This window comes from Jatropha curcas, chromosome 6 (genome assembly GCF_041381405.1).
Source record: "Jatropha curcas cultivar XTBG-Jc1 chromosome 6, XTBG_Jcur_1.0, whole genome shotgun sequence".
Taxonomy (NCBI): Eukaryota; Viridiplantae; Streptophyta; class Magnoliopsida; order Malpighiales; family Euphorbiaceae; genus Jatropha; species Jatropha curcas.
The window spans coordinates 12,680,410-12,752,498 of record NC_143156.1 but is presented as its reverse complement, the minus strand read 5'-3'; the positions used below and the strand labels follow the sequence as shown (position 1 = coordinate 12,752,498).

The following is a 72,089-nucleotide window of genomic DNA, read 5'->3' as shown; positions in this document are numbered from 1 at the left end:
ATCTGTATCTGTCTTATGCTAGGCAACTACTAAGATATAGTACAATTATACACAAAGTAACAAATTAGATAAGCTTGCTGCTTTTGAGGGATGAGTAAGAATAACTAATGACACGTCACTAGGGACCTTTTTATATACTAGTCTTTTTTTTTTTTTTATAATAACTTGCCTTGCACATTGACTATGCTCCTTGTAAGTTCATTCTTTATATTCGTTTAATTTTTTATTTATATAATATTAAAGTATGAATTCTTATTTAAATTGAGTGGTTAAATTATATTCCACTTTATATATATATATATATATATATATATATATATATATATATATATATATATATATATATATATATATATATATATATATATAATATTTATTTCTATATCAACATACTGATTCATACAGTTTTTATTATACGTTAGTTGCTCTCATTTTCCTTTTTAAGGAAAAATTAAATTGATTTATAAAAATCATTTTATAGCTTCTATTATAAGTTTTATAATTAATTTACATATTTTGTTAATAACTTTCACTATAATCTCTTATAATAAGTAAATATACGTTAACGACAGAATAAGAAAGCAATCTAATAAATCAAATTAAATATTTATAAATAATAATAAATTTTTATTTTTATTTTTTTGCCAATCAAAAGCATTTTAAAAATTATTAATAAAATTATATTATTTAATAGAAATAGGATTTGAATTATATAAGATATCAATATAACTAATTAAATTCGAGATACTTAAAAATAATAATTTTTTATCTTTTTTTTGGCTAACCAAATTAGAGTGCAATTTATAATTAACGAAATTTAACCATATCTTTTTTAAATCAAATCCGAATCATCTAGATATATTTATTTAAAATAAATTTAAAAATATAAAAATGTTCAAATGCCTCATTTACATATATTATTTAAAATAATAATGTTGAAGCTAAATTATAAATTATAATAATAATAAATTATTAAGAATTATTAATTTATTATTAATAATTTACATAATAATATAATGAAATAAAATATAATTAGATACAATAAGATAATAATAGTAAAAATTTAAAATTTTGAAATGCTTAATTATCTATATTTATTTCGCTGTTTAAAAAGACATCTAATCACATGATAGAAATATTATATATATTTTTAGGTTAAAATTTTTCAATTGGTTAAAACTAAAGTCATTTTAGGATATCTTAAATTTTATAAAGACAATATTGGCAATTCTATTATTTCCCTCATTCCCACTTTTATATATATATATATATATATATATATATAATTTATCTAGACTCAGGTCCATATATTACCCATGCTAAACGATTTTAATTCCCATCAGGATCAGATTGTACAAATTTGATCTCCATGGAACACTTTGCTTGGAAAAGACAAAAATCTTTATGCTCTATGGATCTAGGAGGATTATACCTCCTTATTATGCCAAAAAAAAAAAAAAAGCACTAAATTATGCCTTAACATATTGATATTATAAATAGAACAGATTTTATTGATAAAAAAATATACTCCCTCCGTTCTTTTCATATAGAAAATTTTATCTAATTTGGTACTTTTAGGAACAATGTCAATGTAAAAAGTCTATCTTACCCTTATTTTAGTCATTTGTGAAGTTTTTAGTGTGGGAAATTCTCAAGATAGTGGAAGATAAATATAAATGAACATTTAATGTGAATAGATTTTGATGAAAGAATTTTTTACATCAATTTCCATTGTAAAAAAAATGTATTCATATAGTTTATAAGAGCACCGATTAAAATGGAGTTTGAATAGAAAAAGGCCACAAAATTTTCAAGTTGACCACATTGAAAGGAATTCTTACAGATTTGGCCAAAAATTTGAAAATTTGCGCAATATTAAATACTTTTTCAATAATCAAAGGCAAATGGTAGGTTAAATGAATACAAATTTTTATATTCTCACACAACTTTTCCAAATAATCGCAAAAAATGAATTTATGTCCACATATCAGAGCATAAACTTCATTTTTGCAACTGTTTGTATTTCCTTCATTCCAACAAAATATTTAAAACCTCGTTAAGATCGAAACATAATTTGAGATATGCATTGATATTTAAGGAGGAATAAATAATATATTAGGGTTACATTAGGAAAAAAAATGATAAAAATAGTTAATTAAATCAGTTTTTTAATCTTGATGAAAAATTAATTGTTCCTGTTGAAAAGAACGGAGGACTAGTATTCTGAAATATAGTTTTTTTTATTTAAAATATCTGATTTTTTTTTAAAAAAAATTAATTATAGAGCTCATACTAAAATTCCTAACCCAAGAATATTCTTTACTTTTTATCCAAATTCAAAACTATTAATAATTTTAATATTAAACTGACCTAATTGTTCACTGGTTGACTGTCTAAATCATTTTTTTAGATACATATTATTTAAAAATAAAAAAAATTAAGAAAGCATTTCATGTGGACTGTGGGGGCAAATCAAGAATGATCTGACCCAAAATATCTAATGCTGTTCTCTGAAATGATTCTTGTTTACCACACCACACCTATGTCTCACCTAATCCACCTTTTCCAATTAGACTCCGTCACCTGAAATTTCGCTGAATCTCATAATTAGCAATTTATCATATTATTTCTTTTTCCTTTTCTTACTCATCATAAAACATTCTATATAGAATGACTTCAAAATTTGGAGAATCATAATTGCGAGTACTGACTTAAAAATTTGGATAATTTATAGACTTATTCAATTGAAAAAGAATATTTTTAAAACATTTTTACTATTTTATATTTTAGTTTATAGTTAAAAATATTTGCGTTTGATTAAAAAAGTATTTTTAATTGATTTGATGTATGAGTCGTGTCCACACATAGAATGTGGACAAGTCTTTAATCGAGGCAAGTCCTTAATTGATTCAATTATTCTTTTAGAAAAATAAAAGAGATATTCCTTGAGAATAATCTCATTCGGCCAGGAGCAATTGTGTTTTAAAATACAAACTTCACAATGCAATTTTGCGATTACTAAAGTGAGATTTAGTACACTTCAACTATTAAACTAAACTATCTTGAGTTTGAAGAATTTGATATAGCTAACAGAATAAATAATTATTTTGCTTCATCTTATTCCACTCATTGGCTTCACAATACAATTTTGCGATTACTAAAGTGAGATTTAATACATTTCAACTATTATACTAAACTATCTTGAATTTGAAGAATTTGATATAGCTAACAGAATAAATAATTATTTCACTTCATCTTATTCCACTCATTGGCAATGTATAGTTACCATTGGACTTTATTAAATTAATCAACTTTAAATTACGTCTCTTGATTAAGGATTTACATCTCAATTGTAATTTTACGATTTTAGCTAATAGATAAAATAGCCGAGCAAACAAAAAAAGAAAAGATCTTCAAAATAAGGAGAACACATCACCATAGAAAGAGTCAAGGTACACTAAGCCAAAAAAAAAAAAAAAAAAAAAAAAGAAAAATTTGAGAGAATAGAAGAAAAAAAAAAAGGAGAAGTTCTATGTCTGTAAATATGAAAATACAAATTTAATTTTTAGAAGACATATTTTATTAAAAGAGAGAACCGAATAGTTTAACGGAGCAAAATCTCAATTTTTTTAAATGATAAATTTGAAATAGTAATTTCAGATCAAATTTCATAGACTTTACAGTAACTTACCGTTAAATTATTGAAAAAAAAAAAAAGATTGATTTCATTGCATAGCAAACTTTCAAAGAACCATGACTAAAAAACAAAAATTCGACCGTACTATAATTCTGACCAAATGTATATTAATGTGATGAGTGGCATCAAATCCAAGTTCTCGAAAAAAAGTGAAGCGCAATTCATAGTAAGTGGCACTTGATTAATTAAGATATGTCTAGAGAGGATGCTTTATGCTTAATCATGATTCTAATTAGCTGCTAATTGGCACCCCAACGTGGGGGCTACGTGTAAAGCTAAACACGCATCAGAAAGTGACTTCTCTAACTTTAGCCTAACCCTTTCTTTCATTTTTTTTAATAATTTAATCGGAGAATCAATTTGGATTTAACTCGATACTGACATAATTAACTTAATTAATTTAATTTTTCTTTCTTAAATTATGTTTAATTATATAAAGTATAGTCCAATAGAAAATATGTATTATGTTTATATAAATTAAATACAAAAATATTAATATGAAAATATTAAATATAAGATTAAATAATATTATTTAAATAAATTAATTTAGTATTAATATTTTAGTTCAACTTAAAAAAATGTTCAACAGTATTGAAACAATCAAAAACACTCATACAATATATATATATATATATATATATACAATACCTTGTTCACAACAAAGCAAAGAACAAATGTATATTTGATGGGATTAAAAAGCTAAAATTATCGCTTAATATATATATTGAAATTTAGAATAATAAACTACATTTTATTTATTAAAAACTCAAAATGTGAGTAAAGAAAATATATGAGGTACCTTGTAAATTGAGCTGAAATTAGACTTTAGTAATAAGAATAATCAATGAGTCAAACTGCATCAAGTCCGCAAAATTTGAAATGAAAATTCATAAATCAAAGTTAAAAAAGTTTGGCATAATTTATTATTGGTAAAGATATTTGAAAATAATATTTTAATTATTATCTATAAATATTGTCAAGCTATTAAGATTACCAATTTAAACTACTAGAGTACCATATATAAAATTCATTCCCATATAAATTAATCAATAATTCTAACTTAATAAATAGCCTCATGCAAAAACACACACATTGCCAACATATAATTAGCAAGAGAGACAACCCAATATATACAAAATGTAACAAGTGTAAAAGGTATGATTTATTATTAGCTCCCGTAACAAGTGTAAAATATCAAATGCTTGAAACTAAAAAGTTCATATTGGGAAGATAACAATAAAATGAAAAATACTTCAACCTTGGAGCTACATGTTTAATGGTAAACATAATTTTAATTTTTGTATCCTAAAATAGTAACTACAAACTTGAATAAATGGTCCATTGATGAGGAAATAGTTCAACTTTAATTAGAAAGAGTTACAACTTTAACTTTAAAGTATAAGCAAATTGACACATTATACAAACTGATTTTAAATTTGTCCATCAAATCTTTTTCTATTTTGTAATTCCTTATCTGCTACCATTGGTAAATTGCAAATAATTTTAATTTGAATATAAGATATTTTCCTATTCTAAACTGCATGTTGATTATATCATGTCATTACCATTCACTGTTATTCTTATTATTTAACGTCTTATTTTTTTCACTTAATTTATTTGTGATCCAATATCTGCATATAAAAATTAATCCTTTTGTTTATATTTATCAAAGGGTAGAAATAGGGGATAGAAGAATTTTTCAGTACTGAATATAATTAGCCCCTAATTAGATCATAATAATTATTTAGTTTATTCATATTTCTTGTGCTAATTCCATGCAATTTCACTTGTAGCTAAATCTTTCAAGTCCTAAACTATTACTTCAAACATGTATCATACATAATAAGCTTTTTGAATCATCTAATATAATTGATATGGTCTTTGAATGTATGACCAGAATATAGCACTTAGCCTAAAAAAACTACTTTAATATTCACTTATATCCACTCTCATTGGTCAATATATGATACTACAAAATTTGCAAAACAATATTCACAAATAATAGGACATGGAGATCGCACTAGGATGCACAACAGGTGGTTGCTCCATTCCAATTGTCCTCTTCTATATTAATGAATTGAAAAACATTACAACACACTTTGATTTAACAAAAACAGACTTCTATTTGGTTAAAACTTCATAATCATTTAATGAAAATAAGTTACTATTTTCCAAACCAGATTTTCCAAATAAAAAAATCACAACAAACAGTTTGCCTATGTACCATTTATGGTCTCCTTAACGTGTAAAGAGAAAGATGAAAAAGAGTGTCTCGATCAAGTAAGGCATGATAATTAAAAATTTAAAAAAAAAAACAAAGATAAAAAATAACAATTACAGAATGATTAACAAGGATATGTGAATCAACTTTTAATAATGAAAAAATTAAATCAAATTGTAATTACCTGTGAATCTTCACCCGATGAATGCAGCTGAATCTGGAAGAGGATAGGATAATACAACGAAGAGAAGAGATGAAAGGGTTTCATTGAGGTATTATTGTTAAATTCAGCTGGGCATCTCTAAAACATGGCGCGCGTTTAGGCGTTATAATATTTTGCCTAAAAAATTATATGGGTGGTGGCAGATATTTAACAATTCACCCCTAATTTAGTGCCTCTAATAATAAATATTTGAGCATTAAAATATAGTGCCGCAATATTTTTATCACTGCCGCTACATAGAAGCACAATTATATACTGCCTCTAAAAAAATTTCCTCAATATGTAAAGGCGGGCTTAAAAACCGCCTCTATAAAACCGCCGCCAAAGGTCCATTCTTTTGGTGAGTGGTTTACGACACCCACATGAATGGAAAAGCGCTAGCTAAGAAAATTCTGAGACAAGGATTCTTCTAGTCGACAATGGAAAAGGATTGTATTTCTTTTGTGAAGAGTTGCTTCGAATGCAAATTCACGGAGACCTGAGTCACTTTCCGCCTTTAGAATTATATCCTTCTATTTCATCATGACCATTTGCAGCTTGGGGAATATATATCATTGGCAAGATTTCACCACCTGCTTCAAACGAACACGAATTTATAGCAGTAACAATGGACTATTTCTCAAGATGGGTCGAAGTAAAATCTTTTAAGAACATCGGCGCCAAGCAAATGGCCAAATTCATTGAAAAGTACCTGATCTAGATACAGAATCCCCCATCATATAGTGACAGATAATGGAGTTCAGTTCCAAGCAGAAGTAAGAACACTGTTAGAGAAATATGGAATCGAACACCATAAATCTTCACCTTACAGACCACAAGCTAATGGGCAATGGAAGCTGCAAACAAAAATGTCAAGAAGATATTAAGAAAAATGACAGAAAATCATTGTGATTGGGCAAATGAACTACAGTATGCTTTGTGGAGATATCAGACTACAGCCAAATCTGCAAATGGGGCAATCCCTTGTTCTCTAGTCTATGGAATGGAAGTCGTGCTGCCAACAGAAATAGAAGTACAGTCCTTGTGCATAATGATGGAATTTAAGATTCCATAGTGTCAATGGGTAGAGAATCTCCATCAAGAATTAACACTCCTAGATGGAAAAAGGTTTAATGCTCGATTTATAGACCATCTTTATAAAAGGAGGATAGCTAAGCATTTCAACAAAAGAGTTCATCCGAAGTTATTGAGAGTAGGGCATTTGGTTCTGAAACAGGTGCAGTCGAACACTCATGACCCAAGGGGAAAGTTCAAGCCTAACTGGGAGCGCCTATTTTTTATCAAGAGAATGTTTTCAAAAGATGTAGTGAAGTTATCAAACATGGAAGGCAATGAGTTTACTGAGCCAATCAATATAGATAGATTGAAGAAATTTTATGTATAGCTTGAATCATCTATGGCGAAGTCCAATTAAAAAATTCACGTTTTGTGTTCTTATTAACTTTAAAGCGTGTTATGTTAAGTTTATGTTAATATATAAATATCTTGAATTTACCTTGATGATAGTGAATAGCAGGAAATATATCAACCATTTTTAAGAAAAAAAGACATTTCATTCATAATAAGTGCATACATTCCACAAATTGCATATTTAATAATTGTTTACTACATTTCATTAGAAATCAAGATAAAAGCATCTACATGCTAGGTCCTAATAGAAATCTAGCCGTCAACAAATTGGATGACTCCGGATCAGCACCAACTCTGGAATAAGTTTGTAGCCAAGAGCGGTATAATTCTGAGGAAGAAGTATTGGCCACATCAGAAATGGGTACAGTTGTGCGACTAGGCCAACTGGAAATAAAGCGAGATGAAGAATCACTGGGTAATAAGGTTGCCCTCAACCGCGTGTAATTAGGCACAGCTTAATGCCCACCATACTACCTACTACACGACTGGAATAATAAGCAAGTGCTATAGACAACCCACACCGGGGCACAGAGTGCATATAAGAGGAAATTGTTACTTGCTCTACGTACCACCAAGGGCAAGTCCATCTAACTCCCTCGAAGGTGACATCCTGAAAAATAGCAGTCCACTCTTCCACAGTCTCACCAATCAAACGGTACTGACAGTAGACATAGACTCGCGGTCTATAATCAAACATCAAATGATCCGATGGTGGAGCCATCACCTGTAGCTTCTCAAAAGCCCACAACTGTTAATGCATTCGAAAAAATAAAATAAACACAAAAGAAAAAAAAAAGAAGAGAAAAAAGAGCTCGTTAAGTCAAAAGGCGGCTTAAGCAAAAGTTAGAGCACATGAAAAAAGGGGATAAATGAATAAAAGAATAAGAAAATAAATGAAAAGAAAATGCATTTACTTGTAAGAGATGTGGACTTCCCATCGGACCCAGTACTGAACTAGGATCTTGAGCATGCTCTCCCAGCCAAGAAAATGTCTCTACCAGAATAAGTGGAAAAGGCGTGTATCGCCTAGCCATCTACTCAACTATGGACATCAGCCTAAGGCTGCCATAGCCATCAATGCCACTAAGTAACAAGTAGTAACTCAGAATGCAGAAACAAATAAGTGGAGGCCAGTACGAGTTTATACGGTCCATGCCCAAGGCACGATCAATAAGCGGTTACAGAGGCACAACATCAGCTTCGAAATCATAGGATGGAATCTCCTAAACTGAGAAACCAAAGATAGGCAGAATCAATGAAGCAAGATTATCTCCAGCTGGGCACTGCAGGAATTTCGTCGACCACGGGTACTCTCCCAAAAATAATGCTAAGTTCTTCAAATAATGGACAGATCTCGAAGTCGTTATGACAAAATAAGTTATCCGAAGGATGAAAGTGGCTGATCAACCACTACAGTAATCCGAGTTGAACCCGAATGTTCTGGTAGTAACTTAGCCCATTCAGTTCGAATGGTGACAATGAATTCCAATCATCATGGCTAAGACTACGGAATAATGCTTCATATGCAGACGATAAGGTCCGGTCCATAGAAAATGGGGAAGAAATGAGAAGTTTTGAGGAGTTTTTAAGAGAAAGCTTGGTCTAGAATAAGAAAGAAAAGATTTTATAACGCATTGGTGTATTGTGTGTTTTTATGGCAAGAAGAGAAAGGACAGATTGACAGCTGGTTGCCATTGCAGTACTAGTGGCATAAGCCATTACGTATGGCGCAAGCCATAGCATAGTGGTGCACACTACTAGCTAGCAATCAGTTGGAAAAGTCTTGTTGTTTTGTTTTTTCTATTTACGGATTCAACAGGCGATGCAATAATAAATTGTAAGGAGCGAATACAACAATATCATTCAAAAATTTATAAAAAGACTGTCATCTAGCCTTCATATATGAAAATAATCATTCTTTACAAAGGATGTTTCCCAAAACTAGGTCTAGGTACAAAAAAAAAAGGGAAAAACAAGCAAATATAAGCTGGGGTAGCTGGCTCAAGACATGTTTGAGGCTGTCTCTTTCGAGTCCTTATTGCTAGAATCCTCGGTCTCTTCAACAATCACCGACTAGCATCTAGCTCTATGACCCGCACGCTCGCCATGCTGCATCCTTCGACACTGATCAGCAAGAGGCGGCATGTCAACTTTTTACACATATTCATAAATATTAGTATTGCATTACACACATACATGGCATATGCATTGCAAACCTTCTTTTTGTAGTGTTTATACTTGCTAATATATGCTCATCTGAGAGCCTCGCCTCTGCTAACTTCAAGCGAGTTGCCTTATACAGGTGACACCTCGTTGTAGTCATCAATGGACCTGCGGAATAACACAGAGGCAAGGGCAAACAATAAGTAAACATAATAATAAAGAGCAGAAATTAGAAAAAAAAAAAGTTACTCACGTGGGTACAGCCGGGCAGTGACATTTGGTATGGACTCACAACATGCATCTCTAGCATGCCTTGGGCAAGCTGACCTGTGCAGTTCAAGGTAAAAGAGAACGAGGCACCTGGCTCATGCTCGGGTATGCCAACAACAACTGCCGTATCCGGAGCTCTGGGCTCGAAACCTCTCCTCACACACTTACCGCATTGTTGCTGCTACTGCAAGAATGAAGCACAGTTTATGAATGGAAGACACTAGGGCAAAGCCAATAATAGAATAAAAGAGTTGAAATCTACCTGTACCGGGGTAGCGCTTTGGTCTCTATCTAGCTCCTTCGCCTCAGCAAAAGGATCAAACTCAGTTGGAGGAGGGACGTGAATTGGGAGCTGAGTCCACGCAAATAATATAAGCGTCAGACACAAAGGTTGCCAAGTGATCTGTAGTAGCTGACCCTCTTCGAGCAGCTGCAATGTCCTGCTCCAGCAGAATAGACCTCGTCGACAGCATGTAGTACGGAACATCCTGAGGGACTCTCCTTCGATCCGGGCCAAGCTCCCACTCATATACCCTCTCTCCGAGGTATTACATACCATAGAATAGACCCGAAAAGAGGAGACATCTATGTTGATAAACGATAGTTGCTTGAACAAAATTAGGAAAGTCAGCTGCATCTCCCTATGGATATCTCTTTATTTGTAAAAAAAAAAAAAAGAAAAGGAAAAATTATCGGTAGAAGAAAAGAAAAGAAGAGGCAAGAACATAAGAAAAGCAAAGTAAAGAAATTCAATAAACAAATGGATGTAGCAACTTATCCGATACCAGCTCAAGCCATTCAGCAGCTGTCGAAACATCCCGATGTCCAAGGAAGTGTGAGAATACCTCCTACTGTACCGCCATGCTCAGCCTCGAGGAAGAGTTCTCACATTTACCCCACCCTCGAGGCCAAACAAGCCATGCATGGGGAGGACTTGTGCTCGTAAGCCTAGATCTGCATCATAAATAACCCAGAAAATAATGAATAAGAGGAAGAGTGAGAATAAAAAGTCGAAAGCAGAGAATAACTCGAAGATGGGATTTTATACCTCAATGGCTCGCTTGTAGCCAACCTTTAAGTGCGCTCCTCGAATGCACAGGTCCATGCCATGATACAGATAAGACAGGGCGGTAGCTCCCCAGTTGAACTGCCTGGTGGCATCAAGGTCCTGAAGTGGTGGAAGTAACGCCAAGTCCATGTTGTTACCATGGTTCGTGAATAGAGTGGTCTACAGCAGATAGGATATGCAGGCTCGAGCCACCACATCCTCGTCCGTCTCGACCACCTGCTCTCGAGAGAACTCTTGATAATGAGTATATATGCTCTCATACATGACCCTTTGGTCAGAGACAGTGGGCTCCATGCCAATAGTAGCTTGGAGGCTCGCTTGCAAGCTTAGACAGTCTAGTGTCCTCATCCTGCCATCAAAGACCACTGACCATCCTCCAAACGGCAACCCGGTGATGGCAGCAAAATCTAATGGCGTGATGGTCATTCGGCGAAAGGCAGATGGAATGTATGTGTGGAATCCATCAACTGCTCCATCAACACCAGTATGCTGGACGACAAATTCTACCCTTGGAACCGAGGAAGAGTGTCCATGAAACAGCTAGGGCCTACCTCCCGAATGCGCTTTTGGACCTGTTCGAGAAGTTGGTCAAATCATTCATCAGCTGCAAAGGTGTTGTTGCTGGATTTCCTTCACCTCACACCCTTCTGCGAAATAATTCACTGTAAGTATGCTAATAAAAATGCAAAAGAATGTTTTCTTGTGTTTTAATGCAGGTAAGCAAGGAAAGATGATAAAAATCACAAAAAAAAAATAAAGAATAACACAGGCATTATGGCTCGGGCCATAGAGAAGTGGTGCAAGCCACTGCTCAAGTGGCCAAGCCATAAGACGTTTAGAGCAATCCACAGGCCCGTAGCACAGCAAAACAACCCTTGTGTGGCGTACCCCGCATCAACCCGCAACAGGCGCAAAATGCCTAAATCATTCAAATCAGGTAAAATCCAACCTAATTTCTAATTTCTAACTCAATATTTGCACGTTTCTAGCCTTAATAAAGCAGTTAAAAACAAAGAAAATGTTATGAAATACCTCAATCGTGCCCTAACAAAGGTGGCTAGGCAAATCATGCCACAAAGTAATCGAAGTTCCCGCATCCTAAATGAACTCCCATAGTTTCATCCCATGGCTCACATGACGAGTCATGGGATCGATCACCGCATCACTTAGAAGCCAATCTGTTACATTCTTGGTGGCCATGTGTCTCGGTTGTAAGAAGGAGCAAAGAGAAGGTTTGAGAGAAAAAAAGTTTGAAAGTAAGATTAAAAGTGGCAAATGAGTGTAACTTTCACCTTTTAAAAGGAATAATGGGTCCATGGCCCCGACTTAAGCCTTTGGGCCCAGTTTGGTACAAAGGCCCACATGCTGCGTCCAGCTCTTATACTTAGCCGGCAACCCATCAACGGCTAGCCACCTAAGCAAGGGCAACAACACACCACTGGCCATAGGTAAGCCTTTCTCATTTCACGTGGCGCAACACAATTTTCAATAACACTCACATAATCACACACACACACACACACACGAATTCACATGAGTTCACGTGAAATCACACATTTTTATGCACAATCACTTAATTCTATACAGAATCACGTGTCACACGCGCACACTTTTTCGGGCCTAATCACGAAAATTGCTAATTATAACCAACTTAAGTGCCTTTTCTCTTGTGTCACAAGAAATTATTTTACAGGCATCTCTCAAAGTGCAGCATTCTCAAAGTCGTCCGAAGTGGTGCACCTACCGAAGTGGAGCATTCCCTAAGTTGTCCAAAGTGGCGCAACTCCCGAAGTGGATCATTCCCTAAGCCGTCCGAAGTGGTGCACCTCCAAAGTGGAGCATTCTCAGAGCCGTCCGAAGTGGTGGACCTCTCAAAGTGGAGCACCTCTCGAAGTGGAGCTTTCCATAAGTCGTCTGAAGTGGCACACCTCCTGAAGTGGAGATTTCCCTAAGCCATCTGAAGTGGCGTACCTGCCAAAGTGGAGCATTCTCAAAGCCATCTGAAGTGGTGCACCTCCCAAAATGGAGCATTCCCTAAGCCATTCGAAGTGGCGCACCTCCTTAAATGGAGCATTTTAGAAACCGGGTCGACCAAAGTGTCATACTCTTTCATCCGTTGAAGCCGTCATATGGCGCACCCCTCATCGTCCCTTGTGGCATATCTCATTCCACCTTTCACCATCCGAAGGACAACCTCCTGAAGTGGAGCATTTTAGAAATTGGATCGACCAAAGTGTCGTACTCATTCATCCATTGAAGTCGTCCTAGTGGCGCACCCCTCATGCTGTCCCGTGTGGCGCATCTTATTCTACCTTTCACCGTACGAAGGACAACCTCCAGAAGTGGAGCATTTCAAAAATCGAGTCGACCGAAGTGTCATACTCACTCATCCGTTGAAGCCGCCCCAGTGGCGCACCCCTCAAGTTGTCCCATGTGGCGCATCTCATTATGCCTTTCACCTCCCGAAGTGGAGCATTTTAGAAATCGGGTCGACCGAAGTGTCGTACTCATTCATCCGTTGAAGTCGTCCTAGTGGCGCACACCTCAAATTATCCCGTATAGCATATCTCATTCCACCTTTTACTGTCCGAAGGATAACTTCTCAAAGTGGAGCATTTCAGAAACTGAGTCAACCGAAGTGTCGTACTCATTCATCGATTGAAGCCGTCCCAGTGGCACACCCTTGAAGCCATCTCGTGTGGCGCATCTCATTCCACCTTTCACCGTCTGAAGGACAACCTCCCAAAGTGGAGCATTTCAAAAACCAGGTCGACCAAAGTGTCGTACTCATTCATCCGTTGAAACTATCCTATTGGCGCACCCCTGAAGCTGTCCTGTGTGGCATATCTCATCTGCCTTTCACCGTCTGAAGGACAACCTCCTGAAGTCAAGCATTCTCAAACTAAAGCTGCCAACAGGCGCGAGATAGCCGCAAAAGTCATCAATAGCCACCTTGACGTAATTCACCCCCTACAAATGTCGTAATGGTACCGTAAGTCCCCTAGGCAGGTTTTTAAATCCACATTAACAAAGCCACCAGAATGGCGCACTTTATTTGTCAAAGTCGTGCGTGCACTCAAACCAGGTAATTTTTTTTTTACTTACGTGTCTACTTTACACTTTGATGATATTTTACTTGAAAAGAAAAATATCATCACAGTGGGGGCAAACTGAAGACGCTTGATTTTTGCCCCTAAAAGGTTCAGTGATGATAGACTATTTTTTCACATAAAATTGGATCGAGGTTCCTGATCGCCTTGGTTTTTGGATCGATGTTTTGTGGCTGAAATTGTCGATGTGTTTACCCACTTCTACTTTTTCAGATCACTAGACGTTTTGCGGTGAAATCAGGCCCGGGAAGAGCATCAAATCTGCCCAACACACTTTCCAGTGCACCACCTCATTTTACGTGCCACTCGGTCTGATTTTATAAAAGTGGGCCAGTCTCATAATGGGCCCAACAGTAGCATTTTTTCCACATCAGCCTTAAATGGGGCCACCCCACCCATAAATTTCTGTAAATAGACATTGGGGGGAGGCTTAAGAGGAGGATTTTTGGAAAAACTAGGGGAGACTCTTGAATTTTTAAAACTCAACTCAAAAATCCTAGGGCAACTTGTTTTAACCATGGATTCAAATTGAGATCTAGCATTTAATCAATCAAAAAACCCCTTGTGATCAATCTAAAATCCTAAAAGTACAAACTTTAATCTGTAAACTCTGATCATTGGATTGAAAATCGAGTTGGGTTCTTCATCCATTTTTCATTCAATCTCCAAGTAAAACCACCAAAGGTAGTTTTTGAGAACCTTTTAATTTATCTTCTCATCTTTTTCTTCTCTTTTCAATGTTTAAGACACCTTTTCTAGGTCTAGGGTTGAGAAAAACCTAGGATCAATCAAACAGGGATTCTACACCTCTGTGGCGTGAGGCCAGCAAGAGTGGCATCCGCCACTATGTGTGGTGTGCGCCACTTCCTATTGCCTCATGCCAATAGTTTCCAGATCCCCTGTTTTCACCCAAGAAACACTAGAAGCCTTCCTGATCTAGGAAAGGCCCTGCACCACTATGTGTCGCGTGTGCTACAAGCATGAGGCACATGCCAGTCCCTTGTGACGCAAGGCCTTTCAATTCAAAGGCTCTAAATGAATGAAAATCCAAAAAATATCCCGATTCGTTGATCCTGTGGCCAAGCTCCTACCTTAAAAGGTTCGTAATGTGTATTATGTCATATATGGATTAAATAAACAACTAAAACATAATTGAGAGTAATGATTGGTGGATTTGTTCATCCTTCTAGGATGAACATGAAGATCATGAGCTCAAATGTTGTTAAAATCTTTAAATTCCTATCATTGAACTATTGTCTCTGACCTTTACAAGCATTTTACTATTCTGTTCTTTATTATTTTTGTCCTTTAAATTCTTGTTATTTTGTTTAATGTTCATTGTTATTATGCTAACCTATTATTTATTAATTTTGTATCATTTACATTCATCATATTCATGCTTGTTGAATGATTGATTGTGTTGTGATCTTATTACTTATATATGCTTCTGTGAATATTTATTATTCTTTATATTCGTTGTTTGTGGTTTGGATTTATGATCTAAGTTTTATTGCAAAATGTAAGGGGTCCTCAATGGGATTCCCATTATAGCTTGCTTGTAATAGTTAGATTGGGTTTGGGAAATTTGGAGGGTTTGAGGGAGATTGCATTTTGGGGGATTGGTTTGTATTCTATTCTCCTCACTTCCTCTTCTTTGGATAGTTTATTTCATGTGGATGATATTGAATGTACGCTTGACATGTTTTCCAAAAACGCATAAGAGGTTTTACACTTTAATTTTTTAGTTAATTGCATTATTAAGTTTTTGTGAATTAATGGACAACTAGGAGGCCGGCTTTGTCACACCTTACCTTACTGTAAGACATGGCATATCGCCCGTAATATACTTAATAAGCACTTGATTCTTATAAATGCTTACTAAGTATACGACAAGGGACTTAAAACTTTACTTAATAAACATTATTAAAAATTCCTTCCATGTCCTTAAATGAAAATTGCACTATAATCCTCCCTTTTGTTTTCCCTTCATCCTTTTGCGCTCTAATCTTTTTAATCACTTTACTTTAGTCCTATTAGGTATCAACCAAGTGTATTTAATATTCTAAACTCCACTTAAGAAAAGTCATACTGAAATTACAGTTTTTCGGGCTTTTCGAGTAAAATCGTACTTTACCGAGAAGTTATTCCTCTTTAACTCATTTTTTATTTCCTTTAATCTTTCAAATTGAAGAAAGATATTGCTGAATTTGTAGCTAAATGCCTAACTTGTCAACAAGTCAAGGCAGAACACCAAGTATCAACAGGATAACATCATCCACTTCAGATTCCATAATGGAAATGGGAAAGGGTGACTATGGATTTTATAATAGGACTTCCACTTACCCAGAAGAAACATGATGCAGTTTGGGTTATTTTGGATAGATTGACGAAGAGTGCTCATTTCCTACCTGTAAGATCAAACTATAGTTTAGAGAAATTGGCAGAAATATATATTGGTGAAATAGTTAAGTTACATGGAGTGCCAGTATCCATTGTTTCTGATAGAGATCCAAGATTCATATCTAGATTTTGGACTAGCTTACAGAAAGCCCTGAGCACTAAATTGAGTTTTAGTACTGCATTCCATCCTCAGACAGATGGTTAATCTGAGAGGATTATTCAAATATTGGAGGATATGCTTCGAGCTTGTGTTCTTGAGTTTGAAGGTAGCTGGGATAAATATTTGCCTTTGATGGAATTTGCTTATAATAATAGTTACCAGACCAGTATCGGAATGCCTCCATATGAAGCTTTATATGGTAGAAAATGTAGGACACCCCTATGTTGGGATGAAGTTGGTGAAAGACAATTGCTAGGTCCTAAAATTATTCAACAAGCAGAAGAAAAGATCAAAGTAATTAAAGAAAGATTGAAAGCAGCTGCAGATAGACAAAGGTCATATGTGGATCTAAAGAGAAGAGATATAGAGTATAATGTGGGTGATAAAGTATTCCTTAAGTTTTCCCCTTGGAAGCGTGTTATGAGATTTGGTAGAAAGGGAAAATTAAGTCCTCGCTTCATAAGACCTTATGAAATACTTGAGAGGATTGGTCCATTGGCATATAGGTTAGCCTTACCACCAGAACTCGATAAGATTCATAATGTTTTCCATGTTTCTATGCTTTGGAGATATAGATCGGACCCTTCACATATATTGCCTTTAGAATCAATTGAAGTTAATCGAGACTTTACATATGATGAAGAACCAGTGGCTATCATAGCTAAGGAAGTTAAGAAACTTCGGAATAAATAGATTCCCTTAGTTAAGGTGTTATGGAGAAGCCACTCCAGAGAAGAGGCTACTTGGGAACGTGAAGAAGATATGAGAAGACAACATCCACAATTATTCAGAGATCTATAATAGGTAAAATTTCGAGACGAAATTTCTTTAAGGAGGGAAGAGTTGTAATATCCTCAACTTCGTAGTTCTTGCTATTCTAGCTTTTTCGATGAATTCAGTTATCCAAATGAAAGAAAAACCTAGAATAATGGGAAACACTATATATTGAGGATGTTAATATTAATTAAATGGTAATTAATGTGATTACAAATCAATTTGAAAGATTAAAGGAAATCAAAAATGAGTTAAAGAGGAATAACTTCTCGGTAAAGTACGATTTTACCCGGAAAGCTCGAAAAATAGTAATTTCAGTATGACTTTTCTTAAGTGAGGTTTAGAATATTAAATACACTTGGTTGATACCTAATAGGACTAAAGTAAAGTGATTAAAAAGATTAGAGTGCGAAAGGATGAAGGGAAAACAAAAGGGAGGATTATAGTGCATTTAAAGGACATGGAAGGAATTTTTAATAATATTTATTATATATTTTTATGAACAGATAGAGATAAACCACGACATTTTCACCCATTTTTGCAGTCCAAGTCGTTCAAGAAGAGAAGAGGAGGGTTTTGATTAAAAACCAAGCAAAAAGGAGTTAAAAATCAAGGAATTTTCAAGTAATTCTTAAGAAAAGGTTAATTATCTTCACTTCCTCCTTCTTTTCTATGCATTAATTTTTGAATTCCATGAACTTTGAAGTGAGGTTCTTGCTTGTTCACTCTGATTTGGTGAAGATGAAGTGATTAGAATTGATTTTAAGGTGATTTAAGATGATTGAAATTAGTTATGCATGAATTCAAAGTCTAATTTGCATAATTCACCAAGATGGATGATGTTGAGTTTGTAATTGATATTTCATGAACTAGGGATTCTGATGTATCTTATATTAAGTAATAGAAGAGTTGGATTGCATGAACTTGCGATGAAAGTGACTTGAGAATGCTTAAGCAAATATATCATTGTTGGACTTGTTACATTTGGGCTGCCTGAAATTGAGCTTCTGTAATTGACCTCTTTGACTACGCAAATGAACTTGAAAATTCATGAAATTTTATATGGAGATAGGCTGAGATGTTGGGTAGGTCACGTTAAAAGGGAAAGGCCATTGGATAAAAGGAAATGGAGTTATAATTAAATCAATGCAGGCTGCTCAGCATGAGAAAAATTGAAATTCAGATTCTATAATTATGTCATTTGACAATGCAAATGAGCTTTAAAAATTATGAAATTTTGCAGGGCAGTACTCTAAGATGTTGGGAACATGCTGTAAAAATTTCAGGGAAAATGAATATGAGGAATTCAATATATAGTCAATGGAATGCAAGCTACTCAAATGCTGAAATTCTGCACATTTAATGAATTTAGCATGCCATTGACTTCTATTGTTTTAATTGTTATTATTATGTTTCTAGGATGTGGTTAAGTGTTGGATATGAAGTGTTTCATGCTTAAACAAAGGTCATATGACACTTGGACAAGCATAGTGAAAATGAAAGAAAAAGCATGACACTACATTCTAATGCTTAATTTGCATTCCTATAGAAGTGCATGTGTGTACATTGTGTAGTATGAAATTAATGTGAGTATTAATCTCATGCTACAGCTTCTGAGAGAAAGGGAGCTGAGGAGAGGGTGGTTGCTAGAGGAAAAAGGCTAGGGGAGCCTTTTAGCTCAATTAGTGTACTATTCCTTTCCTACTTTTATTTAAACAAAATGAAATTGATTTTGCAAAATATTTTCCATGGATTTGCTTTATGAATTATAACTATAAAAACATATATATAATATTAGTGATTTCATAAGTTTTTAAAGAAGAAAAAGATTGTTTTGAAAGCATACGACCTAATGACATATGTAAATGAATTTTATGATTTTTATATCTTGAAAGAGGAGGATGTTGGCCAATTGATACTTGTAGGACGAGGGGTGGCCGTGATTGAATGTTTTTACCAATGTTTGTGAGATGAAATGTTGTCCATTGTGATTTTGATATTCTTACATAAATAGAATGGTTTAAAAGTCTTACAGCTGATATAGATATGGTTATTAACCCGAATATCACTTCATTTGTTGAAGATGATATTACGATCGATTGAACATGGATATCATCACTAGATGATATATGATTGATATGAAATTCTCCCTCCATGTTGAGGTTGTAGATAGCAGGTCTAGATGTGCACATTAGACAATGATGGCCCTCAGAATTGACTCTATAAAAGCTGTAAAGACTACGTTATGAATTTATGATTTAAATGCTATTGTCATTTTTTTTCTTATTTCCTTTAACATGGTGGGTTTATGAATTATGATTCATTATTTTCCTATAAAGAGTTTGATTTGATAAATTTGTGTTTGTTTTATAATAGTACACCACTAAGCAAAATGCTTAGGGATAGTTGCTTTTGTGCTATCGGAGGAAAAGGAAAGGAAAAAGAACTAGGAGAGGATCGTTTTTATTTGATGTAGATAGTATGCTACTGATGAAGCTATTGTATATTTGACTTCTTTTGGAATATGTATGATGTATTAAACATTAACAAAACATTTATGTATATTTGAGCAGAAACACGTAAATTATGATTGTATGAATTTGAAAGTTTATATTCTATTAAAGTAATTAACTTCTATTATGTATCTAATGTTTGAAAAGGACTCCAATATGTAATTGAATCATCCATGGGCTTATGGTTTATGGAACCATTTTATGTTCTTGATAATGTAATTGATGTTTAAGAAATCATATTGAGCTTAATAGAAGTTATGTTTCATATGTCTAGTAAATTACGGAAAAAGACAATTCTTTATAACAGGTGAAAGAACCAAAGGGAGTTTTACATTTAATAACTAAATTTACTTTTCTACAGGTTATAAATGAATAAATCCAAAGTTTTAAGTCCCTTGGAGTATACTTAGTAAGCATTTATAAGAATTAAGTGCTTATTAAGTATATTACGGGCGACATGCCATGTCTTACAGTAAGGTAAGGTGTGACATGTTTAGTTTGGTATCAGAGCGTGGTTAATTGCATATTGGATCATATTTTTGCTGAATATAAATGTGAAATGTAATATGCTCAAATATGAAATGACTGTTAATTATTGGATATCTACATCATACATTATTCTAATAAAATGAATGTTTTTCCGTGATAGTATACAGAGAGCATTTTGTTTTTGATAGATAGTATGGAGGGTGTTGGTTAGGGAGATAATTTTAATCCTCCTGAGGAGCAGTCTGATGCGAGGCAGGGAGAGATTGGTGATGCTCCCGAGGGTTCTGATGTCCCTGTTGCGCCAGCTGCTGACCCTATAGCCCAGCAGATGGTTGCTTTATTGAGACAAATGGCAGGTAACTTACAGCAGCAGCAGCAGCCAGTTAGACAGTATGATAAGTAGGTTAAGTATGGGGCCACAGAGTTTTTAGGCACCACTGACCCGATGGTAGCTGAGCAGTGGCTGAAGAGGATTGATAGGGTTTTCTTAAAGCTCCAGTGTGATGATGCTTGGAAGTACGATTATGCAATCTCTTTACTTCAGGAGGATGCATATGAGTGGTGGAAGACATTTCCTAGGAGCAGAGTGCAGCCACCAGTTCTGACTTGGGCAGACTTCTTGGGAGAGTTTAGGAAAAAGTATGTTCCATCTACCTATATGGATGCCAGGATAGAGGAGTTTCTGCAGCTCAGACAGGATCATAGGACTGTAGCTGAGTATGAGAGGGAGTTTACTCGGTTGAGCTATTATGCTGGGAGTATGTAAGTTACAGGCAGGGACAGGTGCAAGAGATTTGAACAGGGATTGAAGCCCAGTATTAAGAGTCATGTGATCAGCTTTTAACATGAGAATTTTTCTGCATTGGTATCACAAGCTCTGAATTAGGAGAAGGTTGATCAAGAAAAGGCTACAGAGAAGGAGAAGAGTGTCAGGAGGACTTTCCCTGGGGCTAGTAGCTCTAGTAGCAAGAAGAGGAGATTCTTTGGTTCATTTCCTCCTAGACCTAGCAGTGTGAGGCCACAGAGCCAGAGGCAGTTCAGACCACCATTGCCACCTCCACGAGCTCCTCCAGTTACTCGTAGTTGTGTTCATTGTGGTAGATATCATGGAGGAGTGTGTAAGTTGACCACAGGAGCATGTTTTAACTGTGGCGAGGTTGGACACTTTGTGAGGGATTGCCCTAGACCGAGAATGACTATGGCATATGCTGCCACAGAGGGATCTATTCAAAGACCAGCTGCTAGTTATGGATCTTCTCAGTCTGCAGGCAGAGGTAGGGGCAGAGGTAGAGGTAGCATATCGGGTAGTCAGGGGACAGTGAATCAAACAGAGCCTATTGGTGTACCAGCTAGAGTTTATACTATGAGGCAAAGGCAAGATGACGATTCAGCTGATGTAGTGGCTGGTATATTTTCTTTATTTAATCATGATGTTTATATGTTGTTTGATCCTGGATCATCTTACTCTTATATTAGTGCTGGGATTTCTTGTTATGCATCTGTTCCTTGTTTGAGATTGGGTTATGATGTACTTGTATCGAGTCCATTAGGGCAGGAGGTTATTGCTAACAAATTATATCATGATTGCCCACTCGTGATCCAAGGTCATGTATTCCTTTCTAATTTAGTTGAGATGCCCTCCAGAGATTTTGATGTTATTTTGGGCATGGATTGGTTAAAAAAATTTCAAGCAGTGGTTGATTGTGACCTTAAGAAGATTATATTTAAACTACCAAAATATGTAAATGTGGTGATACAGGGCGGGAGACAGATACTTCCTTCATCTGTGATCACTACAACTTTAGCTCAGAAATTGATCCGTCATGGGTGTGAGGCATACCTAGCTCACATGGTTGACACAAGGGTAGGTACTCCTAATCTTAAGGACATTCTTACTATGTGTGACTTTCCAGATGTTTTTCCAGAAGAGTTACCAGGATTGCCTCCAGAAAGGGAAGTTGAATTTGAGATTGAGGTTATGACAGGGACTCAATCGATCTCCATTACTCCTTATAGGATGGCTCCTGCTGAATTAAAAGAATTGAAAGCACAATTACAGGAGTTGCTTGATAAGGGGTTTATTCGCCCTAGTGTGTCACCATGGGGAGCTCCAGTGCTATTTGTAAAGAAGAAAGATGGCAGTTTACGGTTGTGCATCGATTACCGCCAGTTGAATAAGGTCACAGTCAAGAATAAGTATCCTTTGCCAAGGATTGATGATCTCTTTGATCAGCTTAAGGGTGCTTCTGTATTCTCTAAGATAGATTTGAGATCGGGGTATCATCAACTCAGAGTTAAAGAGTAGAGTATTCATAAGACGGCATTCAGGACTCACTATGGCCATTATGAGTTTCTAGTTATGCCATTCGGATTAACTAATGCTCCAGCAGCATTCATGGATTTGAGGAACACGATCTTCAGACCTTACCTTGACCAGTTTGTTGTGATTTTTATTGATGACATTCTAATATATTCCAAAGATATAGAAGAGCATGATAAGCATCTAAGAATTATTTTTCAGACTCTTTGAAAAAAGCAACTTTATGCTAAGTTTTCTAAATATGAATTCTAGTTAGCACAAGTTACTTTTCTTGGTCATATTGTATCTGCAGAGGGTATTGTAGTGGATCTTGGTAGGATAATTCCTCTCATGTGGTTTAAGTTGGTGTGATGCATAAGGAATAACATTTCTATCCTGCATCAACACACAACCTAATCCATTATAAGAAGCATCACTATAAACAGTAAACTCTTTACCTGGAAGAGGTAAAGTCAAAATTGGAGCTTCAGTCAAACACTTCTTCAACTTAGCAAAGCTCTCCTGACATTTATCTGTCCATTCAAATATAACGTTCTTTCACAATAGTTTAGTTAAGGGCAAAGCAATGATAGAAAATCCCTTAACAAACCTGCGATAATAGCCAGCCAAACCCAAGAAACTACGAATCTCGGAAACATTCTTTGGTGGCTTCCAACTGGAAATAGCCTCAATCTTACTAGGATCCACTGCAATACCCTCTGCAGATACAATATGACCAAGAAAAGCAACTTGTGCTAACCAAAATTCACATTTAGAAAACTTAGCATAAAGTTGCTTTTTTCGAAGAGTCTGAAAAATAATTCTTAGATGCTTCTTATGCTCTTCTATATCTTTGGAATATATCAGAATGTCATCAATAAAAATCACAACAAACTGGTCAAGGTAAGGTTTGAAGATCGTGTTCATCAAATCCATGAATGTTGCTGGAGCATTAGTTAATCCGAATGGCATAACTAGAAACTCATAATGGCCATAGCGAGTCCTGAATACCGTCTTAGGCATACTCTGCTCTTTAACTCTGAGTTGATGATACCTCGATCTCAAATCTATCTTAGAGAATACAGAAGCACCCTTAAGCTGATCAAAGAGATCATCAATCCTTGGCAAAGGATACTTATTCTTGACTGTGACCTTATTCAACTGGCGATAATCGATGCACAATCATAAACTGCCATCTTTCTTCTTTACAAATAGCACTGGAGCTCCCCATGGTGACACACTAGGGCGAATAAACCCCTTATCAAGCAACTCCTGTAACTGTGCTTTCAATTCTTTTAATTCAGCAGGAGCCATCCTGTAAGGAGTAATGGAGATCAGTTGAGTCCCTGTCATAACCTCAATCTCAAATTCAACTTCCCTTTCTGGAGGCAATCCTGGTAACTCCTCTGGAAAAACATCTGGAAAGTCACACACAGTAGAAATGTCCTTAAGATTAGGAGTACCTACCCTTGTGTCAACAATGTGAGCTAGGTATGCCTCATACCCATTACGGATCAATTTCTAAGCTAAAGCTGCAGTGATCACAGATGAAGGAAGTATCTGTCTCCCGCCCTATATCACCACATTTACACATTCTGGTAGTTTGAATATAATCTTCTTAAGGTCACAATCAACCACTGCCTAATATTTTTTTAACCAATCCATATCCAAAATAACATCAAAATCTCTGAAGGGCATCTCAACTAAATTAGAAAGGAATACATGACCTTGGATCACGAGTGGGCAATCATGATATAATTTGTTAGCAATAACCTCCTGCACTAATGGACTTGATACAAGTACATCATAACCCAATCTCAAACAAGGAATAGATGCATAATAAGAAATCCCAGCACTAATATAAGAGTGAGATGATCCAGGATCAAACAACACATAAACATCATGATTAAATAAAGAAAATATACCAGCCACTACATCAGCTGAATCGGCATCCTACCTCTGCCTCATAGTATAAACTCTAGCTGGCACACCAATAGGCTCTGTTTGATTCACTCTCCCCTCACTACCCGACATGCTACCTCTACCTCTACCCCTACCTCTGCCTGCAGACTGAGAAGATCCATAACTAGCAGCTAGTCTTTGAATAGATCCCTCTGTGGCTGCATATGCCGTAGTCATTCTCGGTCTAAGGCAATCCCTCACAAAGTGTCCAACCTCGCCACAGTTAAAACATGCTCTTGTGGTCAACTTACACACTCCTCCATGATATCTACCACAATGAACACAACTACGAGTAACTGGAGGAGCTCGTGGAGGTGGCAATGGTGGTCTGAACTGCCTCTGGCTCTGTGGCCTCACACTGCTAGGTTTAGGAGGAAATGAGCCAAAGAATCTCCTCTTCTTGCTACTAGAGCTACTAGCCCCTGGGAAAGTCCTCTTGACACTCTTCTCCTTCTCTATAGCCTTTTCTTGATCAACCTTCTCCTGATTCAGAGCTTGTGATACCAATACAGAAAAATTCTCATGTTCAAAGCTGATCACATGACTCTTAATACTGGGCTTCAATCCATGTTCAAATCTCTTGCGCCTGTCCCTGCCTGTAACTAACATACTCCCAGCATAATAGCTCAACCGAGTAAACTCCCTCTCATACTCAGCTACAGTCCTATGATCCTGTCTGAGCTACAGAAACTCCTCTATCCTGGCATCCACATAGGTAGATGGAACATACTTTTTCCTAAACTCTCCCAGGAAGTCTGGCCAAGTCAGAACTGTTGGCTGCACTCTGCTCCTAGGGACTGTCTTCCACCACTCATATGCATCTTCCCAAAGTAAAGAGACTGCATAATCGTACTTCTGAGCATCATTACACTAGAGCTTTAAGAAAACCCTATCAATCCTCTCTAGCCACTGCTCAGCTACCATCGGGTCAGTGGTGCCTAAAAACTCTGTGGCCCCATATTTAACCAACTAATCATACTGTCTAACTGGAAAACGCTGCTGCTGTAAGTTACCTGCCATTTGTCTCAATAGAGCAGCCATCTGCTGGGCTATAGGTTCAGCAGCTGGTGCAACAGGGACATCAAAACCCTCGGGAGCATCACCAATCTCTCCCTGCCTCGCATCAGACTGCTCCTCAGGAGGATTAAAATTATCTCCCTGACCAACACCCTCCATACTATCTATCAAAAATAAAACGCTCTCTGTATACTATCACAGAAAAACATTCATTTTATTAGAATAATGTATGATGTAGATATCAAACAATTAATAGTCATTTCATATTTGAGCAGATTACATTTCACATTTATATTCAGCAAAAATATGATCCAATATGCAATTAACCACGCTCTGATACCAAACTAAACATGTCACACATTACCTTACTGTAAGACATGGCATGTCGCCCGTAATATACTTAATAAGCACTTAATTCTTATAAATGTTTACTAAGTATACTACAAGGGACTTAAAACTTTTGATGTATTCATTTATAACCTGTAGAAAAGTAAATTTAGTTATTAAATGTAAAACTCCTTTTGGTTCTTTCACCTCTTATAAAGAAATGTCTTTTTCCATAATTTACTAGACATATGAAACATAACTTCTATTAAGCTCAACATGATTTCTTAAACATCAATTACATTATCAAGAACATAAAATGGTTCTATAAACCATAAGCCCATGGATGATTCAATTACATATTGGAGTCCTTTTCAAACATTAGATACATAATAGAAATTAATTACTTTAATATAGAATATAAGCTTTCAAATTCATACAATCATAATTTACATGTATCTGCTCAAATATAGATAAATGTTCTGTTAATGTTTAATACATCATACATATTCCAAAAGAAGTCAAATATACAATAGCTACATCAGTAGCATACTATCTACGTCAAATAAAAACGATCCTCTCCTAATTCTTTTTCCTTTCCTTTCCTTTTTCTGCGATAGCACAAAAGCAACTATCGCTAAGCATTTTGCTTAGTGGTGTACTATTATAAAACAAACACAAATTTATCAAATCAAACTCTTTATAGGAAAATAATGAATCATAATTCATAAACCCACCATGTTAAAGGAAATAAGAAAAAAATAACAATACCATTTAAATGATAAATTCATAAAGTAGTCTTTACAGCTTTTATAGAGTCAATTCCAAGGGCCATCATTGTCTAACGTGCACATCTAGACCTACTATCTACAACCTCAACCTGTGATATGATTTCAACAGAAGAGGGAGCAATCTACAACCTCAACATGGAGGGAGAATTTCAAATCAATCATCTATCATCTAGTGATGATATCCATGTTCAATCGATCGTAATATCATCTTCAACAAATGAAGTGATATTCGGGGTAATAACCATGTCTATATCAGCTGTAAGACTTTTAAACCATTCCATTTATGTAAGAATATCAAAATCACAATGGACAACATTTCATCTCACAAACACTGGTAAAAACATTCAATCACGGCCACCCCTCATACTACAGGTGTCAATTGGCCAACATCCTCCTCTTTCAAGGTATAAGAATCATAAAATTCATTTACATATGTCATTAGGTCGTATGCTTTCAAAACAATCTTTTTCTTCTTTAAAAACTTATGAAATCACTAATATTATATATTTTTTTTATATAGTTATAATTCATAAAGCAAATCCATGGAAAATATTTTGCAAAATCAATTTCATTTTGTTTAAATAAAATTAGGAAAGGAATAGTACACTAACCTGAGCTAAAAGGCTCCCCTAGCCTTTTTCCTCTAGCAACCACTCTCTCCTCAACTCCCTTTCTCTCAGAAGCTGTAGCATGAGATTAATACTCACATTAATTTCATACTACACAATGTACACACATGCACTTCTATAGGAATGCAAATTAAGCATTAGAATGTAGTGTCATGCTTTTTCTTTCATTTTCACTATGCTTGTCCAAGTGTCACATGATCGTAGTTTAAGCATGAAACACTTCATATCCAACACTTAACCACATCCTAGAAACATAATAATAACAATTAAAACAATAGAAGTCAATGGCATGCTAAATTCATTAAATGTGCAGAATTTCAGCATTTGAGTAGCTTGCATTCCATTGACTATATATTGAATTCCTCCTATTCATTTGCCCTGAAATTTTTACAGCATGTTCCCAACATCTTAGAGTACTGCCCTGTAAAATATCATAATTTTTAAAGCTCATTTGCTTTGTCAAATGACATAATTATAGAATCTGAATTTCAGTTTTTCTTATGCTGAGCAGCCTGCATTGATTTAATTATAACTCCATTTGCTTTTATCCAATGGCCTTTCCCTTTTAAAGTGACCTACCCAAAATCTCAGCCTATCTCCATATAAAATTTCATGAATTTTGAAGTTCATTTGCTTAGTCAAAGAGATCAATTACAGAAGCTGAATTTCAGGCAGCCCAAATGTAACAAGTCCAACAATGATATGTTTGCTTAAGCATTCTCAACTCACTTTCATCACAAATTCATGCAATCCAACTCTTCTATTACTTAAATAACATCATGATATAAGATATATCAGAATCCCTAGTTCATGAAATGTCAATTACAAACTCAACATCATCCATCTTGGTGAATTATGCAAATTAGACTTTGAATTCATGCATAACTAATTTCAATCATCTTAAATCACCTTAAAATCAATTCTAATCACTTCATCTTCACCAAATCAGAGTGACCAAGCAAGAACCTCACTTCAAAGTTCATGGAATTCAAAAATTAATCCATAGAAAAGAAGGAGGAAGTGAAGATAACTAACCTTTTTCTTAAGAATTACTTGAAAATTCCTTAATTTTCACCTCCTTTTTGCTTGGTTTTTAATCAAAACCCTCCTCCTCTCTTCTTGAACGACTTGGACTGCAAAAATGGGTGGAAATGTCGTGGTTTATCTCCATCTCTTCATAAAAATATATAATAAACATTATTAAAAATTTCTTCCATGTCCTTTAAATGAAAATTGCACTATAATTCTCCCTTTTGTTTTCCCTTCATCACTCTAATCTTTTTAATCAATTTACTTTATTAAGAATCAACCAAGTGTATTAAATATTCTAAACCCCACTTAAGAAAAGTCATACTGAAATTACCGTTTTTCGGGCTTTCCGGGTAAAATCGTACTTTACCGAGAAGTTATTCGTCTTTAACTCATTTTCGATTTCCTTTAATCTTTCAAATTGATTTGTAATCACATTAATTACCATTTAATTAATATTAACACCCTCAATATATAGTGTTTCCTATTATTCTAGGTTTTCCTTTCATTCGGATAACCGAATTCATCGAAAAAGCTAGAATAGCAAGAACTACAAGTTGAGGATATTACAGGCTTAGCTGGGAGAAATGGGTGCCAAACACCTTCCCATTTCGTACCTAACTTCCGGACCCTATCTCTGGTTTAAAACTGCATTAGTCGGTTTCAAAGAATCGGCTGATTCGAGAATTTTTCCTAATAAGGGTGGCGATTCAAAATAAAACTCTTAGTAAAGTAAGAGAACCTTTTTCCAAGGTTAAACGGGTTTAAGTAAAAGAAAATCATTTTTATTAAATAAAATAAATCAAGCTTGTTCAATTTCGATTCTTTCCAATCCTTTGGGAAAAATCCGACATCCTCAATAACAGTAGGAGACGACATAAACTGGCTTAAGACACTTACAGAATAAGCAATATCTAGACGTGTTACCATTAGATAATTCAGTTTGCCCACCAATCTTTTATACATCTCAGGATCATCAAATAAATCACCATTAGCTGTAAGTTGCAAATTAAGAGTCATTGGAGCATTGCATGGTTTGGCACTTAACTTTCCAGTCTCCTTCAATAATCAATGACATACTTTCTTTGAGATAAGAAGATTCCTCTCATACACCTAGACACTTCAATACCCATAAAATACTTTAATGATCCTAAGTCTTTTGTTTGAAATGAGTCTAGAGGAAGGACTTGAGTGATGTAATGCCGGCTAAATAACTTCCTGTAATAACAATGTCATCGACATAAACCACAAGTAGATTCAAACTAGTCTTAGTACTTCTGAAAAATACATAATGATCAGAAGTGCTTTTCTACATGCCAAATTGGTGTACCACCTCACAAAATCTACCAAACCAAGCTCAAGCACTTTGTTTTAGACCATAAAGAGATTTGCAAAGTTTACACACTTTACCCGACTTGCCTTGAGCAACAAAGCATGGCGATTGCTCCATGTAAACTTCTTCCTAAAGGTCCCTATGAAGAAAGGCATTCTTAACATCCAACTGATGTAAAGGCCAATTAGATGTAGCTGCCAAAGAAATAAACAAATGAACAGAAGACAATTTGGCTATAGAAGAAAAGGTGTTAGAGTAATCAAGTCCATAAATCTGAGAATAGCCCTTAGCAACTAAATGAGCCTTGAGACGAGCAACAGACCCATCAAGATTCACTTTAATGGTGAAAATCCACTTACGACCAATAGCTTTCTTACCTGCAAGGAGAGGCATAAGTTCCCAAGTACTATTAGTATCTAAGGCAGCCATCTTCTCTTTCATTGCTGCACACCAACCAGGATGGGACAAAGCTTGAACAATAGTTGTAGGGCTAGAAACAGAGTCTAGGTTACTGACAAAACAATGAGATGAAGAAGAAAGATCATAACTGATAAAAGAAGAAATAGGATAGGTACACTTGCATTTACATTTTCGAAAAGCAATGGGAAGGTCAAGGTTTGGCTGAGGAGTGAATGGCACAGACTCAGGTTGAGCAGAAGGGACCCGTTCAAAACAAGTCAAGAGTCCCTGGTCTTTTGGAATAAACCTGTTCAAAACGAGGGCGAGTAGATGCTGATGTAGGAGCAAGAATAGGAGCAGCAGATGCTGTAGCAGGAGCAGGTGCAAGATTATGAATAAGAGTAGGAGAGCTAGGAAGTTGCTAAATAGTGTAGACTAAAAGCGCATCATCCTCCCCCTCACTTTTATATATAGAAGAAGAAGGGAAAAATGGAGTATTCTCAAAGAATGTGACATCTACAGAAACAAGATAAAGGTTAAGATCGGGAGAGAAACAACGATACCCTTTTTGATGTCAAGAATACCCAAGCAAAATGCAACGACGAGACTTCGGATCAAATATGGAAACCTGAGGATGAACATCACAAACAAAACAAGTACAACCATAAATACGAGGTTAATTGGGAAATAGAAGCTTATAAGGAAACAAGACACTATGTGAAATTTCACCATTAAGCACAGAAGAAGACATGCAATTGATCAAAAAGCATACAGTAGAAACAACATCAGCCCAAAAATGTTTAGGGACCTCCATTTAGAATAGAAGTGCTCTAGCGACCTCAAGAAGGTGTCGATTTTTTCTTTCTGCAGCCCCATTTTGAGAAGGAGTATCAGCACAAGATGTTTGATGAAGAATACTACTCTGTGACATATAAGATTGGAAGGAACTCAATAGGTATTCTTTAGCATTATCATTTTGCAGTATGCGAACAGAAGTATTAAATTGAGTTTTAATCTCAGCACAAAAGGAACAAAAAATAGAGTATCTCAAAGCGAGCTTTCATTAAAAATAACCATGTAACACGAGAATAATCATCCACAAAAGTAACAAAATACTTAAATCCAGTTTTAGAAATAACAGGACATGAACCCCAATCATCATAATGAACTAACTCAAAAGGGGATGAAGCCCATTTATTGACTCGAGGGACTAAAGGTAGACGATGATGTTTGGCCAATTGACAAGATTCAGATTCTAAAACTAATAAAGACTGAAACTGCAGACATAACTTCTTTAAAGTAGACAATGAAGGATGGCCCAAACGACAATGAATCTCAAGAGGAGATAGGGAACCCGCACAAGCCAGAGATAACGAAACTTGTTCATCTAGAAGATAAAGGCTATTAGACTCACATCCTCTACCAATAATCCGCTTCATGAAAAGATCCTGAAACACACAATAAATAAGATAAAATTTGACACAACAATTCAGTATACGAGCATAATATCCTCAACAATTCATTTATAAGACTTAAGTGCGTATTAAGTCTATTACGGGCAACATGCTATGTCTTACAATAAGGTAAGGTGTGACAACGAGTGATTTTACTAACAGGCAATAGATTAAATGAAAAACGAGGCAAACAGCCCTTCTTCCTTGGGTGGCGGTGAGACAAAATCAGGAGCCTAGGTGGGTAACCTAGACTGACAGTCACCAAAACACAGAAATTCTGCCTATAGCTTCAACGCAAAAGAGCAGGGGTAAAAACAAACTAACTAGCTGAAGGCTTTGATAACATGTAAAATCAATTGAGGAAAAATATATCTATGTTGTATTTCATCAATTAGGAACAAGTATATATATATATACACACACACAAGACACTACAAACCAATTATGATTCTAACTCCTAATAGGACTCTATATACAAAAGACTTCTAACTCCTTAACAGACATTTTTAAAGTTTCAACCTATCTCTCTTGGGAAAATAAGGTTGGAGGGTCCAAACCAGTCAAGGAACTCTTCTATCCAAGATAGTCAAAGCTAAATATTTGTGGATGGGAATTTCATTAATGCCAATTTTGGCATAATAATAGCTATACATGGAAGAGTCTTTTTGGTTCTTAAGAGGATTTAAGGAAGGGACTAAGATAGAGGGTTGGAAATGGGACTAGTGCTAATGTTTGAACACAACCTTGTTTTCCATGATCTTAGAAAGTGGAATGAGGATCTGATTCGAGGTCTGTTGCCTTGCAGATCACATCCTTTATATGTCGCTTAGTTCTCGTAATCTTAGGAGATGAGTTTATTTGGCATTGGAATAGATCCAGAAAACATATAGTAATCGACTTATATGGTTGCATTTAGGTTATGTACTCAAGTACAAGCTCCTCCTGCGAGTTCGGTCTGGAAAACTATATGGAACTTGCATAATCCAGCAAAGGTGAAGTTGTTCTTACGGAGAATGGGGAGAGACTTGGTGCCAACAAAAAGTCGCTAAGTCCAAAAAGGCATTCATATGGAACAAACCTGCATTTAGTGTGACCAGCTACAAGGTGCCTTACACTTGTTCTTTATATGTCCTAATGTTGATGATTTCTTTTCTTCCAAGATTTTATCCAATGGTTTTTAGTATATCCTGCAGAATTGGGATAAGGATAAGTTTGAAGAGGTCTGTGTTGTGGCCCGGTAATTATGGTTCTGTAGAAACTAGACTATTTGGAGTGGTATTCATACCACACCTGACTTGATCGTTACTTTAGGCCTAGGTTTATTTTTTGAATGGAAAGAAGCTCGAGCGCAGAGGCAATGTAAATGCTGCTGTCCCTGATAATTGGCTACCGCCACCTGCTGGGTATGTCAAGTGCAGTATAGATGCTGCAATAAAATCTGATATGCATCAATCCAGCTTTGGGGCTGTCTTTCGAAAATAAGCAGGCCAATTTGAGTTGGGTATTTCTAGTTTTTGGCATGGTAATGATGAGGCGAGATTGGTTGAAGTCATGACAACGAGAGAGGTGCTTTCACGGATCAAGCTTGGGAGATTTTCTAATGTTTTGATTGAAACCGTCCCTCCGTCCTAAAATTATTGAATTATATATATATTTTTTTTTCATATATAACTTTAGACCCTAAAAATTGGATATTATTAATTCCTTGAAACTTTCAAAATAGGATGAGTATTTAATATATTAAGATTTTAAAATTAATTTCTGACTTTTTTTTCCACTATCTGATATTCAAGTAATATTAATTTTTTAGACGGATTTGTGAAAAAGCGGGAAAAAAATTTAGTGAAAAACCAGTAAAAATTGGGCCATTTTTTTAATTTCCTACTCACTAACAGTTTGTTTGAATGAGTGAGAAAAGGGCAATTAGTGAAAAGGTAAGGGAGAATAATAGGATTTACAAAAATAAATAAATAAAAGAAACAATAATGTTTGGAAACAGGTGAATTAACGTCAAGGTTTAAAAAAAGGTAAGAGTTAAATGTAAAAATTAATTTAAATTTCTGTCCTCCCGTGTTTACTTTTACCCATCATTAACTCACTTCAAGCAGGAATTCTTAAGTTATGTATCCCTCCTTTACTTTATTTACTGCCCTTTCACCCTTATCCGAATAGGCTCTAAAAGCCAATTCAGAAATCGTAAGGAACAAAAGAGAGTAAAAAGGGAGAGAAACAAGTCCTTGATATGGCATATACAAAATGTTAAAGATCATGTCCCATGGACCGCCCTGCAAGGAAGCTTTCATAAATTAAAAAATTGACATAATACAAGATGTTCAACCACCAGTCATCTCAAAAATTGTTTCAGACTGTATAAGATGTTATAGTCATTAAACTATTCTACATAGCATATACAAAAATTCCTAAAATTTGCACTAGACTATGAAGCCTGGGAAAAAGTTACAGGCGCCTCGACTTCTGTTGCATCTTCCTTGGGCTCAGCCTCCAATGCAGAAATCAAGGACACTGACTGAATCTTCCCAGCATGCTCCAGCCGCATCAGAATAACGCCCCTGATATAAAAATATTCAGACATTCAATTTCACAGCCAAAAACCAAACAGTAAGCCACCACAAAGGAAAAATATCACATGCTTAGAAACTGAACAAAAAGAATATGACGAATAATGCTGAAAGCAAAATTCACATTCATAAAATCTTCAGAAATCCGAAATCTGAAATAATGCTATAAGGGTGCGTTAGACCATACCCTAGAAGTCCACATCTGTTTATGCCTTTCACCATAAATATTAGTTGACAAAGCACAACACCAAAGGCGATATAAAGAAAAACTTCGAGGCAAAAAAAAAAAAAAAAAAAAAAAGATTTGGAGCTTGAGGCATTGATTCTGCTAACAGCACAAACACGGAAGCATTGGCATGGAGTATATACTATAAACTGAGACGTGCAACATAAAATTGCCACATTGCATGCATGTGTATATTTTGTGGTGTTTATACAAGAGCATCCAAGAACAATTAACTGAGGAAAATACCAAAAGGTATGTTCCTTTTAAATGAATAAACCAAACAAATTATAAAATAAGTATATAATATACCTTGCAAAGCGGGACTGTATTGAAATATCACGAACTTTAATCCTATTTATAGTACCACTTTGGCTTACTAGAACCACTTGCTCATCACTTTCACCATCATCTAAAAAGTAGACAAAGCGGAGACAATTAGCTTCAAAATCATGAAGAGGCCTCAAGTGTAGATTTTGGAACTATACATTTTGTGGCAATTGTATTTATTATTGTCCAACAAAGTGTTTATCAACAACTAAAGAACACGAACTTTCTACTTACAGTTGTCAAAAATTGAATCAAAAAGCAGTCTTTCCATTAACCATGTAACAATACCTGATAATGAGAACCCAACCACAAAAACTGCTGCCAAGCGATCCTCTGCAGCAAACTGAAAAAAGAAAAGGCATGAAATTTCTAATCCCACTATAACTAAATCAAGTAAAAAAAGTGAAAAATAAATAAATAAATAAATAAATTTTACTTTACACTTCAGTTTATTAGAGAGACAGTGATACCTTATAACCAATTAAACCAACTCTATTTAAAGGTGATAGTCGAAAGCTAGTAAGAGGAACCCGCTTTCCATGACCATTCTCAGACACAAATAACAACCATGGAGCCCCACCCTTATTCCTGTTGTCATGCAATGCAGAACAAAATTAAAATATGGGCCAAAAAGAATATATATATACTAAATTCACTGTTAAATTGCACTCATGAGACCAAAAGCAAAAAGAAAACAATCAACAGCAAGGAGGTCAATATAAAACAATATAATATTACAGTCCATCAATACTAAGTTCATTCCATATGGATTCAAACACACAGAAACAGGTTCTCTAAATAAACCTCCTAAGGCAGATCATCATGGATTTTATAGACTTTATGTTGCTCTATTTAGAAGAGAACGATACAAAAGTTACAAAGAGAGGAAGGAACTTAGCCCTTGGTTATTAATAGAGAAAACAAGACAACTGAGACTACAAATGGTAACTTATTCATACAGTTGTTGAAGTAATAAAATACTTTTTAGTAACTATTTATTTATTCATATAGTTGTATGCATCATTCCCTATGAAATATGTATGCCATATATCAAATAATTGTTACATCATCAAATATATATATATATCCATGATGTTTAATAATTTACTTGTTCTTAGGATCTTCTAATATCCTTTCCAAGTCTTCTCGCATTGCAGCCGGTATTATGTCCATGCTTGCCATCTTATCTCCCTGTTTTAGTCTCATGGCCACTCCACCTCTGGTATTCCGGCTTAGTGCTCGGATCTGAGTTAAAAAATGAAGACGATGAGACATTGCATAATTTGAAAGACAGAAAAAGGAGAAGATTGTTACAGAGAAGTCTGTCCTCTAAAAATGTGAAGATGGCTAACAAGAGGTTGGTAAACAAGTAAATGAAGCCTCCAAACAATTTTGAGTGTTTGCTGTACGATCCGAATACCAGATATTACAAGTAAGATTACTTAAAACAACGGAATTTAATTGTTCACAAAAGTGAACTTCAGTTATGAGCAATAATTTAACATTTTGTTCTTAACAGAAAATTACTTAAATCCCTAAGAGTTTTGGCCTAGTATACATTTCCATACATACTTTTCCATGAATTGACAGACACTTTCTTCAATAAACTACCATTAGTGAGAAACGTAAAATTTTCAGACTCTGGGTGCTTATAATGTAACAATATAGGATGAAACTGCAACCAAACTTTAAAATTTTAAGACTGAAGTATAACTATAACTATAGTTTAAATGTCAAGAAGTAAAGTGTAATCACAGTATTATAACCAGGGATTTAAATAACAAAATCAGAAACAGTGTCATAGAACTGTGCTGGACCAGGCCAAATCAGTCTGAATCGACTGCCACTGCATGAAATTTTTTTAAAAAATTAATGGTCTCAAATCAACCAAAAACCAAAACACAAATTACAATATGCAGTATATTAATCCAGCAAAAATCTAAGGAAAATGCTTTTATTGAACAATCAAACAAGGTTTTATCAATAAATTAATTTCAAAACATTTGTATAAAAAGACTGATAATATTGTTAGATAAATTAATGATTTAAAAGAAAGCCTAATAAACGCTAGGATCTAAAGAAAGAAAAACATTAAACAGTAGGGTTATAAATGAAAAGTGTACACCTCACCAAATTGTTTTTCTTCTTTCAAAATTTTATTGGAAATGCAGAATGTAATGTCTCCTCTATCTAGGTCAGCAGCATATTCCCAATCTCCCACACCCCGAACACCCCCCCCCCCCCCCACAACCCCCAACCCAAAAAAAAAAAAAAAAAAAAAAAAAAAAGAAAAAAGAAAGAAAGAAAGAAAAGAAAACCCTTCTCCTTGTTCTTTGTCTGGCCCATTTGCCATTTCAATAAAGGGCCAATGTTTTTACTGAACATTCAAATGTGGTTTCTACCAACAATTTAATCCGATATCATCCTTATAAAAAGACTGATAACATTATTAGATTAAAGAAATGTTTTAAAAAAATACCTAACAAACATTAAGATTTAAAGGGGACAAAAAATATTAAAGAGTAGGGTTATAAAAGAAAAGACCAATGCCCCAAACTAATATTGTTCTTTGAAAATTTTAAAATAGAAAGGATAAAAGAAATGGTTGAATGCATAAATTCACCCCTGAACTTTGCAACTTTAACCTTGTACCACCCTGAATTTTGCGGATGATCTTTCATGAACTTAAGCTTAGAAATTTTGGTAATATTACAAATTTTTCAACACTAATATCAATAATTTTTAGAATTTTTAGCTTTTATCTGCAAAATATGGACTTCACATGTAATTAACATGACTTTTAGAACAATCATTTTTATAAATTTCAAATTTTTAAAGAGTGTTTAAATAATTTAATTTTGCAAGTTGAAGTGTTCAATAAAATAAAAGTTGAGAATGTCACAGGGTTAAAGTGTTCAACTTTTAGAACAATCATTTTTATAAGTTTACAAGTTGAACTGTTTGATGGATCAAAATAAAAATTGAGGATGCCACACAGTTAAAGTAATAAAGTTCAGAGGTGAATTTATGTATTCAGCCAAAAAGAAACCGTAAAAAACAATTGGAAATCCAGAATGTACTGTCTCTACTGTCTCTCTCTATCTAGGCTTGCAGCATATGGTACCCATCCCCAATCTTTCTTCTTCTTTCTCCTTTGACTGGCATCATTTCAGCCATTTCATGGGAATACAACTACCATACCGGTTGTATCATACAATATGCTGGCTTTTTGACATAATGTCAAAATCACGCAGGTGTATAGGAAAACACTGAATTCCCCAGCCAAATAGACATTATGAATCTGGCAAGACTATATGCATGCACCAATATATAACTGAAGGACCAACCGTCACATTATTAAAAGATATCAAAAATCAATTTGCATATACTTTTTAAACAGCATGAGTGAATGAAATATTACAACAAATCTTATGAGGTTTTGCCTTTTATTTTTTATTTTAATAAGAAAAGAAAGCCATGTGATATATTTAGGCAGTAGCCTAAGGTCACACTAATGATTAGAAAGTCGTAGTAGAGGAGCACGGCAGATTCCATGACAGAGATTAGGAAACAAAAGATAGTAAGAAATGCCTTCAAACCAATTTGAATAACACTGAAACTCCAAAATTTACTAAATCAAAATGCTATAGATTAGAGCCAAAGAAACCACTCACTCAGAACAAATTAAATGACATAACCTAATTTCGAAATACAAATACAGGCATTCATTCAAATACTTTGCAATGCAGACAAATTTCAAAATACAGTTCTTAACCTCCTTTCACCGACATCAATCCCCAAAGCCTTTGGAAATACCAACTCTCCTCCACAACATCAAAAGGATAGCCAAGGAAGCCTCAATAAAAAACAGCTGACACTGAATTATGACATTTGGAACATAGAACAGATCAATCAAAGGAAAAAGCCAATATAGCCCTTATTTTCCACAACAAAGGTTTTCGACCAAACTGAACCCCTTGACTTAAGCAGATCTTAGCTTTTATTTTAAATCACAACGAATCCCAAAATTGATCTAAAAACTTACAAATCACCAAGGGCAACATAAAACTTGTAGAAGGAACAAAGAAGGATACATGTTACGATCCTAATTGCACGACAAGGTATGGGCATGTCTTGGATCCCACATTGGAATATGGAATTTCAATGTGTAGTTTCTATGAACTTAGGTTCTCCAACCTTAAGCTAGGTCTTAAGATATGGTTCTCTCAAAATCAAAAACAATCGGTATCAAAGCCAACCATTCTCCAAGTTGCAATTGAGCAGCACAAGTGGTGACACCGGAATTGCAATGTTCATCTGAGGCTAGAAAAAAACCTAGCACAGCCCATCCTAGCACGAAGCCAACCCATTGTGCATGCCGGACTATGAAGCGTGGCAGGATGTTAGGATCTTAATTGCAAGTCAAGGCCTGGGACTTGTCTTGGATTCTATATTGAAAGTACGGAATTTCAATGTGGAGTTTATATGAATTTGAGCTCTCCAATCTTAACATCTACCTTTTGAGATATGATTCTCCATGGTCATAACAATGCATTCCATAACACAATACTCATTCCATTTCAAGCCTTCTATTATCCACATGCTCATAGCAATTCTTCTAACTCCTCTTCTTTTCCATTTTCAGTCCTTCACTCAATGTTCTTGGAAACAAAACAATGAGAATTGATTATTGGGTCCATGTGAAGCAACTACAAATGGCCCTAGGTGAATCTCCATGCACATACTGATAATTCAATTTTCCACATGCTCTTAGCAATTCTTCTAACTACTCTTCTTTTCCACTTTCACTCCTTCGCTCAATGTTCTTGGACACCATACAATGAGAATTGATTATTGATACATGTGAAGCAACAACAAATGGCCCTAGGTGAATCTCCATGCGATTGGGAAGGCATTAATAAACAAAAGATAGAAAAACATAAGATAACATACATTTTCACAGGCACTTAGGATAACCATTCCATTTTGTGAAGCCATTGCCACGAGATCATCATTTGTACAACAGCGAACCCATTTCAATTCATCACCAGGAACCTAGAGAGTCAAAATTTTTGAAGTCTGAGAACAAATAATAACTGCAGGATGGATATTTTAAAATCCAAATGTGCAAAAACAATAAAGTACTAACCAATTGAATTGCAATGATTCCTGTTGAACGTATGGCTGAGAAAACATTCAGAGGCACTTTCTTGATGTAACCATTGACAGTGAGCATAAGTAGAAACTGATCTTCAGAAAACTCACTCACAGGAATGATGGAAGTTACTCTTTCACCTTCAGATAAAGATAAGATCTGTCTCTCACAATGAATGATATGTTGGAAACTTTCAAGACAGAAACTGAGTTAACAAATATAAATAAATAAAAGAATAATCAATACCTGGACCAGTGGTGTGCCTGCAGCAGTCCTGGTGCATTCTGGAATTTTAAAAGCACGAGCTGAGTACACAATTCCCCGATCACTGTGGAAATAAGTTGGCAAGTTATACTACAACCTTGATGAGAATTTATAATTGAAACAATGAATTGCAATGTTTGATATGAATATGCATCAAATAATGCAAAGCATATATGAATGCATATCTCCATATTCAATGTATCTTGCATCGTGTTAGTTAATTAGTTGGGTACTGTTATGTTACACAAAACTCATGTCCTAACATATATATGTCCATCATGCTTCTGAATTCTACAAAAATATTATCTCTGTCTGTGACAATTGTGTAGAGAACTTTCCGTTAATATAAAAAAAGGGGCATAAAAGATTTTGTATATAAAAAAAGGAAACCATGAACGAATATGTTGTTAGTATAATGTTAGTATACTATTATAATTAATTGACTATACTGTTGTAAGATAGCTGTAAATAACCATCAATTAGGAGATAAATTAGGCATCAATTAGGGAGCTAATTCAGGCTGTAAATGTCAACCATATTAGGAGACAATGGGCATCAATTAGGAGAGATATTAGGCATCAATTAGAGAGCCAATTAAGGCTGTAATTGCCAGCCATAATTAGAAGACAATGGGCATCAATTAGGGCTGTAATTTAGGAATTTATTCCCAAATTTGTGGATACTTCAGTCTATTTAAACCCAATCAGCTTGTGGGAATAGACAAGCAAATTTTCTATCAAAATTCCATTGAAATACAGCAAGTTTGTCATGGTATCAGAGCCTAATTAGGCAATTTTAGAGCTGTTCTTTTATGAGTTTCAGCTTTGTTTTTTGAAGAACAAAGTGCAGATTCTGCTATCTTTAATTCTGCAGTTTCTGTTTCTGCTTTCTTTGTTTAGTTCATATCTTTGATGAACTCTCGGTCATAGAAATTCTGAATTTCTATTTGGAGGTTCTCTTCATTTGGAAGAGATTCTGGTGGACATTTTTCTGCAACTTTCTGGCTGTAGGATTTTCATCTTGGTGGGTCTGTTACTTCTTCTAGTAGACCTGCTCCTGGTTGTGTTATTCCTAATTTTGCATTTCTGGTCTCCTTGTGCTATTTGAGATGGCCACATCAAACACAGTTGAGAGTTTTCATGTTCGTTTCACCGGAAAAAATTACTCTTCATGGGAATTTCAGTTCCAGCTCTTTGTTACAGGAAAAGAACTGTTGGGCCATATAGATGGAAGTGATCCAGCTCCTAAAGATGCTAAGGAGTTGCTTCATTGGAAAGTTAGAGATGCAAGAGTAATGACATGGATTCTGGGGTCAGTTGACCCTCTTATTGCTTCTAATCTGAGGTCTTCTAAAACTGCAAAAGCCATGTGGGATTACTTGAAAAAGGTCTATGATCAAGACAATGCTGCAAGACGTTTTCAATTGGAGAGCGATATTGCTAATTATTCCCAAGGAAATCTCTCCATTCAGGAATATTATTCTAGTTTTCAGAATTTATGGGCTGAGTTTACTGACACTATTTATGCTAAAGTGCCTGCAGAATCACTCCCTGTACTTCAAGAAATTCATGAGCAAAGCAAAAGAGATCAATTCTTAATGAAGTTGAGGTCTGAATTTGAGACACTTCGCTCAAATTTAATGAGTCGTGTTCCTTCACCTTCTTTAGATATTTGTTTTGGCGAATTACTTCGCGAAGAACAACGTTTTCTCATTCAGAACTCTCTCCAACAAGAAAATACTGTCAAGGTTGCTTTTGCTGCCCAAGGAAGAGGAAAGGGTCGGGATATGAGTAGAATTCAATGTTATAACTGCAAAAATTATGGCCATATTGCTGCCAATTGTGGAAAGAAGTTCTGTAATTATTGCAAACAGTCAGGACATGTCATAAAGGAGTGTCCGACACGGCCTCAAAATCGAAAATCGAATGCTGCCCCAATTGCACCAAATAATCTCACTCATTTTGCTGCTCCAACAGTTTTTACAACTCCCTCTTCAGCTGCTGAACCTGTGATTCTTACTCCAGAAATGGTGCAACAAATGATTATTTCAGCCTTCTCCGCCTTAGGACTACAAGGTAACGATACCTCCTCCTCCTCCTCTCAACTTTGGCTTGTTGATTCTGCTGCCTCAAATCATATGACAAACACATCTAACATGCTTACGAATGTTCGCAAATATCATGGTTCAACTGAAATTCAGATTGCAAATGGTAGTACAATACCTATTACTGAGATTGGAGATCTTAGACCATGTTTCAACAATGTTTTTATATCTCCAAAGCTCTCAACTAAGCTTCTTTCGGTTGGTCAGTTAGTAGATAACAATTATGATGTGCATTTCTCTCGTAATGGTTGTCTTGTGCAGGATCAGGCATCGGGGACAGTAATCGCGAAGGGGCCTAAAGTTGGGAGACTATTTCCATTACTATTTTCCGTTCCTCGTATCTCTTCATTTTGTACTACAGTTATTAGTAAAAGTGAACTATGGCATAGACGTTTAGGTCATCCTAATCCTGTTATTTTGTCTCATTTATCAAATTCTGGTTTCTTGGGCAATAAAGAATTCCTTGCTAAGGTTCCTTTTGATTGTTCCACATGTAGACTCGGTAAAAGCAAAACTCTTCCTTTTCCTTCTAATGGTAGTCGTGCTGTCCAATGTTTTGATATAATTCATAGTGATGTCTGGGGCATTACGCCCGTTGTTTCTCATGCTCAATACAAATACTTTGTGACATTTATTGATGATTACAGTAGATATACATGGGTATACTTCATTCTAAATCTGATGTATATTCTGTTTTCAAGACCTTTTTAGCCTATGTTGAGACTCAGTTTTCTACTTGTATTAAAGTATTACGATCTGATTCTGGAGGAGAATATATGTCTCATGAATTTCAGAATTTTCTTCGTGAGAAAGGAATTGTCTCACAACGTTCATGTCCTTATACACCACAACAAAATGGAGTTGCTGAGCGTAAAAATCGTCATCTTTTGGATGTAACTCGAACTTTGTTAATTGGATCTTCAGTTCCATCTAAGTTTTGGGTTGAAGCCTTATCTACTGCAACTTATCTAATTAATAGAATGCCTTCTCAGGTATTAAGTCTTGACTCCCCATATTTTCGTTTGTATCATCAATATCCTAATTATCATGATTTACACACATTTGGTTGTGTTTGTTTTGTTCATCTACCTTCTCATGAACGTCATAAACTTTCAGCTCAATCTGTTAAATGTGCATTTATGGGTTATAATTCTTCTCAAAAGGGTTTTGTTTGCTATGATTCCACTTCTAACAAATTTCGTGTTTCTCGAAATGTTATTTTCTTTGAGCATCAATATTTCTTTCCTAATCTTGCTAAGTCTTCTTCTACTTCTCCCATTCTTCCAATTTTTGAGGATTTACCAATTGTTCCTAATCGGTTTAAGCCTGGATTTGTGTATGGAAGACGTCAACCAACTATGCCTCTTCCTGAGACTGATCCCTCATCTGTGTCTGATTCTCCTGAATCTACTCTGCGTCGCTCTACCAGAGTATCCCGACCTCCAAGACGGTATGGTTTTTCTGATAATCCTGCTGGATATTCTGCCACTTTATCTGATATTTCTATTCCATCTTGTTACTCACAAGCCTCCAAGAATGAATGTTGGCAAAAAGCCATGCAGGACGAACTTCAAGCTCTTCACGACAATCATACATGGGAAATTCTTCCTTGCCCTCCAAATGTTAAGCCCATTGGATGTAAATGGGTTTATTCAGTCAAGCTTCGTTCTGATGGAACCTTGGATCGATATAAAGCTCGATTGGTTGCCCTTGGCAATAAGCAAAAGTACGGAGTGGACTATGAGGAGACCTTTGCTCCAGTTGCAAAGATGACTACCGTCCGTACTATTATTGCAGTCGCTGCTTCTCAAGGTTGGCCTCTTCATCAAATGGATGTCAAAAATGCTTTTCTTCATGGTGATCTTAAAGAAGATATTTATATGACACTTCCATTGGGTTTGCCTTCCTCATCTTCAACACATGTGTGTAAGTTAAAAAGGTCTCTGTATGGACTAAAACAAGCTCCACGTGCCTGGTTTGACAAGTTTCGGTCTACCTTACTTCAGTTTTCATTTGTGCAAAGTAAATATGACTCCTCTTTGTTTCTTCACAAGAGTTCTGCTGGTTTTGTTCTACTCCTTGTTTATGTAGATGACATTATTATCACTGGCACTAACACATCAACGATCCTCACTCTTCAACAATCTCTTCAAACTTCTTTTAATATGAAGGATCTTGGTCCACTTACATATTTCTTAGGGCTGGAAGTTCACTGTGATTGTTCTGGAATATTTTTGCATCAACACAAATATACTACATATTTGATTACTTTAGCAGGCCTTCAAGATTCATCCCCAGTTGATACTCCTTTGGAATTAAACGTCAAGTATCATAGTCAAAACGGAGATCTTCTTCCTGATCCATCTCTTTATCGGCAATTAGTTGGCAGTTTGAATTATCTGACTATTACACGGCCCGATATTTCTTTTGCAGTTCAGCAAGTCAGTCAATTCATGAGTACTCCGCGTCACTTACATCTGGTAGCAGTTCGTCGAATCATTCGCTATCTTCTTGGCACATCTTCTCGGGGTTTATTCTTTCCTACTGGCTCTCCCGTATGCCTTGTTGCTTACAGTGATGCTGATTGGGCCGGTTGTCCAGACACTCGTCGCTCTATAACTGGTTGGTGTATGTTTCTTGGCGATTCTTTGATATCTTGGAAAAGTAAGAAACAAGACCGTGTTTCAAAATCTTCTACTGAGTCTGAATATCGGGCTATGTCCGCTGCTTGCTCAGAGATTGTTTGGTTACGTGGGTTACTTGCTGAAATTGGATTTCCTCAGCCTCATTCTACTCCTCTGCATGCTGACAACACTAGTGCCATACAAATTGCTACAAATCCAGTTTTTCATGAACGTACCAAACATATCGAAGTCGACTGTCATTCTATTCGAGAGGCAGTAGATACAGGTGTCATTTCTCTTCCACATGTCTCCACTGCTCTTCAAATTGCTGATGTATTCACTAAATCTATGACAAGACAGCGTCATCAATTTCTCGTTGGCAAATTGATGCTTCTTGATCGCCCAGCATCAATTTGAGGGGGGATGTTAGTATAATGTTAGTATACTATTATAATTAATTGACTATACTGTTGTAAGATAGCTGTAAATAACCATCAATTAGGAGATAAATTAGGCATCAATTAGGGAGCTAATTCAGGCTGTAAATGTCAACCATATTAGGAGACAATGGGCATCAATTAGGAGAGATATTAGGCATCAATTAGAGAGCCAATTAAGGCTGTAATTGCCAGCCATAATTAGAAGACAATGGGCATCAATTAGGGCTGTAATTTAGGAATTTATTCCCAAATTTGTGGATACTTCAGTCTATTTAAACCCAATCAGCTTGTGGGAATAGACAAGCAAATTTTCTATCAAAATTCCATTGAAATACAGCAAGTTTGTCATATGTTACTAAAACTCTTATATCTGTTGGCATAAGATTTACTGATAACATATATAATTTAGTTTCCATAATTTTATGCGAATAAAAAAAATTCTACAGATTGATCAATATGAAAAACTTTAAGTTAAAACAAATGCTGCAGTTTTATACATTTATATGCAGCAAATTAACTAAATATTTGAATTGCTGAAAGCTCAGAGAATATCATAATCAGTGTTTAAGTATAAATGTTAAAAACCAAAATTAGTTTTATTTTTACATATTCATCATAATAGTGAAAATGCATATGATAATATCACTAAAAGTCACGTGCAAGGAACATTGAAAAGATCTTCATCAAGTTTACAAGTGTGGATAACCATATCGTTATCTTCTCCAACTCTCAAAAAATGGGAAAGAAAATTCAAACAAAAGGCAAGCACAACAACAGTAATAGTAATGATAAAGCTACTTAATATTCAGCTCATGAAAATGTTCAGAACAAACATGAAAGGACAAAGGCTGCCTAAGTACCTAAAATATAGCACGTGGTCATGAGCACGACAGACAATAGAGTCAGACATTGCATCATTGACTCTCAGTTTTCCAACAGATTTACCAACTGTTCCGCGATTCTGAAGATTAAAGGTATTGGGCTTCATACGCTTCACATAACCCTTTTCACTAAGTGCCTGAAAATTAAATGAGAATCTTCTTAAAAGAAAAAAGAGAAAAAAAAGCTTGTTCCCAATAATCCACCAAAAACAATATATATAAACACTTCATCGGAAATGCTGATACTTTCAACATTCAATGTGATGCAAACAGAATAACTATGAAAACAAAGAAACAGACAACCTTCCAATGTCACATACCAGAAGCATTTCTTCATTTGGAATAACATCTATATCTTCAAGTTGACCACCGTCAGAGTCCTCCAACAACGAACGCCTTGGACTGGAAAACTTATTCTTGAGCTCTACAGATTCTTGTTCAATTAACTAAAATATGAAAACAAGGGAGCTCAGTTACAATGATATGAAATGAGTTCAAAAATCATATCTAGAATCACAGCTCCTCTCTCTCATAACCTAACTCGATAAACTATATCCCAAGATGAGGATGGAGATGATGAAAAACAAAAAGAACATCTGCAAACATTATCACTCTCCAATCTTTACAATGACACTAGGGACGGGTGGAGGTTGTGAAGTCATTTGATCTAGAAATTGTTGCTCAGACTGGCATATGGGCATTGGTCGAGTGTCATACTTGTGTAATGTCTGAATTCTAGAATACAAGGATTGAGAGGAAAGGGATCCAAATATTGCACACAGGTGCTCAAGTATATTATCTATCCACAAACTTTCAGAATTATACACCCATATACGTGCAATACAAGTCTCATGAGTAACTGATGCAGTAACTAAATTACTAATCATTTTTTATATCAGTTATTGAAACAATCTGCCCTCGGAGTTTGCAATTCTAGGAACCAGATCTATGTTATAGCCAATGTCCCCTTGATATCATCACGCCTCAAGATTAATTTATCAGGTCAAGGGACACATGGGCCTGATTCTAATCCTTTCAAGAAATGAATTCATTAGTTGGAAATAATGGTTGAGATTTAGTTTTGTAATCGTGAGGATAGACACAGAGAAGAAGCATGAAGAAGGAGAAGGGAAACAAAGTTTTCTCTTTCAGCTAACACTGTAGTCTTCTCTTTATCTTCTCCACTCAAACCAAAATCAACTTCAAGAAGTTACTAACTAGCTACTAATTCCTTGGCCTTCTTTTGATACCTTTAAATGATTTATTCGTCTTTGAGATGTTGTCACAAAAGGAAGGCCACCTAATCTTATTGTGGAACATATTTGTGGAAGAGGCACTGCAATAAGTTTGATTTTTTGTCGATATCGAGCAGGAAAATGGCAAACAATAATTACTTTCTATTGGAAATATGCACCGGCTGAATCAGAGATAAATAATGTTGCAGGTTGTCAATTGAATAGTAAGCTTTAAATTATTTACCCAGTAATCTTCTCTTATTCTTTTTTCATTAAGTGTCACTTACTATATTAGCTAACTAATACACATAATAGGAGCTGCCTTTTTTTATTCAATTCCTTGATATGCATTTGGCCACATCTCTGATACAAAGTGTCTCACTCTTTAACGAATCTGCATAAATACATTATGTCTTTCTCACAAATTCTTCCTTTCTCAAAGATTATTTAAATATACTCGATAAATGAAGGATTTGAAGTAGCACAATTCGTCAATTCGAATCTATATCCCCCAGCAAATAAAAATATTACTGCGCAAACAGATGATAGTGCATATCAGAAGTACCAGGCCAGATGAAGTCTAAAATTTGCACCTTATGCAAAAAAAACCTGAATAACTGACAACACAAGCAGCATTTACCAAGTATGTTACCTGTAATATGTTTTGCCTGCTTGACAACAGTTCCTCTAGCCTGGAGATTTGTTCTGACAACAATTTACTTTCATCTACAAACTTCTTTCTCTGCACAATAGGGAAATCACTTCCATTAAATGCCATTTGCAAATTTTAAGATTGCAATCTATATAAAATACAAAATCCTTTTCCAAAAATAGAAAAGCAAGAAAAGCAAGATACTAATCACCTCAAGTAGAGTAAGTCTTCTGAGGCTTATGTCCAATATGGCTTCAGCTTGCTTCTCAGAAAGATTTAATTCTACATTGAAGAATATGAAAATAATAGCAAAATCAATTGATAGAAAATTTCAACAAAAAAATGACATAAAAGCTAATTTAAAGAGTAAGACTACAATCAAACAAACCAATCATTGATCCAGTTACTGATTGGACTGTTCAGGCTAGCATGTCTGGTATGATTCTCTAAATACTCAAGAAGAACGGAAACCAAAACGCTTTCTTTCAGCTTAAGTCAATTTTGATACTTAGAGAAGCAAAATACATAGAAACTTGCACTTCAAATGTGAACATACTGATAAAAATGCTTTAAAATTTAAGACACTTGTCACCTTTCTCAGTTCATTAATTTTCAAAATACCATTCTACCAAGATTTCTCCTAATCATTCTAAATGCAGTCAAGTATCTGACAGTCCTCACTATTTTGCAATAAAAAGACCTAACGCCACATGCATAAGGTGCATCAAAACAAAAATTAATTTACAGAGACCGTAATAACTTTTTCTGTTTATTCAAATCAGAAACTTCCGACAAAAAGATGGCTCTGAGCTAAGCTAAGAAAAACAGAAACTAAAAACAATATAAAATATATAGAAATATTTCTTCGAGGCAAAAGAAATAAACTTCATCTTTCTGTGCGCATATATAATAAATTACAATAAATGGATATACTAAGCAAGGAAACCTGGCATAAGATGTATAAAATGTGAAAGAACCTTACCATTCCTCAAACCAGAAGATGCAGCTGCATTGCTTGTAGCCTGCTTAATTATACGAATCACTTCATCCAAATTATCAAGTCCCACCACAATACCCTGAAGGATCATACAACAACCATAGATGAGTTGATACAGCACTTTATTGAGTGCCTAGAAACCTTATGAAAAACATGTAAAAATCATTACAACAGGAACAATGAGGGGAAAAAAAGAAAAAAAGGAACACTTGAGCCCAAATTGCAGGGGTTTGAAAATATACACCAACTAAAGATGTGAGCCAAAGTACTCGCACAAACCCCAACCCTTTGCAGAGCAGGTGTTAAAATCTGCTTATTTATTGTTATAAGCGTACTATATCATGGCAATGGCAACCAAAATTCTCACATTTCCTTTCATTTACTAAAATCTCAGTACCATTGGCAGCAAGAAGGTAGGGGAGGACTGAAATTTTTAAGTGGGATGCACAAACACCCAATACTTTGTGACCAAGCAAATTAACAGTTACCTTAACATACCTCAACAATATGTCTTCTCTCTTGAGCCTGGGAAAGCTTAAACCTGGCACGTCTCTCAACAACAGAGCATCTAAAATCTAAGAATGCCTAGCAAAAGAAAAAGACAGAGAAGCTGTTTACTTCTATGTGGCAATGTGTGAAAACAGAGAAAAGAAACAGTAAAAAACTAAAAATGCTGAGATATACTGGTTAAGAACAAGAAATTGATTACTGCAATTCAAAATAAACCATGTGTAAGTAGCCACCTGAAGCAGATCTTTCAGACCCATTAGTTTGGGTTGTCCATCAAGAATGCTGCAGTACAGAACAGTCATAATGAGTTATTTCGCAAGATGAAGTCAGCAACTAATTAAATAAGGTTTTACGTACACATGCAAATATTGCAAAAAAGTGTTAGCATAGATATTGCTACAATAATTCATCCATAAGATATGAGTAACACAGGTAAGCCTTTATATATACATACTTAATGGGTGTTGGGATAACAGCACAAGCAACAACTAATGCACCCATTGAATCTTTATAAAACAATTTGAATAGCACTGAGCTTGGTAATAAACTTTTCCTTTGTCGCTTCTTCTTTTTTTTTTTTTTTTTTTTTTCACAAAGGAAATACTTTGAGATTCAGACATGACTTGTGAAAAATATGAACCAGCAACTATAGATATGGGCTGTTTCAGTATAACTTCATAGCAAAAAATTAAAAGGGTGACGTACTGAAATTATGAACACATTGCCCAACAAATTTTATAAGCATTAGCAATTTGTACTTTTTTGTCTGCATATGATTATAACCACACTTAGATTGTACATACATAGCTGCACCCGACAGTTACCCAGGCTCTGATACCATGAAAAATATCAAATGATAGGAATAGAATAAGAAATTCTTCCTGATGGCGTAGTTTGTTACGTCAGCTCCAAAAGGATAAGTTTTAAGAAGAATGCAGTAGATGACAGCCAGCTTAAAATTCCACCTTATCATATTGATGCAATAACCTATATAGCTAGATACAGCTAAGAATTTGTATTCAAAATGTATTGAGTGGTATAGCATAACTTGTACCCAAAAAAAAAAAAAAAGGAAAAGTTCAGAAGAATACCTACCACTCTAGATTTAGTACTTGGCATCTAAGGGGAAACAATTTTTGTATTAAACAAGTATCATGTGCATGATTCATTCAATATGCCTTTCATGTAAATTGAAATAAACTTGAACCTTATAGGCATGCAAATACAACATGAATTTTTCAGTTAAAAGAGATTTATGGAATCTGACTTGGCTAGAAATTTACAAACATACACACATATAGAGATAGATTCTTCTGTTAAAGGAGATTCAAGGAACCTGACTTGGCTGGGAAAAAAAATGAATGCAACTAGAAATTTAATTTAAGGAATAGGTTGAATTATATATAGAGGGAAAAGGTGAAAAGAAAAGTATAGAACCCTAAATCAAAATTAAAAAACAAAAAAACTAGATGGTTTCTGATGATCATTTAAAAGCTTGGATCCTGGCTCCTATATTTACAATCATATTGAATAATATGATAGCCGCTCTAATAGGAATAAGCAGCCCATTACCACTACCAAGCCTTTCAAAGTTTATTCAAGAAGGCCCAAGTTTGTGAAAGCAGGATGTTTATGCACAGAGATTCAAGCAATGAGAGAGCTCCAGGTGGCATTGTTAGTTACAACAATGGTGACACCAGTGCTATATAACATCATGAGGATTTTGTTGTGCGACGTCTTTTGGGAATATTTCCGTTTTTGGCAGATTGTGATACCTGTAAAGAAACTTCAGTTTCTGGACTTGATTCTTGCTAATCAAGTTTATTTCTTCTTTCTTGTTATCTCCTTGATTTGATTTTGTACTCCAGATATATTACTGGCCTATTTTTCATCCTTGAGTTATCAATCAAAAGAAATCCATTCAAGTTCTTATTCTATTTGTTTCTTCTGTTATTTTTTCTGAAATCTCTGTTTGGAAATTCTGTTCTCGTTCCTTGCTCTATCACTATTCCCATGTCAAATGGTGGTGCCATCACCTTCCTTCAGATTCCCCTTATTTTTCTCTATCACTTGCATAAGCCACATTCCTACACATGAGCAAAATCACCCTTTCTCCTCCATTAATGTTCATCTCTAGCTTCTATCAATTTACCTTCTTCTGAATTCCTCATCTAAAATCACCCAAAAATAAATAGCAAAAATCTCGGACCATTCAAAACCCATGTTCTTTTAAATTCAATCTGGGTTTGGAAGGTTTCCATCTCTCAAGATTGATTTATATCCTGGATTTCACAAGTTAAGTCCATTAGTATTGAGCTTGTCAAGTCAAACCGTTTAGATGTAGAGAAACAGAGCTATATTCAAAACAGAGCTTCCATTATCCAGGGAAGAGCAAGTGAGATACTGACTTCAATTTTCAGTTGTTTGAACCAAAAAAGGAATGCATTTTTTTACGTCTGTCCCATGTTGCAGATTTTGCCAGAAGAATTAATTATTTTAGACCCTAACCATATGAATGTGAGCTTTGCATCAACAAAACAAAGCTCAGGATACTCCACTGAAAAAATTAACAGAACCCTTATGACATGGCAAGGTCTTGACTCTCAAAACTGTAGAGTCAAATTCAAAGTTGATACAGAAATTTTGCTTTAAAATAGGAAGATATTTCAAGCTCATTTAGTTATCAATTATTCAAGCAGGTTCTCTTCACTACCGGTTTCTGTTTTCTATTGCCTAACTAACAAAATATTTTTCTTTTTATACACTTCTACAAAATAGTTAGTTATTTGCATTTCACAACTCATGTTCCTACAACTGTAAAGTTAACACCTTGTTATAATCCAGATTCTTACAATGAAAATTAAAACAAATTTCACATTTCTCAATCCACAAGTTCAAACTTAAAGATCAAATAAAGATTAAGAAAAACATAATTAACAGAATGTTTGGAAGTTGTAGATGGTTTAGAAAGGAAAGGACATCTTTAATCCACGGAAAAGGAAAAGAAAAGAAATGAGAGAATTGAAAATTAATTAATTATTTTATGCTTGGATGTTTGAAGGATAAGAAATTATTCAGATATTAAGGAATAGTCTTATTACAAAAGTATTAATAGTTCTATAAGGAAATGGTATCTCTTATTCCCTCAATATTGAAACAAAACTAAAGTGAGGGTTCAATTAGATAACCAATCCCCTAGTATCATTGATTTTCCAAATTAATTAAACTCCCAAACAATGGATAACTCTTATCCTACCCCTTCTCCTTTTCTTTTCTTTTCCTATTACCTCTACCCTTTTCATTTCTTTCCTAATCCTTCTCCCAAACTAAGCCTAAGTAATATATGAAGAAAACATGATTGAAGGCTACATTAAGTCTACACCTTGAACATTTTTGAATCACAAGGAAAAATAATTCTAGTCCACCTTATGATAAGAGGAACTGGATTTTATTGTTTAATAGACCATCTTCTCTACGTATATATAAGATAGCCAATTAATAATTAAAAATCCTAGTTTTACATGGACAAGTTTAATAAATAGGGAACTTAAAATTACTAGAAATAGTTGAAATACAAGAAACTAAAACATAAATTATTAAAAATTATAATGACAAGTATAGTTGCAATAAAATAAGAGGGGCAGCTGGCAAGGGAGAGAATGAAAAAGATGCAGTAAATAGAATATAAAAAAAAAAAAAAAAAAAAAAAAAAAAAAAAAAAAAATTATTAGCTAAAACTCCAAAGAAATCAACAGCTTCAACTCAACAGACATGCAGTATCCAGAATTCTACTAAGATTCTATAATCAGGTTAATAAGATGAAAATACTTACCCCACCATATTGCAGCTAAAGCTAGATTGAAGAGGAGTAAGACGATAAAGATTATTTAACACAACCGATGGATCTGCTCCACGTTTCAGCTGTAACACAAGATAGAATCCATCGGTCAAAATAAAATACCAATGTAATATTAAGGGTAAAGGATTTGCTTTATAGCACAGTACGTTGTATAAATTTAAATACCTCAACCACAATACGCATTCCAGAACGATCACTTTCATCACGAATGTCACTGATGCCATCTAAATTCTGTCAGATAATGATTAAAGAAAATTATTCTTTTTAGTGATTTATGAATAAGATTAGCTTTTTTAATTTAAATGATATTGGATGCCTTGTGACTAAGGCTGCATTAGGATGCATATTTATGAGATTCAAATAATAATTTGCAAATTCATTTAACAGGAAGTATAAAGCTAAACGCAAAAATTTGGGGGAAAAGCTCAGTAATCCATTGAGTAGTCAATTGATGAACACAGCACTCCACCAAGGACTAAGCTTGACAGAGAAATTTATTGATCACAAAACCTGCATTTGATTGCACAGACCATTAAATGATAGTTTCTAACAATTGAAGGAGAGAGAGAAGGCCTAACATAATTTCAAGAGCACATGAACAATTAGTTAAAATATTCTCATGTGCAGAGACATTAGACTATTTCCTATAACATGTTTTTTCTCACTTTGACACAGAGCAAAACAATGGCTTGGGCAGTGAAAGAATATCAGTTACACCAACTGACATGCATAATACACTACCGTAACTCAAAACAGAAACAGTCAGAGATGATCAACTACACAAACTGAAACTACATTAGTTATGATGAACATATTTTCGCTTATTTCTATGGATGGCATTACTCTTATGCTATGATTCGAGGCAAGAATTCAAAATGAGTGATTTAGACAAGATTTAGTTTAAATGATGATTAAATTCATGAATGCAGTTGAAAACTTATTTAAGATGGATTTTAAATTTCATCAAATGAACTTTTATCCACATTCATATACCTAATATATATTCTAGCCAGCCAAAGGAAGTCATGTATTTCAAATCCAATTCCCTTGATTTCAAATCCCTCACTCCAAATTCAAGATGATAATCAAGCCTAACAAAAATACTTAGTTTCATTTTATTTCTTCTTTCTTTTCCTGTCAATTCTCCCTCTCCCCTTTCTCACTAGTCAAACAAGCATGGAATACTAGTTTGTGAAATGCAAGTGACCAACCGTCCATATCCCTCAAGTAGAAGAAGATCAGCTTGTAATCAAGCATATATCAAGTCACAGAGCCCAGAAACCATTGTTCAAAAAAAGCAGAATAAGATATTCATTAACCACCTTCCATCAATATCAGGATACAACTTGCCAGACTGCTGTAAATGAACACATAGATATTGGCTATTTTCAAACAATATGAAAGTACCTTGTTCTCTACAAGTTCAGCAATCTTTTCCACAAGAGAAGCCTTGTTGGTTTGATAAGGAATCTGTTCAGTTAGAAAGATGTTACTTCCTTCTGCAACAACTTGAAGATGAATATGCAAAACATAGTAAGGCCAAGAATAAACCCGAATGATCACCTCTTTTACGATAACTGCAATTCGCTTGGTTTTAGAGTCAAGCAATTCAACATCTGTTTTTCCTCTGACTATGATGCGGCCTCGCCCAGTTCGATATGCCTCTAAAATCCTGGACATAAAAGACAGAAGTTCATCCATCTAACTGGAACATTGCAGTTAAACTCTCATAATGTGATCAGTGTCTCAACCAAAATAATCTTTCACATGGAAACAAATCAGATCCTTGCATAGTTTCCAGCAACCCCATTTTCAAAGGGAGAGAATCCAAGAAATGCATTCTTGAAACAAAATGCCTCCTGATTTAGGGGCCATAATCTGGTATTCTGCTTTTAGCAAGTCATACCATAAATAGCCAAAGGCTCTGGATGTTAAAGTGCTGGCAACAACAGCTGCAGCGACGATTTTAAATACATTCTCATGGACGTGTGTGATCCTCCTAGCAATCATCTGTGTTATAGTTTGAATTCAAGTGAAATAAATTTGTTCAGTTGCACAATATATTGCCTGCTTATTTATTATTTGACCCATACACTCATACTTCTATTACAACAAAACCATGCTCGTTATATAAAACCCAACAGAGAACACCATTACGTAACATTGTATGGAAGACATTTTCTACTTAGCCTTTGAAATTAAAATGCAACAAGGATGAAGTATGGCAGCACTCATGGATTTATGATCAAACCCTTCCAATTTCATGCTTGATTGGTGCAGAATAAAGATGTAATTGAAAAGTTAACTTACCCAAGGTTTCCCATTATTAGTCCTCCAGTTGGAAAATCAGGTCCAGGCATGTATTCCATCAACTCCTGCAACTGTAACAATAAAATTATATTATGAGACAACAACATACACACTTGAAAACTAATTTACAGGAAATACATATAAGAATATATGAGGTTCTTTATTACATGAGAAGACTAATAGGCAAACAGTAAGTACGTTTTCGTGCACAATGGGTGCATCTGCATGGGTATAAAACTAGAATGAGATGCTTTGGAGAAATGAGTTCTTTCATGCAAAAATGAATAAGCTGACACACAAAAATATGAAAATGGAGATAAGGATATGAATCACAAGGACAGATATTGAACATCAGTCGAAACCAAGTGAGTTTGACATTAATCTAAATTCCAATTCTTCAAAGAGAAATGCAAACTTTTGAAGTTAATAACTTCTCATTTCAATGATACTGATAAGCCAAACACTCTCATCTCAGCTAAGCCCTAATACCAAGCTCTTTTGAATTTGATTATGTAGATCCTTTCTGTAGCAATAAAGATGGAGTTGAAGAAAACATTGGTTTTAAAATTATTTGGAAGATAAAATGTATAAACCATGCATTTGTTTTAATCCAAATATAATTAAAATAAGACTAACCACAATTGCTAGAGAGACGGCCACTTGAAGTATAAATTTTTTTCACAATATCTTGGCATCTAATAAGAACTTTTTCACAAAGCTACCTAAAAGTAGTTCTCACATTACACGTGAATTTCCTTTTGGGAACCAATCATTCCTTAACATTAATGAAGAGAAGAATATTTAATATGAAGAAGAATTGGTAATGATCAGCAAATTCTAACCTAACCAAAACTTAATGACCATAGCAAATTTTTATTCCTGATCAGTCATTGAGATTAACCAATTAAAAGAAAGCTCGTAGGCATTATCTTCACCCTCCTGCTATTCAAAGACTTGTTTATTAATAGACTCAAACCCAATCCAAGGACATATTTAACAACCTTGAAGTGTCTTTATCTACTTAATTTTATATATATATATATATATATCACTAACCCAGCCTTAGACATAAATAAATGAATGCAGGGCCTTCCAAATCTAGAATCTATAATCCATCTATCTACAATATATATGAATGTACAGCTATTCTCTTCTCAAGCAATTTACTTGACTATCATTTGCAAATTCTTCGCCTATTAATTGTATCCATCTTATTGTTTCTTATAAATCACATGTCAATTTCATTCGTCATTTTTTTGTTGGATCATTCAAGATATTTTTATTTCTTCTTTTCTTTTTTCTTTTTTTACTTTAACTCTTCTTCAACTCTCTCGTTCAATTTAGAATTTATATTACATATTCTCTAATTATTAAATAACACTTTTATTTTTCCCAATGAAAAAATATTCTGAGGCAGTATTTTTTTTTTTTTTTTTAGGATAGCCAATAAAAATGAAGACAAAATTAATATATATGTGTATCCACAAGTATCCTTATTAGCCTCCATCACGAAGGGTCTAAATGATGTAACTAATTCTGAAATCTGCATATAAAATATGACATAACTTGAATTCATAAATCATATTGTTATCTTATTAATTTGAAAAATCTTTATACAATGTGTACATAATTAATATTGCATTTAGCATCAATATAGATATGGTGTACAATTATTAACAATTTGATAAAAAAACAAAATTTCACAGATTCACATGTTAGTGTCAATCCTAATAAATTAAGGGCTCATTTGGTGTTATTATTATCACAAGTAATATATTTTAGGCCAAAATTAGAGTAATTTTGTTGGCCAAATGGATTTAGCTATCTGCAAGAGAGTTTCTCATGGCTCAAAACAGATTTCGGAAAAAGCTTAGATTTGGAATTTTTGCCAAAATCAGTTCTAGATTTATGAAAACTCTATTACAAGTAACCAAATTCATGGGCCGAGAAGATTACTCTTTATTTTGACCAAAAATCTATTACTTACAATACTAACATCAAAACAACCTTAAAAGAAGTTGGAATTGTGAACATATGTTCCAATAGCACTTGGTTACACATCATCATAATATTTTATTCATCATTACTTTGATGTTCTCCATGCAGATTTTATTCATCAGTATTATTTGTCCATTTAGTTTACAATTATGTCATATTTGATTATGAAGTTGTATTCATTTAACTTAATTCAATTGAATAGATAAATGAGTGAATGAAAATGGATGCAACAAAAGGTGAATAGATATTTTTGTTTTGCAGGCAGCTGATGATTTAATTTATTTTAATTTCAATAGCTTTGATGTGTCTTTGTATATTTTTAAAAGGTTTATAATTTAATCATATTATTGCTTTCTTAGATTTTATATATTTAGGTTTTTCTTGTAATCTTTCCGATGGGGTTTATTTTTTTTTTTAATTTCCTTACATTTATTTCTGGTTATTTTATTTTATATGAAAATTGTAATGCACACATAATATATAAACTATCATAAAATTTGATGGCTCCATTGATAAACCTTTTTAATAATTAAATATATTTAAAACTCCACAATAAACTTGCTTCCTAATTTTAGCTATATTCATAATATATTTTGCTTCCAAACTAATAAAAATTGCTTTATAATTACTATATTTTTAATTATTCCTATTTAATTTAATCAAATACCTATAATATAAGGGTATACATTATAGTATCATACAAGCATAAAAGCAAATGTATTCAGAGAAAAGATTTAGGTAAGCATATGCTAATTTTTCTAGTTGACTTATTGTTGTTAATGTTATAGAATGCTTTTCATTAAGGTTCCCTTCTGGAAAATAATTTGCTAGAAAATATACTGCAGGTTTTCCAATGTTTGGAACACTTAAGAAAATTAGTTAACGAAAAAACTTTTCAAAAGATATTTTCTAAGTCTAAGGGAAAACTAAGCCATTTCAAAAGATATTCTCTAAGTCTAAGGGAAAACTAAGTCTAAGGGAACACTTTAACCTTTATATTACAACTTTTTATTTAATATCTAAATTTATTAAAATGTGCTAATATGAAAACATATGCATATGCAATAAACAAGCTAAGAGACTACTAATACCTAAATGATTTTAGCTCAAATTACATAACAAGATGGTAATGAGAAAGGCAAAAGTTAATATAGTCAAAATTCACAGTGAATGTATTTTTCTGATACATCCAAGGTTCACCAATGCTTTTGGGCACTTACAGTGGCTTCTGGATTATGAATTAGTGCACATAGCACATCCACTAGCTCACCAAGGTTATGAGGAGGAATGTTGGTTGCCATGCCAACCTAAACAAAGAATTAAATAAACTCGCATTTCATCTCACTGGGCCACAAAATAGAATTACCATGTAGAGAAAAAGGAAAAAAAAAAAAAAACATATGTACAAAATTCATCCAAGAAACACAAAAGAGGCTATAATATTACCGCAATACCAGATGAACCATTTAACAATAATGTTGGAAGACGAGCAGGCAAAAGTGAAGGTTCCTTTTGGGAATTATCAAAATTAGGAACAAAATTCACCTACAAAAAAGAAAACACAAAGATACATTGGATGACTTCAAACAAGAAAATCACTGTTGATAAACATCAAAGACTAGCTCTTACTGTATCAAGTTCAAGATCTGCCAACAAAACTGCTTCTGTGAGTGCCTGCAAAAGTGGAACTAAAATGGTCAGCATCCTTTAAGTTGATCATTTCTTTAAGCACCCAAGCAAAGTACATAACAAATATAAGAAACAGCCAAAAAATCTAAGGGAATCAAATTTTTCCACACATGATAAGACAAATTAATTTTGATCTTCTGAATGAAAAATATTATAGTAAAGTAGCTAATAATTATGGCCATATATTGTCAATGACTGATAAAATTGATTAATAGTACGAATGTGCTTAAAACAGCATAAAAAATATAACGAATTGACAGTGATATTAGCTATATGGTATATCCAAATCCAATTAGATAAATAAACTTTTAAACCTAATCTGATCCATAAATCCAATGGATTATTTCATCTTTGTTGCCATTGCTGGAGTGATGGGCACACGCTTCTCAGCACTGATTCGTATGTCCTCACTCTATATCCAAATCCTAACAAATTCAAATATCCAATTCTTATTAAAAAAACTAAGAACAGATATAGTGATATCATATCATTTTAAAGATGCCATCTGCATAATCACAATTAGATGTTAGCAAAAGTGCATGTAGATACAATGATTTTTAATTATATAATAATAGTTACTAATTATCCATTAAAAACTACATTGGATATCAAAATGTGAATTTTTCTTTTCTGAACCTTAAATCGCATAGTGAAAGATTTTTTTTCTTTGTCGGAGCCAACAAACAGCAACCATGATATTTGTATTTTAAGAATCTTCAAGAATCATAATATAACGAGGATAGAATAGACAGGCTAGACTTATACTGATATTCATCAGACTAATTGATTCCATTAGTTTATTGCTGACATTATCGCTGACATTATTGATTCCACTGATATTCATCAGACTAATTTTGGCAGAATAATTGATTCCACTCACAGGATAAAATTGGCAGAATAATTTTATTGCTGACATTATTGATTCCACTGATATTCATCAGACTAGACAGGTCATATCTGAGTTTTTAATAAATGGATTAATGGATTTGAGTCACTAAGCCCCAGCATAAGAAATCAAAAAACAAATCCAAGTTAGACAGGAATGTGAAAAGCTTTTGCGGGTTCAAGATAAGTTTAGGCTTGGAGGGGCAACTAAGCCAAACTTCAACAAAGAAAAACAGGCTCCTGCCTTCTTTCCAGCCCTAACATAAAGAAATAACAACTGTGAAACATGCAGACCAATCTGGCGTGATTGGAGCAAAGGCTAATTTAGTAACCATTTTCTACTTATAGGCTGCAAAATTAATCCATAAGTAGCTTAAAGTCAGATAGTGTGTGCATGGCTACTCAAAGTAAAACTGAATATGGCAGCATACTTCCAGCCTGCACTCTGTATAACGCATTGCGGCTGGAGGATCCGCATCAACTGAACCGAAATTCCCATGCCCCTGGATGAGTGGACTCCTTAAAGAGAAATCCTACATGAAAGATCGCTAGCATAAGTAAAATCTGTGTGATACTAGAAAAGTGAGGAAGTTTAGTATTCATAAAAAGAGACTGATGAATGAAAATAGAAAAAGCAAACACAAAAGAAAGTGAACTGGCAAGGTAACACTATGAAATTAAGCAGAAAGGTCTTCTGTCTAATATATGCATATAATGCATGAAAAATCTATGGCATAAGCGTTTGTGAGAAAAGAAATCAAGTATGCAATCATGTGATGAAACCCTTCTTTCATTATTTTCATTTTCTGTTTTAGGGCCAGGTGAAATTGGGGAAGGGCAATGCAATGATAACTGCACTTTTTCATGCTTAGAAGACCAATTGCTACACCAAAAGCTTCAAAGCATAATGGGAATTAGTGAAAAAAATGTAATATATTATTGTCAGCTCAGAAAGCAAAACCCAAAGCAGGTATGCATGCAATAGCAAAATCATTTAGAAACATAGAACACTATAAAAAAGTCTCAGTCCCACTTTACCTGTGCCATTCGCACCAGTGCATCATAGACAGCAGTGTCTCCATGGGGATGAAACTTACCTAGAACCTGCAGTAGAGGTATTAAACACATTAAAATAATCAAGTTATCAACCAAAAAGCAAAGGATGTGCTTCACTTAAATTCAAAGAAGTTCTAACCTCACCAACAACTCTAGCACATTTTTTGAATGGCTTTCTTGAGGAAAGACCCAATTCATGCATTGCAAATCTGCAGTCAAAATTTTGAGATGGAACTCATTAGATATTTGTTTTCTCAAACTACAGAACTAGTTTAATTCAGATATGAACGGAACACCAAGTAACCAGTTACAGAGGATAGAATGGGAATAAATAGGAACACACAAACGAAAAATAAAGAAGAAATTTCAAATTCTATCCTTATCCAAAATAAAAACATACACAGAGGTCCCAATTAGCACTCACAATATCCTCCGGTGCACAGGCTTCAGCCCGTCCCTGACATCTGGCAAAGCCCTTCCAAGCAAAACTGACATGGCATAGGCCATGTAAGCTTCTGTGGCCTCTTTGTGGAGCTCGGTAGGCACCACTCGCCCATTCCTGCCCCCATTAGAATCACTCACCAAGAGACCGCCATTTTGCTCTTCATTGTCCCTCTGCTCTCTCCCCGGAGAATAGTCTCTGCGGCGTGCCTGCACTGGCCGGAGGAGGGTCCCAGAGGGAGAGCCTGTTGATAAGAACCGGAGTTTAGAAAAGCCGTGGCGGAGCCTAGAGAAGCGGGTCTGGGCGAGAGGGAGGTGGTGACGGAAGAGAGAGGAAGATAAGCGGAGAACGGAAGAAAAAGCCATAGGATTAGGGTTTAAAACTAGGGAAGAAGAGTGACTCATGCCATGAAAAAGGAGGGAAAGTGTCTGTGATGGTTTTTTCTTTTTAGGGTTTTAGCTGTTTTTGTATGAAAGAATCGAGGGGACACCCGGGCGACGCGTTTAAAAAAAAAAATTATGTATTTAAAGACAATTTAAACCTTATTTATTGTAAATATATAAATAAGGATAGCGTTATTTCAAGACACTTTGTCGAATCCAGCAGCCAATTTTTTATCAATAATTATATATAGGAGCATTTGTTCCAAGGCACGATATTATACTTGGTAGGAGGAGAAATTACGCTTGGAATAGAGGGAAGATGTATTCAATTATCAAAAGGATAAAAATGTAAATGTAATCTCAGCAAATGAAAAATGAGGGACTCGAACAAAAGAAGAAATGCAACTATTTGAATACGAGTGAGACAGCAGTGATGAAGGTGATGAAATCTTAGAAATTGAAAGGGGAAATGTGCAATAGGAGCGACCAGTTTTCGGTGATTGGCCGGACATCGGAGGCGAAGTCAAAAAAAAAGTGAATTTTACAATTCAGCAACTCCTCGCTCTATTTTGCTGGCTTACTCTTCTCCTTTAACAATTCTTTTTTTTTCCTTTAATTCCCCGCTTCAACAGTTATTCTCTCTCAATCTAAGTTTATTATGTGGTCGCTACATCACCATTACAGTCATTGTTCATTCTTTGGATCTTGCTCTCTTCCAGTTAGGGATTACGATCACTCCATCATTGAGTAGCTTTGGGTCTCAAATTTCAATTACTTAGTAAATTGCCTTTTTTACCCCTTTATTAAATAATCAATTAGACCTAATGTCCTCGTTGATTTTTTGGACTTTAGTATTCAACTTTAACTCTATCTTGGCCCATCTTTAATATAAAAAATTGTCTCGTACTTCGAACGAATTGTTCCATATATTTCTACTCATTTTTATACCATTCGAACGAATTGCTCCATATATTTCTACTCATTTTTATACCCATCCTAATGACCCAATTGCTTTTAATGACTTAAATGAATGTCTAAAGTTAAATATTTTATTTAAAGTCTAATCCTTAAATATTTATTTCCTACTTTTCAAAAGAAAAAGAATAAAAAAAGAATATTTCGTATCCTCCTTTTATAACATGTCAGGCCTATCGAGATATTGTCTGCTTTGAGCAGAAGGCTAGCATGATTTTGTTTTCGGGCCAGTGAACCACCTCCCAACCCAAAACACGTCTCAGTAGCTCAAGATCTGCCACAACTTATATACATCACTTTCACCTTGTGCTTAGCTAATGTGGAATTCGCCTAAGGTGTCACGCCTTTTTCAGTAACAACAATTGAATATATGCTTTGCAAAACTAGTTTATACAATGTTGAGGTCTATTGCTTTCTTTTGATTCTTGGCTTTCAGGTTCCTGAATGTTTTTTATTGTTGTACTATAATTTTTCCTATTAATTATTTATTGAACAAACTTAATTAATTTTGTGTTATAATCCCGAAATTGAATTGATAGAATTTGTCATACTGCATGTATTTATATGTTATTGAAAATTAAGATTTATTATTATATCAAATGGATTTTTCAATTTGACGTTTATTTCATCATTTATCAACTCTTGCAATTTAAAAGAATATATTTTTATTTCCATTTTCAAGTAACCATGAAATACATAATTTTTTTTTTCTATTTTTTCTTAAAAGTCAAAAGTTAAGGTTCCACGCATATGGGTTAGATGCTTCGAAAAGTAACCTTCATATGCTTAGATTATCATTACTTTGTTTGTATATTTTAAAAATTTTTTAACTTGTATATTATCTTTGTCTAGTCTATGCAACACGTCATTACCATTTTATTTGCTTTGTTGATGATAAATTGGTGTAGTGAAGCATATTAAAATTATGTAGCAAAATAACTCGCTTGATTAGAGATATTAGGGCCCTGAAATTGAGCTAAATAAGAGTGTAGCTATTGGTTTTTTTTTATACAAAATTACTAGTTTAGTTTTGAGATAATTATATTTTGTTGTGCTTTGGTTTGAAGTTTTTTCTATTCTTTATTAGCTTTTAGATTGCACAAGAATTTATTATTTAATTTCAGTTTCCAAATAATCAATAACTATAGAAATTATTTTTTTGTTTTTTTCTTGAAAATTTTATATGAAAATGTTATATGTTATTGTAAATAACTTTCATATACAATACCCATCAAGAAGTAATCAGAGTGAGGAGCTAATAGATTTATTTTTTATACACTTGTTTACAAGAGTGAAAAAACTATCCAAAAATTTCAGTTTTTCAAGAGATAACCTAAGTGTTTTTTTTTTTAACATTATAGCATAATAACTTGTTGTCATGGAGAACCAAACTTGGATCAAGTAAGTGAATGATCAAAGTCTTTACCATCAGGCCACCATCTCAGGTGGCAACTTAATGTATTGAGACCATAAAGGCTTAAGAAACAATATTATGGAGATTACAAAGGATTTAGAATTAATAATCACTTTTGACTTTATGTTTTTATTTCATTGAATTTAACAAATTGTTAGGTTGATAAATATGTTCCACTTAACTATCTCATTGAAATAAAAAAATTATCATTCTCACATATGAAAGCAACTAATTAATATATTTGCTTCACATAATTGATATAGCTTTTTAAAGAACCAAAGACCAAATTTAAAAACTGCAAAAGACTTGAATCAACAGTTTCAAGGGAAAGCAAATACATAATTATACCCATAACTAAATAATGATATTGCAAATCTTGCAAATGGAAAAATTATATGTGTTATGTAAGTACAATCCATCACAAACACATTTGCATAATTTCTAGTCAATGACATCTTATATCTATTGGTCTTGTAAGTACAATCCATCACAAATATATTTGCATAATTTTTAGTTTATGTAATCGATGTTGGGTGAGTAAAAAATAAATGAGTTCTGCGACCATTTTCATTGTATTGCACATTATACACAAAGTCACATTTTGCAAGCTCCTCAAAAAATGCTTAAATTATGGTACAAGAATCTAAATTTTCTTTAAAGATTTTAACCTTTCATTGTACACAGTTCTTGAAATTGCTAGAAGATTTTGATTTTTCTGCCTAAGAGATGATAAAATCTGGAGTTAGGGTACACCTACTTTAATCGTTTTTTCAACGCTTAAGATTTCTTCTTTAAAACGACGACTAAAAAGGTGTGTACTTATATCTTCAGAAGGTATGATTATAATAATATTGTTTATTTCAATTTTCCAAAAACCATCATCTTGTCTTTTTCCTTTAACTTCAAAAGGACAATTTATAAGGCAACTTAATGTTTTTCTTTTTTATAGCTCAATTAGAAATCATTTCTATTGCGGTCACATCCCCCAAAATCACAATCACTAGATACATATTTATATCTAGAACTTTTGATAGAAATAGCATACTTTTGTATAAAGAAAACAACTTGAATATAATCAAAAAGCTCATCACGTGTTTGAAATTTCTAGTTGAGAAGCTCATCACTTGTACTTTTTGCTCACAAATTATTTATTGTCATTCACAAGCTAATCTTCCTTCCTCAATATATGTACCATCTGCATTCTCTCCCATATTATTTGTATGGAGAAAAATAGGAAAAACGAAGAATAAACATATTATACAAATTATTGACAAAAAATATAATACATACATAAGATATTTAACTAAAATCTATACATTTTTTACTTGCATTTTGCAAATCTGCATTTAAATGTCACCCACAACATGTTCAATATATAAGTTGTCCTTTATAGCATTTAGAAAATATTTAATTTATATTTATTAAAATAAAAATTAATATTATAATTTATATTGTAGTTCATAGTTCAAATATAAAGAGACAATTTACATCATATCCAAAGTTATGCCATGATTATTGTTTCGACGAAAAGACTTAATAATTAAGAGAGATTGATCATATGAAAAAAAGCTTAATAATGTTTGTGTTGCATAACAATAGTACTAAAATGAGAAAGAAAGAAAACTAAAATAATGAATTGGAGTTATTTAATTATTTCAAATAATGTGTGACTTGTTGGATTAATAACCAATAAACATGTGGAGATTCTTAAATATTATCAATGTCTTAAATTTTAGTCAATTGACACATGATTTAAGGGAAGATGTTTATTGCATTGATAAATGACCTATGTAGCTGTGTGCTTCACTACCTATAAACATACTATGACTCAGTTCAAAAATGATAAAAAAAGAAGAGAAGTTTTGCATGTACAAACACAATAATACTAACTTGATAGTTTCTCTTTATTTTAATATGTTATTATATGTTATTATATGGTTATATTGTGAAGGCAAAAGCTTTAAGAGAAATTTTATTTATATAGTTGCAGAGACAAACACATTGAAAAAAAAAATACTTTGATTAATGAAATATATTATTCTTGTAATAATAAATTTGTTTACACAATAAATAAGATTTGCTGAACTGTATGGAAAACTTCAGAAGGAAATTATTGCTATCAATTCTTGCATTGAGTTTAATGAAATAGTTCAAATATAGATAGAAAAATATATTTTAGGCAAATAATCAAACACCTTAACTACATTAATACCAATCCTTTCAATCTACAATTACAAAATTCTGAACTTTTAGCAGCCTGAATACAAAAATCTTAAAAATTTTAATTCTCCAATCAACCATCCAGTCCAAGGTTTCATTGTGGAATATTATCTTGCACTTTGCAAATCGTAAATTTCTTTGTTAGACATGATATGTTTAATTTTTGGATCATCATCCATAGTAAGATAACCATAGAATAAAAGAAACAACAAAGTTTCTGTGCCTTCAACACAAACTTGGAAATCCTGCTCCTGTCAAAGTTTTAGTGCGCAAAAAAATAATGAGATGGACAGAAGCAAACGGCACAATTAACTTAAGAATTAATTTTAGGTTAGTAAGGGCAATTGAGTCATTATTGTGGTATAAAATTGACTGTTCTGGATTTAACAAGAGCTTGCTCTGGAAATTACACGATTCATAGATAATTCATTTATAAATTATAAAATTTGATTTAATTTTATAATATTTATTAAAAAAATCATGTTCCCACACGAAACGTGGATATTCAATTTGTTATTATTTAATATTAATGATTTTAGTAATTTAATTAATTATCATAAAAAGGAATTTGAATGTTTCGTGCTTTTAAATGAATATTAATGATCATATTAATTTTAACAATAATTAAAAAACTAAAAATATCATTAGTATCTGCTTCATTAATATCTAAATTATATAAAATAAATAAATAACTAAAATAAATAGAAAAATTAATACTGATAAAAAGTAATTACTTTAAAATATAAAAAGAAAAATATATTAATATTTTTTAATTTTGTTACAATTCTATAGATATTTAAAATAATATTAATGATATTTATTGATTTAATTAATTATTAAAAATTAAAACTTTTATTACTTATTAGTCTTTTTACGAAGTGCATTGTATGTTGACTATAATCATTATTCATATTCTTTAATTTTTAATATCATTACTCATTTTTATTCATTATTTATACTCATTTTTCTTTTTGATATTAATATTGATTATAATTGTTATCTTGTATTATTTAAATTATTATAATATTAAAACAAAATTTTATATGAAATTAATATGAATATAATGGTTAATTAATAACGTAGTAGTGTGTATATATACATACACTTTAATTCAATTTATATTGTCATTTATTTTATTATTAATTATATCTACAACTCTACAATATCACATAATAAATATATTTCAATATATTGATATAACTAGGTGAAGCCAGTCGCCTTGTCTGGATTGTTCTATTTATTGTATATTATCCTTTGTTGAATACTTTTATTTATAACTCTATACTAAATGAATAATAAAAATAAGATAAAAATAAATTTAAACTAAGCCCTTTTAAATTTTCAAATTTTTAAGTTTTTATTTATACATCACAATTATTTTACAAAAGTAAAAGGATAAGTGTTAATTACTATTTAATTTTTAGAAACTCAATATATTTTATTTAATTATGATTTGCTATTGATGCAAATACAACATTTCAAATTAGTTTAATAAATTCTGTGAATATTATGTAAGTCGATAATGTAAGTTTTATTTAGGTATTTTAAGTAATCTTATAAAAAAAGAAAAAAGAACTTAAAATTCAAAATTGAAATATAGATATAGATAATTATTATAAATGAATATTAATTTAAAATCTAATTATTAGATAAAAATTTAAATTTAAATGATAAATATCATTTAAATATAAATGCTAAATTTATTTTTAATTTATTAGATGTTATTTTATAAAATTTTTTATTATTTTAAATGTATTTATCGAATTTAATGGTTTTTCTTTAATTAAATCAATTGTGTAAATGTTTACTTGAATAGTAAAAGATTTCTCTAATCTCCTATCATAATAATAATAATAATAATAATAATAATAACTATACAACAAATTGAAAAAATTAGTATATCAAATATTCAGTATTATATAATTAATTGGACAAAGATCAAAAATAAAAAAATTATTTTTTTTAAAAAATCTAATAAGTTATGGAAATAATGAGTTTCGATTAATATAATCCTATTTATCTCCTTTTCTCTGCTCTTTTGCATTTATCTCAATTTTTTCCTGCACAGATATCATTTATTTCATATTATAATAATATCAAATATAATAAGAAGCATAAATTTTTTGTCATATTACATAATTCTTTATTTCTTTCTGGAAAAGTTTAAAAAATTGAAAAAGAGAAAGAAAGAAAAGTAAGACCAAAGAATTGATATTATGTTGACGTTGCATTATCTCAGGTGAAGAAGAAGATGCGAGATTGAAGTTGCTGTTATCGTCTTTTTGTAATTAAAAATATGAACAACAACAACAACAACAATAATAATATATCAAAATAAAAAAACAAATAAATAAAAATTTGAGAGCATAATCAAAATCCAAAAAATTGAGAGCAAAATAATCCAACAACAACAACAAAAAAAAAAAACGAAACCTGTGAGGATCATTAAAATTGAGAGGTATATATAGATATATGTATATAGATATAAATAAGAATTTTTAAAAGTTTTAAAATTTTAAATTCAACAATTCAAAAAGTTTTAAAGTTTTAATCATTTAAACTTTTAAATATATAATAATAATAATAATAATAATAATAATATAGATACAGATAAAATAAATTTAAAAGTTTTAAAATTTTAAATTCAACAATCAAAAAGTTTTAAAGTTTTAGTTATTCAAATTTTTATATTATATATATATATATATATATATATATATATATATATATATATATATATACATATAAAATAAATGCTCAAAAATTATTAAAAATATAGAAAATTTCTAAAAAAAAGGAAAAAGGAATTGCTCAAAGGAGAGTATACCAAGTCAGCTTTTTTAAAAATTTTTTTACTTCAGAAATATATATATATAAAATATTTTATATATTTTTAAAATTAAAGTTTTCATTCGTTCATCATTCCACACATTTATATTTATTTTATTTAAAAATAAAATTTCAAAAATAAAGAATTTAAAATTTTGAAAGTCTTAATTATGTATATTTTATTTGAAAAAAGAAGAAGAAACCACATAGAAGGAAAAAATAATAATAGAAATTATTCACTGTAAACATAAAAGGACAACTGAAATACACCAACAAAATTTAAAAATAATAGTTACTATACTTGACCTTTTGATCTTTTAAGTCCTGCTCAGTGTTCAAAAAGCCAAATATGGATTTTGAGTGTTCTATATCATCAATAAACACTCAATCAAAAAGTCAAATGGGGTACAAAAACAAATATTAGCCAAAAATTACAAATCAACTAGTGAACAATAGAATTTTGAGCAAAACTAAAAGAAAAATAAATGGACTAAGCCAGAAACAAACTTACACTTTGGAGAAATCTGAAAATCAGGTTCTGGTATAATACAATCCGATAAAAACAGGTGAAATTCAATTTGTGGAGAGAGTTACGACCAAATCAATGCTACTTTTCTATCTATGTGGTACTGTTATTGGTTCAAGTTCAGTTTGATGGAGTTTCTGAGTCTAGTTTAGATATATGGGTTTAGAGTTTAAGTGTCACAACATACTTAAAGAATAGATGAATTTTAAATTGTCTTTTCCATGTCGTCATGTTAAAGGAGAGCTAAAATAATGGGGAAACTCAATAAGCAAAAGCCTACTACGCAGCTGTTGAAAAGATCACCTTCACTGATGAAGATCGGATACTCAATAATAAGCCTCATCATTGCCTATTGTTTGTTGCAAGCTATATTTATGAACTGAAGGTAAATTGAATTTTACTTCATCTAGATTCAGCTATCAACATTATGCATTTTAAGACTTTCAAATAGCTTGGCATACCAAAGAATAAACTGAAGAAGAATTGATTGATAATTCATGGCTTTACTTAGAGAGGTAAAGAGTTTTAAGTAGAATTCAACTTCAATTGCAAATTGATGAGATTGAGCAAGTGTTCTTCTTCATATGAATGATGCAATGACAACTTACAAATATTGTTAGGATGACTATGGATTCATGGAAACAAAGTGTTGCCTTCGATTTTTATTTTTGTTTCAAGTACTCAAAAGATGGAATAGTAAGAATAATCATAGCAGATTTGAAATTAATCACTAAAGCTGAATCATATCTTGTTGATGCAAAGTTCTATTTTGAAGAATTTTAAATTAAAGAAATTCAACCCGCTATAATATGAGCTACTGCAAAAAAAGATTGTAGAGAAACCAAAAGGGGAATATTTCTTAATAAAAGAAAATAAAAAGCAAACTTTCATAAAGATAAGTTAAATGGTTGCTAAAAGAATAAAACTTCATTTTGTAAATGTCTCTAAAGGTAAAGATGTTGGATTTAATTTTCTATTGTGGGCTTAATATGTAAAATTAAATATGTACAACAGTCTAATTGTAAAGTCAATTTCAAATGTGGTCTTGATTGTGAATAATTGACTATTGAGGTATCAACTAATTATAGATATTAAGTGTAGAGACCATTATATAATTCCTATTTCGTTAAAGGACCGAAATAGGAATTGTACTAACGCTACAGTTATATAAAGGTCGTGGTCCCCAGAGGATTTGAATACGATTCAGTTTTACGTTCCTTTCGTACTGCTTCCGCTAAAATCGATTCTTCAATTCTCTGGAAGGCTGCAAACCTAATTCTACACATCAAGATCGACGAACAACGATGTCAGGTACGCAACCTTTTCTTATTCAATCTATTTTGTTGAATCTAGTGGTTTGCACGATCTAGGTTATTGTGGAATTATTTGAGATTAATTCATAACAAGTGGTATCAGAGCCTTGTGCGTAATTGCTAGATTTTAGAATGATTTTCGTATGTTTATTTATTTATTTATTTATTTGTTTACCCTACTGTTTACGGATTGAGGGTTTTGTTTAATAAAAAAAATTTTTTTTTTCTTTTTGTTCTCACTGTTCTTCGGATTCCCCAAGAACAGGTATGAGGTTTTGAACTAACGCCATTGACGATTAGTTGTTCGTTTGGTATTTTGTTTTTTTTTTTGCTAGCCGGATCTTGTTTAAAAAAAAAAAAAAAACAGTTCCTGGTTTCTTTGGAGAGAGTCGGCAGAAAGGAGAGCTTGTCTCTGATCATTTTGGTTTTAAGGTTAGGGATGGAAAATTACGGTTAGGTC

General features: G+C 33.5%; 1 protein-coding gene across 1 annotated transcript; it reads right to left on the bottom strand.

The window, feature by feature from the left end:
* Nucleotides 1–33,995: 33,995 nt before the first annotated feature.
* Nucleotides 33,996–62,972, bottom strand: GYRA (DNA GYRASE A). Its single transcript, XM_089722275.1, has 27 exons — nt 61,952–62,972; nt 61,667–61,736; nt 61,510–61,575; nt 60,903–61,004; nt 59,527–59,571; nt 59,344–59,442; nt 59,118–59,204; nt 55,900–55,970; nt 55,153–55,261; nt 54,997–55,059; nt 53,755–53,820; nt 53,563–53,651; nt 49,964–50,012; nt 49,719–49,805; nt 49,206–49,299; nt 48,435–48,505; nt 48,224–48,313; nt 46,657–46,782; nt 46,316–46,473; nt 40,270–40,351; nt 40,018–40,182; nt 39,822–39,923; nt 35,977–36,113; nt 35,339–35,456; nt 35,157–35,211; nt 34,851–34,950; nt 33,996–34,306 (listed from the first exon to the last, which is right to left on the bottom strand). Exons 1-27 carry the CDS (start codon nt 62,371–62,373, stop codon nt 34,174–34,176), a joined length of 2,856 nt encoding a protein of 951 aa, XP_089578401.1. The 5' UTR covers nt 62,374–62,972; the 3' UTR covers nt 33,996–34,173.
* Nucleotides 62,973–72,089: the final 9,117 nt, after the last annotated feature.

Excerpts from the sequence above, each read along its gene's own strand:
- GYRA (XM_089722275.1), bottom strand. The coding sequence starts at position 62,373 with ATGAGTCACTCTTCTTCCCTAGTTTTAAACCCTAATCCTATGGCTTTT. Across the intron at positions 61,005-61,509 it reads CACTGGTGCGAATGGCACAG|GATTTCTCTTTAAGGAGTCC; the intron begins GTAAAGTGGGAC and ends TCTTTCATGTAG. Across the intron at positions 39,924-40,017 it reads GAATCATTGCAATTCAATTG|GTTCCTGGTGATGAATTGAA; the intron begins GTTAGTACTTTA and ends TTGACTCTCTAG.